The sequence below is a fragment of the Tyto alba genome, unplaced genomic scaffold (genome assembly GCF_018691265.1).
Source record: "Tyto alba isolate M040663 unplaced genomic scaffold, T.alba_DEE_v4.0 Super-Scaffold_9, whole genome shotgun sequence".
Taxonomy (NCBI): Eukaryota; Metazoa; Chordata; class Aves; order Strigiformes; family Tytonidae; genus Tyto; species Tyto alba.
Window position 1 is genome coordinate 9146462 of NW_024881330.1, and position 60047 is coordinate 9206508.

The 60047-nt window shown below is 41.5% G+C and overlaps 1 protein-coding gene across 1 annotated transcript; it reads right to left on the reverse strand.

Moving 5' to 3' along the window:
- Positions 1-8756: 8756 nt before the first annotated feature.
- On the reverse strand, positions 8757-43256 carry CCN4 (cellular communication network factor 4). The gene is made up of 5 exons (XM_033011790.2): positions 43000-43256; positions 15662-15941; positions 11655-11912; positions 9645-9838; positions 8757-9138 (listed from the first exon to the last, which is right to left on the reverse strand). Exons 1-5 carry the CDS (start codon positions 43045-43047, stop codon positions 8839-8841), a joined length of 1080 nt encoding a protein of 359 aa, XP_032867681.2. The 5' UTR covers positions 43048-43256; the 3' UTR covers positions 8757-8838.
- Between the last annotated feature and the right edge of the window lie 16791 nt (positions 43257-60047).

Below are 60047 nucleotides of genomic sequence, written 5' to 3' on the forward strand. Positions count from 1 at the left end.
ATTGGGCCTCTTTACTGAAATTGCAGATGACCCTTTGAGTTTCTAAAAGATGTTCTTTTTGAGCCTCTTATAAGAATCACCCTTATTCTAAAACTTATTAGTGGACTCCCCAAATACAAGAGGGAGAAGAATCCAACAGTACAGGAAGGAAATAAAATTTTATTTTCATCCTTAAAGCGGAAACAGTTCTCCTTTTTCACCTTAAGCTTTTATTTATCTCAGTGGTTTCCTGTTAAAAGATTGAGGCTTCTTATAACTTGAGCACTATCTGCCCTTCCTGGGGATGCATCCTGCCAGGGTTTGGAGACCCCTGTCCCTGTGTTACAAGGGGCTGGGGTCACTGATGCTGTTCAGTGTGGAGGGTGGTTAGGAGATAAGAGCCCAGTCACAAAAATGGCTCTGCTGTGCTTTCTGCACTGGCGCTTTGTGAGGACGTGGTGCTTTTACCTAGTGACTTATTTAACATAATGAGATTTTCAGGGGTAGGTGGTTTTGTGGCTTTGCTAGAGCTATTTTGGGTTTGTCCTTCTTCCTGTATCTCAAAAAATCCTGTGATAGGCAGAGGCAAAAGCAAATATTTGGCATGTCTGAGACAAGGCTCTGCTAGATGTGATAATTCAGCAGTCATGACTGGACTGGTGCCAGCAAAGGGCTTGATTTGGTTAACCACACTCTGTGCCAGTGCTAGTGAAAATGGGAGGAACCTGTGCCAACTCATCTTACAAAAGAAGGGCAAAGTTATGTTCTTTGAGCTTTTCTGGGAATGGCTAATCATTCCTTCCACAAAGACACCATGGTGTGCCTCTTCAAGCCTAGGCAGTTTATTTTTAAGTGGGAGGAATGCATCCAAGCCTTCTTGTAGCACAAAGGGATCTGCGAGCACTTCTGAGCAGCGAGTAGTTGCTAGGACCACTATAAATGTCAGCTTTGCAACAAAAGATATTCATTTGGCAAGGAACAATGTGTACCTGTACAGAAAAGCTGGAAGACAGTACAGGGGAGTGGTGTCTTACCTTTTACAAGCAGTCATGACTCCTCTTTCCCTGCAGTACTGGTCTCCTGGAATCTTAAACTTGTGCTGTAACTGAAGAGATGCAAGCGGCTTGCAGATTTTTTTAGAAATTTTTATAAACCCCCTTCCTAGAGCTTGCAAATGCTGAGTTCTGCATTATTCTGGAAACAGAATTAGCCTGGGTACTCTAGCGTCATTAAACCAGAAAAGATGGGCTGGGATTTTCTGAAACTGTGAACGGCCACCACATAGCCAGGAGCTACAATGGCATAGAGGAAGTTCACATTGGTTAATGGGAGTTTTCCAGAAAATAAATAGTTAGCCCTTCACAGTGTTTTTGTGGTTATAAAGGGTGGAAAAGGACAGAATGGACTCTCAGGGACCAAGAGGCTTTCTGATTTCATTAATGTATCTTAATACCAAATCTTTGCTGTAGTGATGCTCTTCAAAACCACTAGTAGAAAGGATGTTAATGCTGAAATTAGAGTTCTTTCCACCTCTTCCCGGATCTTGACTACTGTACAAAAATATGGCTAAACTTCAAGATGGCTCTCCTGCTCTCTGTCCTTACAGAGAAGGAATGGGAGAGGATGTGCCAATACCATGTCACTGCAGCAGGACTTTTGTGCTGAAGGATGCTGCTTTCCTCTTTAAAAGTCTCTAGAGACTAAACAGCTGGAAACTTTAACCTAGATGTGCTTTGGGGGTTTATGATTAATGTCATGTGTTGCAAGCGATGGACTGAGCTGGAGAGAGAACAGTTTATAGCAAAGCTGCTTATTTTTTTCTCTCCAGTGCTGGAATCCTCTTTCTGTCTGTTTTTGCATCTTGGACGGAGTATCTGTTGCAATTCTCAATGTGCTGGTCTGTTGTTCCTACCAACACAACACATTAAGCAGTGTCTTGCAAGTGCTGCTTGCTACTTGGTCCACCCTCCTTCCACATGCTGTCTGATTTTTTTTTGCACTACTCCACATTCACTGGAACTGAAAGTGTCTCCCAGTCTGTATATATGAACAGCTGTTTTGATGTGTGGATTTAGTGTTTTCACTGAGCCAAATGTAGGCTTTATGTTGCTAGCTGATCACTGCTACGCTTAATATTTAAATAACAGAGAGAAAGGATGTCGGGGTATTTTAAGAGATCAACCCTTCCCGCTCAGCCCTTTGTAACAGACAGAAACAGCCTCTCAGTGTTTCTATCTATTGCTTCATTAAGGGCTCCATTCATTTTATAAACAACACAGCTGCTGACCAGTGTTGGAGAAAAAAGAAAAGGAAAAATAAAAAGGCTTCTGATTGCAACTGCTAAACAGTTCAATGTCTGTTCCCTGCAACTCAGTGTGGGGATCGTTTGCTCATTCAGCACCTCCTGGGGGCTGGACGAGAGTTGTTATTTGGATGTAATTAAAGAGGCAGCCCCCCACCCCATACACCCCGCACATTTTTGGCACTGGTCGTTGTGGGATGTACATCAAGCACTGGATGCAGACATCACTGGGCATCTCCAGAAGAACCCAAGGGTCGGAAAAGGGCAGGCAGCCCTTCCTTCCCAAGCACCACTACCACAGTGAGGTCTGACCTGTAGCAGAGCTGGAAAAAATATCCTTGGGTGACCCACCACTCTCTGCAACTGTCTGTGACTGAAGTGGATTATGTTATTCAGGTCAAGGTCAGTGCACAAATGGGGCTGGAGGAGGGAAGGTCTGTTTGCTGGGTGGTTGCACTTGGGGAGGGCTCGAGCAACTCCAAGCGAAGACTACATGAGTAATGGCACTCAGAAAAGCGTAAGAACTGTCACCAGCCTGGACTTGAAGCCCTTGGCTCTGTGCCCCACAAGGCAGACCTGGCTTTGTTGTGGGGCATGGCCAAGCTGCTTGTAGGACATGGCAAGCCTGCCCTGAGCAAAGGTGCCACCCAGCCCCTCGCACACCCATGAGATGCACGCAGTCAGACCTCCTTGCCTTACCTCAGGCCTACACTTGCATTTCTTCCACTGGGAAATTGTCATTTATTGACTGATTGCAATGTGTTTTCATTTATTTTTAATGATAACCAGTGACCAAATCCAAAAAAACCTTAGTTCTTTACTACCAGCTGGCAATGTTAAACTCTGATCCTGTGGTGATTCCCTCCCTTGCTGCTCATGCAGGCTTGGGTCAGGGGAGATCCTACAGAAGCAGAGCCTAGCTCAGGGTCAGCTCTTCATTTGGAAAATGCAAAGTACTTAGGAGATGATGGATTTTCCAGACTAGTCCAAATGCGGTGGCTGAGAAAGCAGTCAGGATCCCTTTGTGCAAGATCGTGTGCTTGGCAGCTGCCACATGTCCAAGCAGAAGATGCAGAGGCCAGATGGGACTTCTGGTGCCTGTAGAAGCAGCAGGGAAATGTGCTACCTTTGCTGAAAGCTATCACCAGAGGCACAGTTGGCTGGAAAGTGCTTAAAAATACAGAGGACTTCCCAGGGAAGAAAAAAAAAAAAAAAAAAGGCACACTTAGGTGATGGCTGGGGAGAGGGTGCTTTCTCACCTAATGTCCCAGTAGCCATAAGCAAGCCCAGCACAGGCAGTGTTCAGGACTCACGACAGGAAGCCACTCGAAGTTCCTACTGAGGCAGGTAACCTACTTCAGGCTGGAAGGCAAACTTGATTTTGGGGAAAACTACATGTATTTTTTTCTAGAATTAAAAAGAAGAATCCTTACTGGGGTTAGTCCTGAGGATATATGAATGCAGGGATATGGAATAATGTTTTTTTGCTCTAAATGCTTTTCTCCATGTCTTTAATAACCTTGTTTGAACAACTTCTGTCAGTATGGCTGTTGCAAACAGTTTACTCCTGTAACCTCTCAAGAGAGCTGATAAAGAAGACATGCTTATGCAGGTTGAGTAACACACTCCACTTTGCTCAAAAACTCTAGACAGGGATAGTCCAGTAAGAGTGATGGGGAAAAACAAAACAAAACAAAACACAAACATAGGGCCAGAAACAGACCAACAAACAAGGACATGTGAGTTGGGGAACACCTGGCTTTCCCAAGCTGCCAAAATATTCACATTGAAGGAAATATTCTCAGAGTATCCTTTTTTACCATATTACTGGCTCACTATTTTTATTTTTATGTGTCCTCCAGTTCAGGGCTTTGTCACAGGTTGCAAACGCACACTTGGACATTGGCCAGGTGAGGAGATTGGAAAAGGAAATGTCAGTAGCAAACATATTTCACCTTCTTTTGCTTGCCTAAGATTCTAAGTGAGGTGTCAGTCATAGATTTATTAATCATTTACCACTTACAAGGTTATTTAATATCTTTAAACCATAGCAGTGGCATGCCACCTATACAACCTCGCCATGATGCTATACAAACAAGTAATACGCATTACATAGCTGAAGTAACTCAGACTGACACTGCCAAACCAATCTGCTTTTCTCATTAATTTTTCACATGTTTCAGCATATGAAGCTTCCAGAAATAACTCCGTAGAACTGTTTAAATTGGAAAGTCACAGTTTGAAAAGGTATGTGTGTGGATATGTGCCTGTAGTTAATGAGCGCACTCTGTCTCCATCAGTTTAATAAGCTGCTTGTCTTAAAACTCCTTCAAAAAACTGGGAGAAAAAAAATCTTAGGGTTTAATTTACAAGATGACACAGTGTTTCTGAATGTTGTGGTTTTACTGGAATATGATATATACACAGCACAATCTTAGTGAGAACTTCAAAAACAACTGTAGTACACCTTATTTCAAGTTGCATGAACACTGAAATGGTGTTTTAAATTCTAGTCAATGCTCCATGCAAAAACATCTTTATAAGTTACATGTTGCTTCTTGAAGTGAGTGGAAAACCTGCTTGAGCCACCACATTGACTCTGGTAAAGTCCCTACATAAGGCTAATGGTTATGGTCATTGGAGTTACCTGGAGTCTTTCCATTTGTATCAGCATGAGCCGACCCTCAAAAGCCCATCCTCCATCCTTGTCCCAGCCTATAAGGCCAACAGGATGAGTATTGTGAGCAGGATGTGTGTCAAACTGTCCTAGATTAGCCTTTATTGAAAAATTGTCACGTCCACCCTTTCTCAAGCCTTTCCCTGGATTGATGCAACAGACGAGTCCAGCACCAGCTCGGATCCTGGTATCTCTTCAGTGCTATTATTGTTGTTTTCTTGGATGATGGTAGTGCTCTCAGGTCCCTGCAGAGAATTTGTCCCATTGTATGAAGAACTGTACAAATGTACAGTGAACATTAGTTCCTGCTGGAGGAGTTTTCACTCTCATCAGAGGCAACGAACATCAGGGCCTTGTTGTTCTGGCTCTGAAGAACTGAGGAAAAACAAAACAAAGGGCAGGATCCATGAAAGCCTTTGAGGATCTAGATCCTCAGTGTATTTAAACAGTAGCTATACAAGTACATTTGTAAAGATACATGATTTGCCCAAGCACGCAGGGATCCAGGGAACTGAATCTAAAGGCTAGTCTATTGCCTTAGTCATAGGACTAATCCTGTAAACAGCCATCAAAACAAAGGATCTCTAATGCACCACAAACTGCAAGCCAAGTAAATTTGTTACAATGGTTGCTCATCCCCTTTCAGTGTCACCAGATACACAAACAGTTGCACAAGCAGTAGAGCTAATGAGGCTTGGTTTCCTATAGATTTTTGTTCAGTGTCCCCACAAAACTCCTACTCCTTTACAGCAGTGTAAAAAACACTATACCCCATCCATGATGCTTTCAGCTCTCCCTCCTCCATGGCTGCTTATTTCTGACTGGCATGTCTGCTCAAAATCCCTTAATGCTGCTATTGTAGTTGGGCCATGCTGCAGACGTGTTGGATGTGTTGGGTGCCTGGCAGACGTCTATGGGCTTGGTAGGGGCAATGTGGTGGGCCTCTTCCCTGTCCTGCTATTTTATTTCAATTTTTATTTCAGCAATCACAATGATTCCAAGATCTTTACTCTTCTGTCTACCTCATTTGACATTTCCCACAAAGGGACTGACTGACAGACAAACAAATGGACAGTACGGTTGCATATGCCTTGTTCCCTTAGGAAACCAGGCTAGAAACAGAAACATCTTGGGTGCATTGGGCGAGGTCTGTAGTTTCCAGGCATTCACTTCACTAAAAACCAACACGCACTGGAGCTGCTGGTCATGCATTAGCTTACAATAACTTCTTTTATCTAGCAGTGAAAGCTGTGTTTCAGTCACTGCAGCATTTGATTATGGTGGTTACAGCATTAGCTAATTGCAAAGCAAAGCAAACCTATTAAGTGCCACAGTTTTTGTACGGTCCTGTTTTCTTGCTTCCTTATGTGTAAATGTAAGACAGAGAAAGACTGATTATACATACAAATACTCACTATATATGCACTCCATTTTATGCACCATGTGAATATGTATATGTAAATATACACATATATCTTAATGGACATGTTCCTATATGGTTTTATAGATAATATCATATGCAACATTATATAAATGTATGCATATAGTATTTTATAAATGCATGTACAGACATATACGCATGTATATAAGTGTATATTTGCATATAATGTGTTATACACACATACATATACATGATATTTTAATATGATAAACTCATATTAAACTTGAATTCCAAGTCATATTTAAGTAATCTGAGTGGGAAAGAACTCTTAGTATGGCCTCCCTACCAAGCACCTCAATACAAGCCATATTGCCTTTTGGAAAACATTATCAACTTGGCCAAGGCTTCTTTTTCATATATTCCCATGGACCTTTATTTATCAGGTGATGAAGTTTAAAATGTAACATGTTCTGTCTTGCAAGTGCTGAGCTCTCATTTGGGTGGAGGTGACTAGGTCAGATGTGACCTCTCCTGTCACATCACCCAGGCCAAAGGCAATCGCGAGGCTGAATCTTGTAAAGTGCTGGTCTCCTCAGGTTCCTTATCACCAGAGGAACAAATAGGAGAGGCACTTTGCACCTGCATTGGAACATGCAGTCAGGGATCACTCTTCTTTTCTGCCACTGGGGATTTCATGGAAGCTTCAACAAAGAAATAGTAAAAGCTTTGAATTAAGAAGTAACCTATCTCTGTAAAAAAATCTGTGGACCAAATCCTTGTGTACAATTAAAGATGCTGTTGAAGTTAACAGCTTTTGAAGATATGTAGCATTTTTTCCTAGCTGTTTTTACATAGGTATTGCATTATTTTCTGCCTGCTCACAAGAAGTTTTAATTTATCACAACCAGAAATATTTATGTCTCACAGGAACTAATCTAGCTTCCTCTGGGTTATCAAGATGAAGTCAATTTTCCAACTGAAACTAACTCAACATAAGCAGCAGATTTAAGACAGTTGCATCATCCAAAGTTCAGCCGTGTACTGGTCCAACCTCCAGACCACATGTCACTCAGCAATTCTGCTGTGCCACCAGGGATTTTGGAAGCAGATACTACAGTTCTAAAGAAACACATTTCTACTCTCCCAAGTGAAGCAACAGCAAATGTGCCATGGTTCATGGGTGCTGTACTGACAATTTATTAGAGAAAAAAAATGGCTCCATCATCCATCAGTAAAGATAAATTTTTTGCCTGGAAAGATAATGACAGGGTTTTTTTCTTCTCTTAGCTGTCATTTGTATGTGAAACCACTTCTGTAGAGAATGTGTACATTGAAGTTTGCTCTAAGCAGCAGCCCAGTTGCAATTAATGCATCTGTCCTCTTCTTTTGCATCCACTCATCCACAGAGCTGATGGGAAGCTTAGCACCTGTTTTTTAATTTTCCTTTCCTCTAACCCAGCCATGTAAAACAAACGTATGTATCACTGACAAGTTGGTAGTGGGAAGCAGGACCTGTGTGCAGGTAACACCACAGGGAGGAGTAGGTGGTTGTCTCCAGGCACAGACCACACTAATTCTATGTGAATAAAAGTGCACATAAAGTACTGTCATCCTTCATCTCTTACCTGACTCTCTATATTTCATCCTTCAAGTCTACAGAGCTAGTCTAGGAGCAATATATAATACATGGCTAAGAGGATCTATCCTGAAAATATGAGCTCTGGTGCGGTCATTTTGGATTCAGAGCTTTCAGGCTGTTCAAGATCAGAGAAGGTAGAGAAACCGAAAATGTCCCTGGCACAAGATACTTCAAGAAACCAAGGTGAGTCCAAGGCGAGAAGGACAGAGAGGTTCTTTGACCCAGACTAGTGCAGTGAGAGATGTACTCATCACACAGATATTTCAGGAGAAACATTATTCTCCCCAGGCTTTTCCCATGAACTTCACCATGGGGTAGGATCTGACTGAGAATGACAGAGGGGGATTTCTGGGACTGATATCAGTGTGACAGAGACTAGGGTATAGTCCTGAGGGTCAGCAGCATCAAAAACTGAAGTTTAATGTAGAGAAATAAACATATATGACAATGCTCATTTTCCAGCTGAGACCACATTACTCAAGAAAAGACAGTGATGATGACTGAAACTCATACCTAAGCTACTGACAGCCATATTTTTGCTGTCACACTAGTGTACTATTCTTTCCTTTAGGCAATTAAACTGCTGGCCTAATAAATGGCAGTGCCAACAGGACTGTCATTTAAGTCCTGGAATCTGTGCATAGAGGAATGTCTGGCTCCTGTTAATGGATGAAGATCTATTAGAGTTGAAAATCCTGCTTGTTCAAGACTTCTCCAAAAAAAGTGTGGCAAAAGAAGGAGATTTAACATCCTAACTTAGGAAAAAACAAATTATACATTGACAGTGGATAAAAATTCTCCTTTTATTTTAAAACCTCTGTAAAATCAGAGCAATGGGTCAATTCCAGCATTCAGCCAATTTAATTAGCGATTTCAGAGTAATCATGGTAATGAGCCAAGTCAGCAAATATGTCATTGGGGTTCTTGCAGTTCAGGTTGCAAAAACAAGCATTGATCCACATGATTTTCCAGGAAAACTCAGTTCCATCTGGGCATTGAAACCTCACTTCAATAGTCTTGGACTTGTAGGGTGTGCAGCACCTGTTGTCTGTGCAGACGCCACAATATTTGGGTCTATATGGACTTTTACTCATGCATCCTGAGATGGTGTAGTTCATTGGTTCATTTGCCCTGTAGACAGCCAAGCACTTCTTTCCAGGCTAAATCAAAGAACAGAAAAAAAGATAGGTTAATATTCATTGTTGACACATGTAGGACATACAAACCACCTTCCTGATATTTATAGTGATTTGAAGCTGTTAGGAAGCACTTTACAGACCTGATCTAGAAGGTGTAACAGATTTACATGTTTAAACGTATGAACCCAAAAGCAGCAAGTAGGATACTTGCAAAATACAGTTCATAGCCATGTCCAGCAACGCATCATCACTAGCTGAGTCACAGATCTGTCCAAATCAGCAGTGAGCACAGCAGAATGGTCTTGCCTTTCCTTGTAAGTGCAAGGACCTTTAGGCTGAAACTAAAGTTCTCAGGGGAAGGTTTTCATACCAGCCTGTGTAAGCACAGGGAAGACACATTTTTGACCTCTCTGCAGCACAGTAAGACCATGTAGAAGTGCAGCCCTCTGAGGTCTGAATGCCGCCAAACAAAGGCTGACCCTGTGCCCAGGAAAAACTCAGAAGACATGAGAAGAAACAGTCCCCACCTTAATGTGCTTGGTTATATCCACCTCACAGGGCCGCATGTTGCACAGGCGGCTTTCCTTCAGGAGCCGGCACTGGTCATTGTCATTGGAAATCCTGGTGGAGATGCCCAGCCCACAGGTCTTTGAACAGGGACTCCAGGGTGAGGTGTGAACGATGCAGTTCTTCTGCCAGGCTTCATCCTCTCCCTCATACGCTGCAGAGACCAGATTAACCCCACATTATTCAGCTAGGGCAGCTTTCCATATTAAACACCCTCTCCCCAGCTCATTACACATTCAGGCCACTAACCCAAATAATTAAATCACAGCAAAATGGCTCAGCATTCCTACAAAGCTCCTCATCCCACCCCACCCCCTTTACTGCTGACCTACTTGTGTCAGACCCTCCAGTGTTGTGAGCGCTCAGGGCCAGGGCTCATTTCTTTATTTCCCTTTGCAGCCTCACACAAGGGGGTCCTTGTCTGAGACCCCCAGGTGCTGCCACAATACAAACAATAACAGAAGCCTGCACCAGCCGGTGCAGAAAAGGGATGAGATCTGATCTCACCATGAAAGTTTATTTCTGAGCCCATTCAATTGATTCCCTGTAGCAGAAAGTGGTTGACAGTCTTTGCTGGATGGCCAAGGGGCTTGGGAAGCAGCCACAGCCTTTCACTGGGAGGAAGAGCAGCTTGAATAGCTCTCTGGGAGCTCGGCAGCCACTTGAAGAAAGGGTGAGCTCTGTTTTGAAAGCAGCCAACAACCCCAGTTGAGGTTCCTTCACAGCCTCAGCCAAAGTCCCCATTGGTCTGCAACTTACAGTACAGCCCACAAGCAAAACTCTGATAGAAATTCTGCTGCACTAATCATGCTCACTAGTATATTTATTATTCTATTAATTATTATATTAAATTTAAAAAATGCTAGTCTCACTTCTAGAAGACTTATAAGTGAAAAAGTCAGGCAAGGAAACCTGTGTTATGCCCAGTTTAGGACACAGGCCATGAAGATATAAGGCCATTTTCAGCACTAGATGTTTTGAATTTGGACCTGCCTCAGAGTTCAAAGCTACCAGGGACAGAAGTAAGGGCTAAACTGGTGTTTTTAACCAACAAAATGGAGACCAAAGTTCTGTTTTGTGCAACAAAAATGCAAACCAAGGACTGGGAAAAAAAAACCCTTACCATCAAGGAATGAAAATCCTGGTTTACAACAATCATCCTATGTCTCCTTGATCTCTGCTTTTGTGAGATAAAGTATGGAGCTAATGTGGCTAATGTCACTACATTGCATCACAGGGCGTTATGAGGATAAATTTAAGACATATGACAAGGTGAGTCCATCTTAAGCATTTGCGACCACATTTAAGGCAAATGGTCCTAGTTCTGTGCAGTGAGCTATATGATCCTCACTATGAATGTGAGTGTGAGAAAAGAAGATTCTTTATGTGATACATAAAATAAGTAGTTCAATAATGTCATCAGTCCAGAATTTCTAAAAAGTTACACTAACACAAAGACGATGCAGTCCAACTGGAAGTGAAAATTCTACCATAATAATTGTTTTCAAGGTGTTATGTAATTTTGGGACTACTGAGATACAGAGGCTTTAAAATCACGCTACTAAAGCAATATAACACAGACAGAAAGTCTCAGTCCCAAATTAAATTGAGCTCGTTCTGTTTTCCAGAGGGCCCAGACTGAAAAAAAAAAAAAAAAAAAAAAAAAAAAAAAAAAAGTGAAGTAGAAAAGACTTGTGACATCTTCAAAGTGCCAGTAGATGTGTTGCTTCAAAGAGAGCTTTGTCACACAAGCATGTTTGATGAATCTCATATTGCTGCTAAGGGGCTGAATTACACCACTGGTATTTGCATGTCCTGTCCTTCACTACATGCTGGATAGGACTCTCTGTGCCTCATTCACACAAAGACTAGATGCCTTTCGGTTCTGGCAGCACAAGCTGATACTTTAGTTGTAGACTGACTTCAGTTGCCCCATGACAAAAGAGAGGTCCACCTCTCTCCCACCATACCTGCCGAGGAGATGTGGCGTGGAGATGTCTTCCTGATTTTCTTGGAGTCATCACAAATCCACTGTTCACAGCACTTCCCTGCCATCTTAATCAGCTTTGGGTTTGGGCACCAAACAAGGGGAGGACGTGAGTTTGTGCACATGGGAATACAGCCCACAGCCCCATTAATGCATGTGCAGTTGTATTTGCAGTTGGGCTGAAACGTGTCCCCATTGTTATACCTGACTCCATTGAGAACACATCCTACACCAACAATCTCTGAAAGGAAATAAAAAAGAGAGAAAGAAACACAGAATATTGTTAAAATAATGACGTCAACAAACAGCATTGATGTGTTTCTTTACCAAGCTTCTTCCTAGGCTAACGGAGCCAATGGGGCGACACAGCAGTGCTACGGGGCATTGTGTTCAGCATGATGCTTAGCCAAATGTGGTCACACCACCTAGAAAACTGTTTTCATTCTGAATCACAGCAATAAAAGATGATATTTTAATGCTTCATGGGAAAAATAAGTTAGAAAATAAAACCAGTTTTATCCACAAATGCTCACTTAAAAAATAATTTCATGGCATGCTGGTAAAAGTTATTTGCAGTAGGAGAAATCAAAGTAATTAAAACAGATATTGAGTGAAATGTGAGGTTTTCAGAGACATATGAGATGACTACATGGAGTTGCAAATATGATAGAGGTCTTCACAACACCTGTACCCATCTGAAGCAGAAGGGGGAGGACAGCCAAAATAACAAAGAAGCACCTAAAATGGCACTGGATTCCTATATTCAGGCAACTAGATCCCACCCAGTTTATCACAGAATGGGTTTCTTGGAAAAATGGAGTAAGACATTACAAAGCCTTGAAAATTAGTATTTGATGTATATTTTTAAATAAAATCACGAAAAAAAATCAAGGTTTTTCATTGTCCATGAGCAGGAATCGTGTTGATTCAAAAAGTAGCAGCTTTTTTGTTTCAAAGATATAGAGAGTTATTTGGAACCAGTGGCAGAAATCTTCTAACAGAAAATTCAAACTTCAGTTTCTTGTTTGGTCACATGGAGGCAGTGGTCACACACCGATCAGGTTGCTTAAGTTTTAAGATTGGTCAGAAATGGAGCTGCAGTGTGGCTGCTTCAGAGCCAACACAAATTTAAAAACTGGATTAAAATTATGCAAAGACTTCCTATTTTTAGAATGGGCTGAATGAAAACATCAAATGCAAATCCCTTCTGCACAAAAATGAGAGTTGTTGAAATTTGAAGTACAGATCCAGATCTCCAGTTCATGCTCAGCTCTGATTTTGATAATACTTCAGCCTTTGTATTGAAGCAACATCACTCAGTGCCAGAGCCAGAGCTGAGAACTCAATTAAACTTCTACATGTGCATACGGATTATGACAGGTCAAAAAATGCTGTATTTATTGATGTCTTGCTACCAACATATCCCTCCAAGACTGTGTTAACTCAGCCTCCTGCAGGTCTCATACATTACTATTTTCATCATGAGAACATCCCCAAACATAGACAAAGGCGCTGTTGAATGCCTTCATGCAGAACCTTGCTGAGTCTGCATCTAAATTAGGCAATTTGGGAGCACATCCCTGCTCCTGGCTCTACATGCACAACTCTGGCCTCCCTGCCTGGTCATGTGCTCAGCACCCTGCTGTCTCTGCTTTGGTGCAGAGGAAAGCCAACAACAAAAGGAGAGCTGTAGTGACTCCCAGCAGGCTCCTATCTGATGTTCATGGGTCCTGGGATACACCTCATTATGCCAGTACAGATACAGCCTGAATTTCCCAGTTTCACCCCATTCTCTTTCCCAACACCAGTTCCTAGCTCTTTCAGGATCTTTGTTTGCCATAAATTATATTGGTTCTGTAGTCCTGCATGCTTATTTTCTGTCATCCAGCTGCAAAGCAAATTCGTCACAGCAGTTAGTCCCCAGCACCCAGCACAGGAGTCCCACTCTTGCCTTCACTCACCCTGTGCTCAGGCCAGTAGCTGGTGTGCTCAGAGCGGAGTGATGCAGCCTACGTATGACCCAGTGCATGAAAAAGAACACGTCAGCAGATCCTGTCATGTGCCTCTACCTGGGTGCTGAAAGCAAGGGCAAGACCACAGCTTTCTATGGCAGCCAGAGACAAGCTGCTTCACTTCCTAATCATGGAGAAACCTACTTCTCATGTCCTTCAGCTGCACATGCCACAATACACCTCATCATATAATCATAAATGTCGCATAATAGGGGATATATTATCATGGCAGTAGAGATGTGGAAGTGTAGACTGGGAATCCTTCCAGACCTCACTGGGGAAGGTGAGGATCACTCTTCCTATATCACAGTTCTGTTGCCACAGGCATACTGAATGCCTGTGATGTACGAAAGTACTACCAAAATAAAAAAAAAAAAAAAAAAAAAAAAAAAAAAATCCAAGTAAGAAAGCAAGCATTTAAATAAGCAAATATGAAGTAACATGAAGGTCTTTAAAGAGGCCTAGGGAGGCTGAGGTAGCTTTGAGACAACATCCAGCTTGTTTTCCTCTCCCAACACAGGACCAGCTGTAACAATGTCATTCTTGACAGATGTTTGTCTCACCTGTTCTTACAGACCTTCCATGAGTGCTCCACACACACTCCAGACAATATATTTGAATGATCCCATATCCTCTTTTCTTAACCTTGGATCTTTTCTAATCTTGAAAATCAATGTTTAAGATTGCAGCTCTTTGCACATACTTACTCTTGTTGTTATTTTGCTCATATCCTACAAAAATCTGGTTAGACTGCACTTTTTTGCATGCTTGTTTTTTGTGGCTGGTCTAACAAAAAGCCAAATTCATTTCTTACTACACTTCCCATCATTCTGCTGAGGAACATCAATGCCTAGTATCATTTCTATGAGGAACTGTCAGATACCCTGAACCTCTTTACTCCTCAGACTTGCCCCTTGTGCAACTTCTGCTGATTTTCTAAGTTTATTGAAGCCCACTGTTTTCAATCTTCCCTCTTTCCTGTGGATCAGTTATTTTACCTATTCATCTCACAATCAGCTCTCCTCCAGGTTTCCTTCCATCTTTACATTTTCTACTAGTGTATCATTCATGGGTATGTTCCAGGCTAGAAGACCCTCTCTCTAAATGGCTTTTTTCCTGTTCATGAATCTAAAATAACCAATATGTTCTAATAACTAGCTAAACAGTCAGCATCCCTTCTGATCAGCTACCTGTGTGTACCCATGATTCTTTCCCATTTAATCATTCCCAGATTAATGATTTTCAATCATTTATGAGCGGATCAGATCCCCACCATGTTCTGGATCTCAGAACAAGTGAATATATCCTTGACACACAAAACACTGCCACATTTTTTTTTGCTCTTCTTGAATAAAAACATTCCAGTCATCAATTATCCCACCAAGAGTTTGTTATAACAGACAGAAAGAAATCCTTCTGTTTCATGGCAGCCAACATGACTCAAACAAAACTGTTGTAAGATTAAGGCTCAGACCTCAATATGTCACTGAGAAACTTTGTTAGGAGATGACTCATCCCTGACCCACTTGACAGGATAACACATGATATCCTTCCTAAGGATCCACTAGTGGGAAAAAGCCAAAAGCATCTCCTTAATGTCATGATTTTCATGTAGACACCCATATTGCTTGTCTTTAAAGACAGCTGCATACCTATCCTTCCTTCATCCCCATCCCACTATAACATCTCCTTCTGTTACAAAGAATACAGAATGATCTACTTGCAAATCTGAACACCTTCAAATGCTGTTTTCTTCTTGCTCTTGACTAGACAACTCAATGAGCAAGAATTCAGATGTCATTTCTCATCCATCCAACTGTCCTGAAAATGAAGACAGCTATAAGGAATTGAAAGATGATGAATGGAAGAGCTGATGTGCATACAGTCAGGTATCTAATGAGATAAACCTAAACCATTGCTCAGACTGAGTAGAGCTGCCAATGTATATCTAAGTCAAAAATATATGTACATCACTTACGTGCACATACTCCTATTTCGTACCTAGGTCTGTCTCCACTGTAGTCACAGTACAAGCCCCTGTGGAAATCACAGGTGTCGGCCTCAGTGCAACTTTCTCCACGCTGCTTGGCACATGTCTTGCAGCAGTCGCAGCCGTCTGTGACCAGGCTGACGCCTACTGAGCACCGAGGTGGGGACTTCGGACACTCGCACGGCCACTTACAGTACTCAGTCCGCGTGTAGGCCTCTGTCATGGCAGGGACGGTGGGGGTCGTGGTGGTGGAGGTCTGGGCCATGGCCTACAAACAAAGAAACACAGCTTGGAAATCATTCCAGAAAAAAGGGGGCTGTAAACAAGTTATCAACATGTTGATATCAATCTGCTGGCTATCAACAGCAGATAGAACATGACCCTGCTTGGGCACATGTTGTCTAGAAGCCCTTTCTAGTGATAAGATGTGAGGTCTGCAAAGAATAAGTGTGTAACTCTAGAAAGTTCAGACAAGGAAAGTCAAGGTCTAGAGATTACTAAAGCAATCCTGCCCACCCCTGGCTACCTTGTACTGTACTATATAACCCGCAGTGTTTTGTCCTCTTTACAGTTTCAGATGTCTCAAACAAAAGGTTTTCCAACACCCCTCCATGAAGAAAATGCCCCAACCAAAGGCTTTGTGGGGAAAAGCATCCCCAAGAATTGTGATTCCACAGCTGATGAGCTACCCATCAGGATACCTCTGAAAAGCCCTTTTGCTGTCTTCTACAGTTTCTTTACTAGCAGACTCAAATTTTATTAAATTACGTTTCTAAACCTGCTACTGGTGTATCTGAAAGTGTATTTAAGTGTCTTAGTAATTAGTTACCCTGTATTTAGAACACTAAATTGTTAACACATTGCTAATCACTGCCAAATAGGCAATATGTTTGCTCTGGGCATAATTCCCAATTCCATTAAGGCCTCCTTTACAAACAGTTGGCCTTAAAGTTGGCTTAAAATCACATTTAAACTCATGTTTAAACTAAAACACACCAATATAATTTACTCCCACTTTAAGGCTCCTTGATGTTGCCAAAGTCATTAAAAGAGAAACATTCAGATCAATGAAAAGCCCTGGCCTTTTAATGGTAGTATTTTTCATTCCACTCACAATAATTTGAGTAGGCGCAATAATTTGTCACTTAAGAAAAGAGGCCTCTTTAAGTGCAATAAACCTATTTACTTTGTTGCTGAACATTAAAAAAGTGCTTAATAACCAAATGAAGATACACAGACAAAAGTCACACAGCTATTTAAAGAGCTCATTGCCATGGCCCAACCCTGTAAGCAAATCCCTTCACAGTCCCTTGTTCCTATTGTCAACAGTTTTCTACCCTGTGTAGATATGGAAGTGTCTGTGAATCAACACACGTAGCAAAGAGGAATCCTGCTAGTCCTACGGTTCTAGTTAATATGTGAAGGACTAAGGCTGAACTCTTGTAAAGGACTGGAGAGCTGGGAGCCATTCCATGGCTTGTGATAGACAAGAATTTAGAGTAAATTATTTAACAGCCTTTCCTCTAAATCTAAAAATTGAGCTGGCCAAGGAGGGGTTTTAAGTGTCTTTATAGTACCTAGATGCTGTAGTTCAGTTCAGCTGTAGTTCAACTACGTACCAGCTGAGATGTCCAGTGGTATGGCTGAGTAAGCCATAGGAAGGACACTTATTGTGGGCTACATGAGCATCTTCAAATAATCAGTGTGGACGGGCATCAAGATACTATGACTCCAGTATTTTATAAATAAGGAAGGCATGGAGGGATGGAAGGGGCATTATGTCCTAGGCTCCATTACCACTCAGCCTTTGGAAACTGTTGTCCACTGGACACTAGAACAAGTACATGACCTGTACAGCTTCCAGGCCCTCCTCCTCTCTCCTCCTCCTAAGACCTTCAGAGTCTCTCAGGGAGAAACAATTCTGTAGATTTATAAAATTCTTGGCTTTTCCTTTTCCATGGTCAGTTGTCATCACTGGAATATCTAAGTACCTTCAGATAAGTCATTCAGCCCTACTACTTCAATGTCCCAGAACATTTTGGAATATAGACACTTTCTTATTAATAGGTATGATTGTCAAGACATCATGAATGATACTTTATAAATACCACAGTAAACCCAACTCTTTCCACAGGTGTTATTGACAGGTAATTACATTGTAATGGCCTTCATCAATGGCTATCTTTAACTAGAAGCAAACAAACAAACAAACAAACAAAACCCCTCATGTAATTCGAGGTTTCAGGAATTATGTCTTTATAGTCAATATAATGTATAAGAGTACAATATTTTTTTAACAAAACTAAAATGAGAGTGAAGAGAAACTTAATACCAAAAAGCACAGTGATGTGGCTTTGTCAAGTTTATTTTAAAACATCAGAAAGATAAAAGAATGTCCCTCACAGGAAATTAGTTTTTCCAAGTACTGGTAATGAACTTGTTTTGTATAATTACTCTTCAATCTAGGGGGTCTGCAGATTTGTTATCTTGGATGCTAAGGAGAAAATATTCCATCACAAATTATTCACGAGCTCTAATTTTGCTGCTTTTGGAGGTACGACCCCATTCTCATTAAAACAAGATGAAGCCTTTCTCACCCTGCCATGGCTGATAACTCTATTAAAATCTATCCTGATTTATGTTTGTCAAGCTCCAAAATTACTTTCTTTTTGCATCTGCAGAGAACAGTATTTCACTATCAACAATTTCCAGCTAATTTCTGTGTTCACATTCAAGGGGAGAGAAGGAGAAAATAAAAAATTACTCACTGCTTACCATGGTCACAAACACACTATGTTTAATAGCCATGAGTTTTACCATCCAAGTCTTAAAAATACAAAATTATAGCAGCATTTTAACATCATGTTCTACTTACTGGCAAAGTATATTTTCAAATTGTCAGAAAATACTGTAATTGTAAGTTTGTTTTAGTCTTGAAAATTTGAAGGACCAAGCTATAGTGTTAAAATTAGTGTACACAGACCAAACTGCAAGCCAGACAGATATATAGCAGAACTCTTACAAAATGCATGAGGAAACCTCCAGCTTCACTTTTAAGCAGCAAAGCCCTAGATGCATTGCAATATATTCCTTTGCTTCCAGTTTTTACAGGTGTTTAAAGATATATTCATGTGTATTGATTTCACTGTATCAGTGCTGCAGGATCTTACTCTTAAAGCCTTTTTTCTTTCAAGTATTTTTCTTATCATGATAAGCCACATGAAGGTAGCATGAAGCTATCCATGTTCTTCCCCTCCAGTTTACTGATGGTGATAAAAGATGGTGACCTCTAAATTAAATTACTCTAGCTATTGACAGAGCTGGGGAAATGCTTATGAGAAGTTGGCATAGAGGTCTGCTCAAACCATAGTACCTTATCACTTCCTGCTGTTTTCTCCTTGATGGTAATGTGCTCTAAAAGAAGGACTCTTGAGCTCACTCTTAGCTGCACAAGCTGTGTTTTGCAAGGCACATGCCACTGGATGGACTCCTTTTAATTTGCCACAGTAGAACACATTAAAGGAATATTTTTAACCTACATTCCTGATATTGCCTTTCTGAGCAAATGACAGATGTCATTGATGGAGGGATACGATGTGATCTGGATTATCCCCTGCCCTCCATCTCTGACACAATCACAAGAGAAAATGGTCAGTCAGGAAACCTTCATTAAAATGTCGTCCTTACTCTATGTGATCTTATCACCTGATTTGCAGACTGACCCAAACTTCCTTACCAGTGGGAGTTCATGCATCAAGGCCTGACAATAACAGCCTGTCACCGTTTAGAAATAATTCCAGATTTTGCAGTTTGGCTGTCCTAAACAGGGATACTGAAGTGAAAAACACAACTTTAAGCAGATGCCTAGGGACGAATATCCCAGGAAAGGGTTGTGCATTTGTACTCTGTCAGACACCACATCTGCTTTCTCCTGGTTCCACCTACTGGCTGAACTATTTAGACACCATGAGCAGAAATGCCCGTAGAGTCAACTCCACTATGTGACACCCCAAATGTTCCCATTAACCAATATTATTTTAAAAGGCACCCCATGCGACTTGCATCCACAATCGCAGAGTTTCAACCATCCAAATAGTAACCTGAAGTAGCACAATTCCCAGGGGAACACAGTGTCTGGACCTTAATAAAGAAGTAAAACTGAAAAGACAAAATTAAATATAAATAATCTATTAAATAGAGCCACATACCCTCCCATCCCTCAGCTGCATCTCTGGGCAAGCACAGAGATTGCTTAGTTTCATCCTAGAGCAGACAGAGGTTAACAACTCATAATGCATGTCAGAGAGATAGGCACATTAGCAATGAAAAACAGGGCCTGGCTTACATCAGTGGGCTTAAACCAGGCCCTCAGGGTAGAAATTTGTCTCTTGATCTTGCTCAGTTGGAACTTCTGAGCTGAATATTACTGAATATTTGCATTATTATTACACCCAAAACAGATGGGTTGACAAAGAGACAGTTCTTACAGAAAGATCAGCAGTAATCACAGTACCACCAGGACTTCCTCACTGTTACACTTTTGTTGCAAATCCCTAAGTCCCCATGAATGCTCATAAACTATCACAAGGTAATACTAATGACAAGTGAGCTAGCAACAGGACAGAGATATAAATCAGATTCTGTGGGACATGTAATGGTAAGAGGAAAATATGATTATTCATGGCTCAGCTTCCCCAGAGCACGCATGAGCTCCTAGATACCTCATTAAAATTGATCCCAGACATGAAATCTACAGAACATATTGTAAAATAACAGACTCTGAACCCGGAAAATATAAGACAGTTTTATAGATGTCAGGTGCCAGCTGGATTTATTCTTGCTGTATGCTGTAGGCTGAGCAGAAAGGAACATTCTGCATGAAGCATAACATTCAATAGCCTAAGAAAATAAAATATCCACAGTGAATCAATCATTAGTATTTCTGTGGATCTATGAGCGATGAACAATCAACTTCCCATAACTTTATTTTGGGAAACGTATCTTTGGGAAGAATGTAGGCAGATGTTTGGAATAGTCTTTTCTAACTTAGTTCAGACAATTACAAAGTAAAGATTACATACATTCAGCTCTTTGCCAAAATATTGCTTATACTGGCAAACTCAGTGTGGCCTCACATTTTCTTCACGTTTTTCCATGGAGTGTTCAGAGGGAAAGAACTTCCCTGTTAGAAAGCAACCTGATGTTTCATAAGTGTTGTCTCAGTAAGAGTAGAACTCACTTAGAATAGGGCTACCTAGAAATGTTTGGACATCAATAAGAAACTGACACCACAGACTCCACTAATCAGGATATTAAACAGCATAGTTCCTGTGTTCTAAGAACATTTTAATGTCTTGAGCTGCACGTGTTCAGTCTGTGCAGCTAATGAGCTCATCCAGTGAAACTAACTTGAACTAGAGTTTGAAAAGTAACAGGGAACATCTGGAGGAGCAAGGAGAAAAGTCTCCAGAAGGGACAATCAGACAGACTTCAAATTTAGGAAAGTAGAAAGTGCCTTTGGACCATCCAAGGTCACAGGGTTACAAACCATCCTAAAACTGTACAGAACAAGATATTGACATTGCTCGAACCAGGACAGACATATAAGCCACGAGCTGGGTAACAAAAGCAGTATCAGAGTTTCAGCTCCAGAAAAGAGCAGACTGCTCGGCAGAGGTTTTACTTTGATATTAACCATGTTCTGAATTTGTTTATCTCCCATTTTTCAGTCATGGCTTTGAAATCAAAAGGAAGATGCCTTCTGCCATCTTACTCCCTTGAGGACACCCTGTCCCAAGCTGGGTGAAAACATGAAGTAAGTAAAATTAAGAAGCTCCATATATATATATATATATTTTTTTTTTCCCCATGGCAAGAATAACACAGATTTTGTGGCTTTTTTCAAAATTGTCTTGGTTTTAGTGATTTTCTAATAAAAAGAGAAATCTACATTTTCAAGAATCAACAATTTTCTGTTTCTGTTCCAATGCAGAGAATTTTGACTTAAAACACTTTTATTGTTAAAATTTCATTGTTATTTAAATTCTCAAATCTGAAACAATTTGCTTGACCTAATATCTATAGTTCCCTAGAGCTGCTGATGAACTGACAAAGTTATGCATCCCCGTTTCCCTTAAATAGCAATTTTCCTCCCATGTCAAGTTTCCACTGCTATTTTCCCCTAGATTTTCCTTTCCAAGTTGATCACTTTGTTTTCCAACTGTCAAAGTGTCTTCCTCCTTGAAATCCACAATAAATGCTAATTACTTGCTCTCATATTGACAGTGTTTAATAGTTTGCTTAGATAGAATAAGGAAAAGAATCTGGTCTTGGTGAGATCTCAATAGATTAATTCAATTCCTGGACTACAGTTTTGAACCCTCACTATAAATGGGATATTAAGGAATTGGCAGTCCAGAGGACAGCTATCAAGATGATCAGAGACCTAAAGGTCATGACCCAGGACAAGATTCTGAGGGAGCTGGGCTTATGTAGTCTGGCAAAGTGGTTAACGGGTGATCTAGTATCAGTCCACTCTTCTCAGTAGTAGCAGAGGGTATACTAATGGGGAGCACCACAAGATGTAGTTGAGAAAGTTTAGTATGAACACCAGGAAGGCAACTTCTTCACTAGTAGAGCAGTGCAGCACCGGCACAGGTCACCCAGGGAGGTTCTGAATTCTCCATCCTCAGCTGTTGGATTAAAGACCTCCAGAGGGCACTAACAACCAGCATTTCTGGCAGCGTGTGAAGGCATACCATGCCAAAACCACACATGGAATATGCCCATAAACTCAAATGACCACAAGATGTCTTCAACAGTTCAGTCCTGCATTGTGCCACCTAAAGTCTCATTCTGGCACAGGGAAATAAGAAAATAAGTTTTTTGTTAAATGGTGCATTTGATACAGACAAATTAGTTCTATTTTGCAGGTCCAAAAATGCTATTTGGCAGCTAATTACCATTTCACCTGATAACAGGAAACCTACCAGAAGTAAGGATTTGTAGCTGGAAGATTTCAGGATAATAGAAGGAAACAGAAGCTGCTGCTACTGCTACTTTAATGGCCCCTTTGGAACACATGGCATGCATGGCTTCATCCAAAAAAAAAATAACTGCCATTTAATATAGTGTTGTATCATTATATCAAAGGCACCTCAAGACTCTAAATGAAAGATGAGCAGTAAGACTGCATTGCTACATCCCTGTGGTTAAGTAAATAAAAGTTGGAGCCTACAACTTGTCTGAATAAACAGCACCATTTCCAGGTAAAGAGTCCCATTTCAAAAGGATTTTTTTGTGCCAAGCATGGCATATTTTGGTAACTGTAGCTTATAGTATTTTATGAGATCTTTTAGACAGAAAATGCAGATGGAAGACATATAGGTCAGCAACATCCTTAGGGTCAACAGAAGATGTCAGGCTTTTGAACACTCTAGGAAGACATGAGGTTAATTTAGAGTCTGATCACAGAATATTGAGACCCAGCTTGAAATGATGTATGTTATCTTATCCTTTGCTAGGCAAAATCATGGCAAAAGTCTCGTAGAATCTGAAGTGAATTAGCTCTGTGTATGCAGGGACATCACTAAAGCAACATTTGTATGTTTGAAGCAAAGGCATCCACATCAATATCTACCACAGCCTAGTCATCTGATCTGGGTGTAGTCTGGCCATACGTCTGGGAGGAAAGCAGCTTTTTCTCACAGAATCATGGAATCCAAATGTTCAACCAGAGTTTGAGTAGTGCCTGAGGCTGTTTCTATAAAATCAAATCAGGAAACCACCGAAATCCAGAGTGGGAGAGGGATATCATCAGACTTGATCTTACACTAAGCAATGGAAAAGAATAATGATAATACTGCAATTCTAAGTACCAGCAATGCTAAACCCCATCCATGTGATTGCTGTGTTGTGCTTGCAAGGGCAAGTCTTGCTCTTTGGTCTCGACCTCTCTGCATGGCTCCACTTAGCTCTACTGTGCTTCTGGCTCCATCCTCTCGCTTCCCACTACAGAGACAGCCTGAGGTCAAGGGGACCACTTCTCTGCTTCAGCAGTGAGGATGTAAAGCAATCAAATGTGACCCCTTTTTTCTTTCTCCTGGACTGCAACGCTTATTCCTCTTCCCAGCCAAGTGCCAAAGCAGAGCTGCAGTTTATAGAGTTCATAGATTATGAGAAGGCATTAGAGGTGATATTTTGGTCCAAAAGAGGAGAAAGTATTACCGGGAAGGTGGGAAGAGGAAGAACCTGCAGGATTCACCACTGGATAAAATATGCCTTGACCAAGATCAAGTCCCAGTCAAACTAGAGAGCATGGGAACAGGACATTAAGTGAAAGATGAGAGATGCAGAACCTCCCTCACATTCTCCAGAAACTCCACTGACCCTTGTTCAACATGTGTAATAATACTGCTATGCTTGGAAGCCTTGTGATACTTTAGTATGTGTATTGTGAAAAATTCAGCTGATATCACCCTCCATGAGATCCCATGAGAATAAACAGATTCACTTCTAGAGATCATGGACCAATGATTATTGCACTGAACTTCCCATACCCAGAAACATCTGTGTAAGAGTCTACTAAACATAGATGCTCATTGCATGTAGGTAGGAAGGAGGACACAATGTACCAGATGGTGGAAAACAAATTCCTGTGACTGGTACAGAAGACATGGAGTTACTGATAGTTATGGCAAATACAGAGAGTTTAGTTTTATATTATAAGACTGCAGCAGTTTAAAGGAACCTTAACCTCTGTATATGAAAATCATACTGTTTTCTAAAAAATCTGGGGATTATTAGGTAAGTGGGTTTGATTACACTAATTTAGACAGATATAGGGAAGACTGAAGAGATGGCAAGAGCTGCACCCCTCCTCTTCAGTGACTGTGCACAGTGTGCAAAGTCTGGCAGGAAAAAACTCAAGGGTGTAAAGGAAGTATTTATGGTGTTAAAAACTTACTGAGTTAGGAACAGTAGTATTTAAATTAAGGAAGGAAAACAGGAGTTGAATACGATGGGATGCATCCAGACAGCAAGAAGTTCGACTGATGTTCTGAACAAGCGCCAGACATCTGGAAATCTCTTAAAATAGGACTGTGGGTGTGCTGACTTATATGGGAAACAAGTGAGTGTTGCTATCACACTGAGGGTGCAGAGGCAAAAGAGACTCACAGAGTCAGGAGACAAACCACAAAACCCCCCTGAAAGTTAAAGTCATATGAAATGTTTAAGACAGGGTGAAGGGTCAACCACAAACATGAAATAAACATAGTGCCCATGTTGTCACAAAGAGGAAAAGGGAACTGAACACCTACTACCTCCTCCCACATCAAGCTCTGTGGGCATCTCATCACATCAGCAGCGGGACAGAAACAGTGCCATGGCCTATGCTACTTTAAACAGTTAAGTTGTCTGTCTTCACTATTATATGTCTCTTCTGCCTCTTTCAAAATCATAGACAATATTCCCATTACATTTCTTGAGGTGCTGTAAACTGATTTACACAAATATACATGTATCCAAATAATATTCTTCAGGTTCAGTGATCTGAAGGAAAGTATAAAATGATACACAGCACAGAGCATATGTTGCTTTAAATCACCTCTTCAAGGAACTGAAGTATTGAATTCCCTGGGGACACATTCTGTTCCTAATCTGTTTTCTTCCTAAAGCTGATATCAAGCTTTTAACCATATCACAGGATACCAGTGTCAAACAATTGACTCCTAAAATCCTCCCCAACAAATTTAATTAGACATTTAGTCATTGTGTCTTAGATTGTGCTGAAAAGGATTTCAAAAAGGAAATCTGAAGTCCTTTTCAACAGTGATATCTGATATCTGAAAAGAGGAACAAGCAGTAGAATGCTAAGCACACCCTTCTGAACATTTTCTCCTCTGACTCAAAAAGCAAACATCCACCAAACAAGAACACACACACACAAAAATACAAAAGACTTTTAAATAAAACCAGTATATTCAATAGAAATGTAGCTGCAAGCTCTGGATGTGTTCATATGTACAGAGCATGGCTGGAGGGGAGTCTGCGCCCATGCACACCAGGTAGACAGGAAGCCAGAAACATGGTGACCCATGAACTAGACAAATGATGAATTGATGTAAGCTCATACTGGAAGTTAAAGTGAGATCAGCACAAACGATCTTGCCAAATTTATGGTGAGATCATTTAGCAGGAGTGTGGTGATTAGCTTGAGGCCTCCTTTTCCCAAGCTTTGCTGAGCTTATCTGCCCCAAATCCCTGGAAAAAACCCAGTCTAACTAAAGGAATTTACTAGATCAACATATTGATCAGAGACATTACTTGCCAAAACATGTATACAAAGACCCTTCACACAGATGATATTGGAGATCATGAGGGATAAAGCTATAAGGATGGAAGAAACAAGTAAAAAAATCTGGAACCTGTTAACTTTTCTAGATGATATTCAAGACCCTGAAGTAAATTGAAATATTGTTTTTGTAAGCAGAAAGGAGGAGACTGTAAATTGAGTACGCTAAATGTACTCATCATCGAATGTGCCAGATCCAGGACACTCTTGTGCTGAGTTTTTATGATCTGTTACAAGAGAGAAGCCTGGCCAAATAGTTTATAGTCTACCAAAAGGAGAAGGGTAGAATGAAGCATCTTCATTATCTGACATCTGGGAAACTGAGATCTAGTGATATTCCAGATGCTCAGCTAAGTCCCAGTGGTAGTCAGATGTACAATGCCATAATGTACCTGAGCCTAAGAGACATTCAAAAGGACATCAGAAGTCTACAAACTGGATGCCATCTATATGAAACTGATCCCTTAAAGCTGGCACCAACTTGACATAAGTGAGTTCTTCATAAGAGACTCTGACCTATCTGGGATCATGTTAGAAATCAATGTCATCACTGCTTTCAGTCAAATGAAAAAGCAACGAAGAAATTCCAAAGAGAACATCTGATAAGACAACAGGGAAAACCATGAGGTGTGTTTGTATTATTATTATTGATTTTTTGAATGCTGTCATTAAATTAACCTGAGCTACAGGCTCAACCAACAGACAAAGAAACCAAGCAACACATTATTCTTAAATAAAAAAACAAACAAACAAACAAACAAACAAACTGTTTTCAAGACAAGTACATCAGGAGGGCAATGTTTTGGATTACACAGCCATTTGAGGGAAAATTCATCCCATTAAAGGCAGAAAAATAATTTTTTTCTTCTTAGTGAATGTAGAAGCTACTCAGTTCTTACACAACAAAGAGAATATCTGGTCAGCTTCCCCTCAGAAAAGGCAAGAAAGGTAAAATTCCTCTCATAATATATATTCACTGTTGTTTATCTAGGGACATAGCTGGAAAGAGGAGGAGAGTGAGAGGAAATCAGTTTTGATTGGGACCTGGAGGTGAAAATGCAGTAAGACACAGTTGTAAATAAGACTACTAAAATAAGCAAATGTAAGCAGCTTGCTTTTAATAATAGTTGTTAAAGAAGTTTCTTTCTAATATAGACCACAGAGCTACATGGTTATTACACATGGATGCATCTTGTTTGCTTCTCATAGTCACTGCAAAGGATAAATGGCAGCCAGAACAGCGTGACTAAAATATAAATGCCTTAAAAGAATATTGATGCTAATGGAAGGCAGATGAATTGCACAGTCAAATTAATTTAGAGCTAGTCAACAAATAAAAACTACTGACAATCAAATGCATATGCACAATGGCTCCAAAAATGCCCCTGAGCAAATCACCACCTCACTGTCCAGTGTTGTAAAAGACTGAAGATTTGGTTATAAGCAGCTGCCACATTTGCAAGACACTCAGTACATCAGTGGGATGTTTTGCGCTGGTCAGATTATGTGTAAAGGGCTCCACCCTCCTCAGCTTCTCTGTGCTACTAGCTGTACTTGCAACTGCTGGATGCAAACCATGCACCCCTCTATGCAGAGGGGGAGATCATTGCACTGACTCTGCAAGACACTTGATAACTACTCTAGATAAAATGCCTAGCTTTAAGGCTACTAACGGTAGAGAAGGTAAACTCTAGATTGAAGGACCAGGGCACGACTTTACTACTTGAACCAAGCTTTTAGCCTCTCTGTGTCTGCAGAACAGGGGCGGTAATGCTTCTTTTGCTACAAGAAACAAGCTCTGAAAACTGTGAGCTGCCTGGACCATGGAGCAACATGAAGCTGCCATCAAGGGAGATGATAGCCAGAACATAAGGGCAAGGGAGATCCCAAGAGAGTTCCTCTATGATTATATCAGTATAGATAGGGAGAGGTAGGAAAGCCAGAGCTGCTAAAAGGGCTATAGGCCCATGACTAGGCTGGTGATGTGCCTGGGAAGGACAAATTTCTATCCACTCACCCATAGAAAAATTAGTATTCAGCTTGTAGCATTTGAATTTTACTGAATATGACTTTCAGAGCTGTCTGGAGGACTTCAAATGCAGGGGGACACCACAGTTGTACACCTTCAACCCATCTACTCTAGAAAAAAAGACAGGGTTTCTCCATTTTGTTCACATAAGAGGAATGATTATCTGACCGCCAGTTTATTCCTCAACCTGAATATACTTACAGCTCCACATCAGTAGCAGAGAGGTTTTATTCAGGATGCCAGAGCCAGATGCAGCTAGGTCCCCATCAATGGGTGTGATACCATCAATGCCATCAATTAAATAACCATACAACACCAGAATGAAAACAGATACAGATTCAGTGAAGATTTTGTTCTGGTATGAAGGACTGAAATACCCTTGTCATGTAACTTATCCCAAGCTGAAGTGCAGTAGACACATTCTTATCTCATGCAATAAAAATTCTTTTTACAGAATTTTGGTAAATCAGTCTTCTGCTGATTCCCTTGCCAGGAATTTTATTGATTGAATTTTAGTTATTGTGAATTAAACTTAGAAGGTATAATTACTTTTTCGTCCATGAACACCACACCAGAAAGGGGGGGTTGTGAAAGAGAGAAGTATTTTCATCAAAACCAAGAGGAAATCCTGTTCTTTTTGAATAAAGTGTTAAACCACAACAGGATGTGAAATGTGTGGGGATGTGAAAAAAAAAAAAAAAAAAAAAGAGGAAAAAATGGCCACTCTGGACAGAGACAAGAGGGGAAATTTGCTTTAAGGAGAGAAACCGGTGATGCTGAAGCAACACAACTGCAAGATTTGAACGGTTAAACAGTCTGTTTACTGAGCCAGCGAGTAGGAAGCACACAGCTGTATCAACAGGAAAGTGGGATCTGGAGTCAGAAGTGCATTTTTTAACTTGTTCTTTTCTTCCTCAAACCTAGCAAGGAGATTAACAGTTGAGATTTAATACAGAAAAGAAAGACCTCAACTGTGAGAGTTCTGCAGCAACAAAGTACAGAGAGAGGAGAGAGCAGGCTCCTGTGTGCTGACAGCTGGACGGCACTTTATCAGCAACGGCATCCACTTTCCAGGCCACCACGAAGAAATAAAGCCTATTCAAGAGTCAAGGAAGTCTCACACAATGGGAATTTACTAGCTTGAGGATGACTGCCAGGCCCTAAGGTTGAGCAGAGCCAGAAGCAGTCAAGGAACTGCGGACCAGACCTCCCATGACTTTCATCTCCCAGCATTCACCCCCACATTTTCCCTAGTCTCCAGGACACTTTTCTCCCCCCTCCTCTATTCTCCTAGGCTGAATAACCCTATGAAGTTATAATTATGATTTTCTATTTCTCCATTTTTTCACCCAGGTTCACAGAGACGGGAGTGTCCAAGTCTCATTGGTTTCAATTTGGATTCAGACATAAAGTGGAGAAAAATAAAAAGATATTAGAATGTTTGTGTGGATCTGGTCTCAGGTTCCTGACCCTGTATAGAGCTCCCATTAGCCTTCCAAGAAAACAGTTGAATTCAGCATTTTAATTGTAACACACAAAGGCTTTTCTTTCTTACCACCCTCCCAGTTTCTGTTACAGAAGCTGTCTGTTAACGTACTGTGTAAGCCTGGGACAATGTTCGTTGTCTGAAACCCCTCTAGCTCATCTGAACAATAGAAAAAGGCAGGGAATGCATTTGGTTTTATCACAAGGTGAGAAAAAAATGTGAGTTTTGTTACTCACATGGCTCTTGTGATAACAATCCTACGCAGCCTCTTTTATTGGGAAAAACAAACAAGCACACAAGCAAGCAAACCTTTTACAAAGAGACTGATGCCATATGAGAAAGAACAACATTTTTTTTCCAAATACATTCATTTTGTAAGCTAACAACTAATAATTTTAAGCCTGCTACAAACTACACTGTGGTTGAGTGGAGTTTAGGGCTGACCCTTAGGGACCAGGGTCTCACACCCCTTATTCACAGACCTCACAACCATTAACTCCCCAAACCAGAAGGGAACAGACACTGCCTGCTTTTTTAGTGCCTTTTCAGAAGAGGATGACGAGGTTTCTCATTCACTCTGCTATGTTTTCATCTTAATTTTCATCTTTAAGAGTGATTTAGATCCATATCTTGGGTTTTTTTCCAGGTGATTACTCAATTCAGGGTAAATGTTGATCTATAATTTCATGCAGTAGATCTTAACAGCATTAGATGATCCATGTAAGTAGTAGTTTGGCAAAAAATGAGTGAAAACTGTAGAGACTGCACATCTTTTGAGCTTTAATAACATTAAAAGGAAATAAGATGACCACAAAAAAATTATGAGATTAAAAGGTACAAAAAAGCACTGGGGCTTTCCACAGGCAGAGGCTAAAAAACAGGACAGCTCTTAAGAGGCAGCAAATACATTTGTAATATTAAGATAAATCAGAATTATTACTATTCAAATAGCTCATATATATTTATTTGACATTAATGAGAAGGGAATAAAATAATGTTTTTGTTCCAAAACAGTGTTTCTTCAGCACTGAACTGGGGTTCATGAGGAAGTTCCCATACATAGTTGCTCTGAGATCTTCTCTGCAGCTAGCTGCAAATTTAAGAGAAGTTTATTTTAAATAGTTTGACTACTTGATAGCATTCTTTAAAGAAAACCTTGGATTCAGATTCAAAATATTCACCTTGATGTTCTCTCACAGTCATCAAGTTTCCTTACTTTGTCATAGACAATTTCTCTACCTCTTGTCTAGGTTGGTCTGCATTTCCATGGAGAATCACATTTAAAATGCTACAGTCCTGGCATTGGAAGGATTCTTCTTTTGGCTGGTAGGTCATGGCTAAGAACATGATTCTTTCCCTTTCTGAAAATCAGCAGGGCTTGGTCCAGAATATTTGGCGTGCAAGACTTTGATAAGGTTGGTTAAGCCCTCATGTAAGTTCACACAGTCATTTTATTGCAACACACTTTTGCAGCAGGTATTTGTCCATCTCCTACTCTGGAGCCCCACATCAAGAGGAGGCCACCTGAGGCTGTGGGTGCACAGATGTCTAGGTAACCAGTGTAGGTTTAACTGCCTTGGCCAGCCCCACGCTGCAGCCCCAGGAAGCGGTGCATCCTTGATGCTGGCAGGATAACAATGTGGGATTCTCTCACCACATTTTGGTTGCACATAGCTGTAGCTGAGAAGAGCAGTAGGGATGAGGAGACAGCAGGATCACAGGGAGAGAGAGCCAGGGGGAGCTTGGAGGAAAGATCACCCATGTAAGTCTCCCATGTGAGGCTTGAGAGATCGGCTGATCCAAACCACTTTTCTAAGGGGCATTTGCTTATTTAGCAAAAACTACTACAGGGCAGCAGTCAGCAGAGTGATGGCTACAGACAGCATTTTGTCCTATGTGTTATGAAAAAGGAGGAGGGGGTGGTGATGAGTCCCTGAACAGGGGGAACAGATTGTTCCTGAAGAGCTGGCTCAGAAACCGCAAAAAGAGCAAACTCAGGCGATGGGAAGGAGGGGGCTCAGAGGAGGTCAGAGCCAGTTCTTAAGCCAGCCTGGTCTTTGCACTGCAAACATTATTCCAGACATGCTTGAAGCTCAGATCCTGTTTTAATACACAACAGAAAGACCCAAAAAGCATCTGTACCTTCCCTCCCACCCTCAACAAAAGCTGACGCATTGCAAATGGGGAAGGAAGAAAAAAGAGAGAGGCCGGTAAATTTGCCCTTGGCTTTTACAAGACTTTGGAGACAAAACCATTGCTTTCAAATTAAATACAGTGGAAACTACGAGCAAGGAAACAAGAACACTTCCTGGCATAAATTCATGAAGAAAAAAGAAAAGGAGTGAAGTTATTAGTGTAGGAAAATTACGTATTGTGCTGGAGAATTAATCCTCCTGGCCCTGAAGTCAGTGAAAACAGAACTGAAATTCAGGGCTTTGGTAAAAAGATGCCAGAGAAGGAACCTAAAATAACTGGTTCAAGCAGTAAATGTGAAGGCTGATACACTCAGAGGTATCAGCTCTCCGGATGGAAATGTACACATGGCACTTGCAGGAGCAAGCAAAGAATGTCACATTCTGCTTCTAGGGGGGATTGCTCATGGTGGAAAGCAACACCTTTCACAAGGGTGAAATTATTGAATAATCCTGTTTTAATCTGGGGCCCAAGAAATGAAGTGACTGTCCCAAAGTCAGACAGGATGTCTGTGGCAGAGCCAAAAATAGCAGTTAGATTTCTTGCTCCTACACTTTAACCATACCATGATCCCTCCTCCTACACACAGTTAATAAACTAAGTTGTTTAGTTCTTACTGGATGCAAAAAAAAGCAATCATTCCACTGATCCGACTCTCAGATGCCGTCAGCTCAGCAGTCTGTTGCTTAGTGTTTTAACTTTCAACCATCACACACACATGATGCCTGCAAAAGGGCAAGACTCTTTTACCTCTCCGACACTTTCAAAACCGACAAAACCGTGCTCATCAGAAGTTTATAACTTGATGCATCTGTGCACAGTGATGAAATGGGTCCTTAACACATGATTCACTCTGGCTTACATGTAGCTATAATACCTGCTGGGGCTCTGGTCTAAATCAACCAAGTGACAAAATTCCCATTTCTGATCCAGAGGCATGATGACATTAAAATAAAATAAAATAAATTAAATTAAAATAAAATAAAATAATAAAATTAAATTTTAAAACATACAAAATAACAAACGCCCTTGCTCAGGCCAGGGTATTGCTGCAGCTCCACCACAACCCACTGACCTAGGTAGTTCTGTGCCCTGGTACTGAAGCACTTTGGCAGGTCACAGGGAGAGAGTTGCTTAGACTTTATGTCCATCAGCACCCACATGCCTCCTAAAAAACACACCATACAAATATCACCACTTCCCCAAAACAACCCCAAACTGGAAAGTGGCAACATCTCAGGCCTTAAACAGTTAACGCTGCTGCTTTCATACATAGAGGAGGACACCAGCTATGTGTTTTGTCTTCAGGAGGGTAAAGATGAATTTCTACTTACATGGGTACTGACATTTCTGCTTGTCTGAATAACTGGTGTGGGCCCCCTGTAGCTCACAGCAAGCCTGGCAGGAGCGGGAGCTGTGTGCAGAGCCTACACGCAGGCTCAGGTTTGCTCTCCGAAATCCCTGACACGCGAGGGCAGTGTTGGTGCACAAATGACGAGGCTGTGGTGCTCCCCAGCAGCCCTGCACAGCACCCTGCCTCTTCCGAGCATCCTGCTGGGCCAAGGCTGGTCCACAGGCACGATTTGTGCCAGAAAAAACACATTTGGGAAGTTTATAGCAAGGGAGGTGTTAAGCCAAAATATTTTTATCTGCACAGCTTCAGCTGTAGAGGTAGTTTTTCTAAGAAAGCTTCCCGTGTGTTTTACAGGGTGAACAATAAAACCAGGATCAACACTTTTACAGTCATATAGTCACAAGGGAATAAGTCAAATGCAATTCTTTAATTATTCCTCTATAAAATGGTACAATCATCAGGGATGCAGAGGTTTTAAAGGGATCTCAACTATGCTGTTGTAACATCCATTTATTCCTCTAATTACATACTCTAGGCTCCCAGATGATACTCTGGAAAACATTTTAATATTGCGGGGGGGGTGGAAGGGAACAGTCAAAAATATGACAAAAACATCTCCTCAAGTGCAAGCAGATTGTCTACACGATACATATGGAATAACTGACACGAAGCATAAAAATAGAGGGAGGATGTGGATATATGCATACATGTATTACAAAATCATAGAATCATTGAATGCTTAGGGTTGGAAGGGACTTAAAGATCACCTAGTTCCAAACCCCCTGCTGTGGTCAGGGACACCTTCCACCAGACCAGGTTGGTCAAAGTCCCATCCAACCTGGCCTTGAACCCTTTCAGGGAGGGGGCAGCCACAGCTTCTCTGGGCACCCTGTGCCAGTGTCTCACCGCCCTCACAGGAAAGAATTTCTTCCTTGTAACGAATCTAAATCTACCCTCTTTCGGTATAAAACCATTACCCCTCACCCTGTCACTACACTCCCTGACAAACAGTTCCTCCCCATATTTACTGTGGCCCACGTTAAGTGCTGGAAAGCTGCTGGAAGGTCTCCCTGGAGTTTTCTCTTCTGTAGTCTGAACAACCCCAACTCTCAGCCTGTCATCATAAGGAAGATGTTCCAGCCCCTTGATCATCTTTGTGGCCTCCTCTGGACCCCATATTTTATATATATATGCATATGTAAATCACAGAGTTAAGAATATCGTCTAAAAGAAGCAGAAGCATCTTATCTGAGCCTGAAACCAGGCACATAATGCATCACTCTGCCACAAGCCCAGGAGCTCACCCACACCTGGGGAGCTTTGGCTGGTGAGGAATTCACCAGCCAGCATAAGCACAATCACACCACCTCTTTGGGGAACCCCAGTGCACTGAGGAAGTTTAGTACAGATTTTGATGTAATATATGGAAAAATAAGTCAAGTGACGCCCAGAAATTCACTGCCTCATAGACATCAGCTTGCAGCTTCTCTGACCCATATTTATTTTTTAAAAGTAATTTTAAAAATGTACACTTGGCACTCTAATAAAACAGTGAAAATGAATAGTGAAAAATCTCCATAAATGAACTGCAGTGTTGAATAGCAAGGATGTCATTATATATTTAACTACAATAATTGCAATACCTAAGGTCAAATGTGGAAGAAAAACTCCCAGAAAGAAGCCAACTAAATTTGCCCCCATTCTCTTGCATCAACGTATATCAGCCCACACACAGATGCTGTGGGTATGACCTAGTCCTCCAAAATCAAGACCCAGCTGTAAATACTGCCGACAGTGCTTATAAATAAATCACTTGCTGAATGGCCAAACTAGTTAATGGCACCTGGATATTTTCCTAATTAATTTTCCACCCTTTTTTCCTCATAAATATGTAACAAAAAAGTTTTATAGTATAATCCACTTGCAGATTCTCAGCACTGGCTGCAGTTTTTGTGGTTTCGTCCTTCCTTGCTAAACAGCTAAAATGACCCAGCTGTTACTCTAAACCCAGGGAATTAGTAGCCTGAGGGCAGCCAAGTACATATGCCAACCGTTCAGAGGAGCACTTAATTTCCCTCATATGGATTTCTATGTCTCTGTCTTCTTATCAGCCCAGATACAGAAAGTTCCCTTTGTCACAGCAGATATAAGCTGGTGAACATAAATGTGAGCTATAGCCTGCTTGGTCTTAATACGCATCCAGGAATATTTTGGTGGACTTTAAAACCCAGAAAGGAGGACCCACAATACCAGAAATAACAGATGCAGAGTAACCTCTTGCACCACCAATATGAGAATGTCAAGGACACCATTTATTAGTCATGGCAGTGACAATGACACAAGTGTTTAGAGCACAGTCAGGAGATGCTGTAAGGTAGTGATGGCACTTTTGTGGGAAGTTACCAGTCTCTCTGCAGATCCTTGGTTCATTAGTTGTCTGCCCACTCTGAGAAGACTGGCCCCTTCATGGAGTAAAACAAATTCACCATAGTCACTGCTTCAGGTGATTAGTGTTGTGCCCAAATTGCACCAAACTGAGATTCAGGGAAGCCATGCTCCCTTCCTTTCTGTATAATCATCCTGTTACAGGCCAGGCCAGGCATATGTATATAGAGATGAGGAAACTTCAGCAAGAGAAAGAAACAATCCCCCCACTCATTTTGCTGTCTCTCATTACTTTAAAATCTTCAGTCAGAAAACACTGAAAATTAAAGTAGGATGGTAGTCTGGAAAGCTGGTAGAGCATGTAAAGAAATTAAAACTTTTAAACCACTCAGAAATTAAAGTTTGACTTGCATTCATAAATTCTAGAAAGTCAAAAGTGATAGCATGCACATGGATCTAAAGAATTGCTCCTTTCTGAAAAAAAAAAAAAAAAAAAAAAAAAATCCCTGAGTCATCCAGAGCAGTTTTTGTCAAGTTGTTAAGTCTGTGAGCTACACAGTTCTTGGTGGCACACAGCAAGTTTTGTGTCAGGTATGGTACAGAATTACAAAGTTGCTTACTACTACTGACTTTACTGTGTTCTTTCCATTATATACAGATACTACATATATTAGTTCCATGTTTCTAAATCTAATGTAGCTACTAAGTCAGTCAAGCTAGACAGTTACATACTAGAGATGTAATAATAAAACCAATGCTTCATGTCCACCTGAAAGCCTTTCGCTGAAGATTATTTCAGTATGTTAGGAAGGAAAATGACAGGTGATGAGTAGAATGAGTTTGTTTCAACTCTAAGAAGAATTTATAAAAGCAGCCAAAGCATTACAGATATTGTGAATTCTGTTCATCCGAGTGTCAATGAAATGCTGGACCAAGTGACCTTGTTATGCTGCCCCATCACCAAGCACAAGGCTTTTTTTCTTATAACTCCATCTGAATCTGCACAGCAAGCTCTTAGGAGAAGGCCCTTTTTCAGGGCTGTAATTGCTCAATGGTAACAAAGACCTAACTGCACACGTCCAGCAACTTCAGGATACAGGTGACTCACAACCCTCCGCAGATGATGCATGAACCCACAATTATTTCTGCAAATACTTCTCAGGTTTCCCTTTGGGCTCATTGCATGCCATCCTGGAGTTCATGAAACTTGGACTCCCAACTTGCTCATCTCTCATTTGCTTTATAGGTTAAGTAGAATGACAGACCCAGACTAATAAAACATAAGAACAACGTGGGAGCTATTGAGAAAGAGAAGAGGAACACAGAGATGACCACACAGTCCTGGAATGCATTACCAACCCAAGTATTAGAAATTCATTATTCAAGTTGTGCTGCAAAGCTCAGCTTAAGTGTTATCTCCTTTCACAGCTGTTTCAGCCTAAAGGCTCTCCTTTCCTTCCTCATCCATGAGAAGAATTACTTGTAGAGTGGAGCCAGCTGTTGGCACCCAAAGAGGTGAAAATGCCTTTTCTCCCTTCTACTTTCCCACACCTAGCCCAAATGGAAACATTACAAATCAAAGCCCAGCAGCAGTCTGTGAGAAGGCACAAGGGCTTAACAAGACTCCAGAAGCTTTACCCAGGGTGAAGAACAAACAGTGGCCAAGAGGGAAACACATGAGGTATCAGTACGGATGCAGTAAATAACAGAGGCACCAGTGGAGGTACCTCTCAGAGCTAGGAGACCACCAGGGTGCAGGAGATCCAGTGATCCTTACGCACAGCTAGGAAACCCAGAGCAGCACTGGAGAACATCTGCACAGAGCTTCTAAAGCAGCAGAGTCAGAGTCCCTTGACCTAGGAACACATCTGCAAAAATAAAGCCCTGTGATCCCCCTTGGAAGAGGGAGTGATGGGGAAATTGGGTGCTGTAAGCCCAGTCCAAGAAACTGGGTCCGAATTCTTGGTGGACATCAGAACACAGGAAGAAAACAAATGGGTAGGCTTTGTTTGGGCCCATCACTGTCAAGCTAACAATGGTCAGTCAAAGTTTCTATTTAGCAGAAACAGTTGTCAAGCTGACAATGGCCAGTCAAAGTTTCTATTTAATAGAAACAGATAATTCTACTTTTAACATAAGTACCATAATAATGAGAATAGTTGAGCTGTATTATAAGAAAGCAAAGAGGGAATCAGGGTGAACATCTTAATCCAGGCTGCCTATACTGCATCTCCTGGTGCAACTCTGGGTGACAAATCTGAAAGAGTGAAGAAACCTTACCATGCTTTGTGGTCCACAATATGAGACACTGTCAGGCTTGATACTCAAATGTATCTTCAGCTGAAGCTGTGGGCGTTCAGCTTTTGCCAGGCCACAGCTGCCAATGTTCACATACATGATACTATTTCTTTTTTGTTTAAAACAGCTTCATTTCCACTTGTGCATGAGAGCCAGGGCTCTCCAGACAGGAATGCTCAAGACCCCGCTGGGACACTGAGGCCATCCAAAAAGAGCAGTTCTCAGTAAGCTGAGCACTGGCAAAACTCTAAAGCAACTCTTAACATCCTAATGTGGGAGCCTTGAGCTTCTGAAGAAAGAAGTCAAATGTCTCATGTGAATGTGGAGGACTTCTGAAAATTTTGACTGGTGCCTTTCCAATGCACCTGGAGAAGGCAGAAGAATCTAAACATGCATGAGACTTTCAAAGGACAAACAGCCAGCATCATCATGCAAATCTCATGCCTTTGCTAAAACCCACACCTATTATTTTTAACTAATGCCTTACCCTGGAGAAGTCCCACTAGCAAAGTACTCACACTGCATGCATGACTGCTGCAGTTCTGAAATGGGGAAAGGACCTGCCCAAGGAGACGCAAACAGGCAGTGGCACAACTGCAGTGGGGTGAGGAAGACAATTCCTGCCCCCAGATCTGTCTTGGTTAATGTTGACATACAGGCAACTCCACACTGATAGCTGGTGGCTATCAAAGCAAATTCAGAAATTATGAAGAAAATTCATAAAAACCTACTGCTCTCAGCAAAAACTCTGTGTGGGTGTGTTTGTGTATTTAGGAGGCATCTTCATCAAAAACAGACTTGGGTTTGGAGTCCTGATCCATGTGAAACACATTCAGTGCTACCTTCAGGATGTTGCCTTAGCAATGATTTCATTCTGCAGGTGAATCTGTGACAGGGGACTGCCAAATAAAAGATCTACTTTGGGAAATCCCCACATATTATATAGCTATACCCATGGGGATTATGTCTACCAGCATTGAACCACAAGATGCTCATTTGCATAGCTGAATCTTCAGTTGGTATAACCAGAGTAATTTTAATTAACACAATTTATGGAAGCATAGGATAGGAGCCCTTCTAAAGAGAAGTATATCGAGCTTGTCTCTGGTAACCAGAAACTGTCAAGCAACAGGGAATGGTGGGAATGTTATCGGGAAAAGACAAGACACATCAACTTTGAAACTATGCTGCCTAAAATTACCTACGCATCACTATCCATGTTGCAAGCCATATCCTTCTGTTAAGAAGCACTCAATAGATAAACCTCAGATCACCTCCCCTGAAGAGCCATGGGATTTTGCAAGAATAAAGGTGTCTGGAACCCTTAGTATTAGATTACATATGACTAATAAATCAATCTGTGACTTTTTTTTTTTTTTTTTTTTTTTTTTTTTTTGGTTCATGTTTGGTCAGAGTGTGGTTTTGCCTGGAAGAGCCTGAAGAAATGTAATAATTTTTTCCTGACACCAAATCCAAACATTTTACAAATTAAATCCTTGGCTTCACAACTGTGCCAATAAATCCTCTAGAAAAGAGAAGGAAAAACACATTATGGTTCTCAAACAGCTTTCCACACAGACTGAGGCAGCCCTGAACTTGGGTCATTATCAGTGACTAACTCATGAAATCAATGCTTACAAAGGTCGTGTTGCCTATATAAATCCATTTTTGAACATCTCTCTACTCCTGCCCACCCACTAAAGCCAAAAAACTGACATTTGTGTGCCGTGACTGCCATGACATCAAATAAAAGTGTCAATATCTGTCTACCAGTTGATGTGATGAAGAACAATATCATTCTTGTTATTTGACCTGCTGCTTACCCTCACCATTAAAGGAAAAGTCTGCAGGTTTCCATTCGCCCCTTTCTTTAATTATTATTTTAGATATTTAGATCCATTCCTCCACTTCAAAAGTTTTAGTAAACCTCCAATACTGTTCTTCTTATGTAATCTCCTTTACTAATTTTCTACAAAGTGCAGAATTGTTTTTCTAATCATCAACCTGGTTTGGAACATTTTGTCCCATCTGAACAAGGGGTCTCATATCTGCTGAGTCATCAGGACTGGAGGCTGAAGATCCTGGGTCTGATTACTCAATTTGTAACACTGAAGGAGTACAACACATCTAGCCTAAAACTCCTTGCTGCAGAAATGACTCAGGCACCGAGGAATCTCAGCCTAGTTGACAGGATTTAGGCTCCCATGGTCTTTGCCCTTATATCTATGAAAAAAATATTTTAAGAAATGTTTGAAAACTTATGCCTGAAATTCCAGCTATGCTTAGCTGTTTTTCTCTTCCCAAGCCCATCGCCTGTGCAGTTATGCACTATTAAAAAACCTTGTTGATAAAACTGTTGAAGAACTCAGTAACTGCCTGTAGCTTAATACAGTAGTGGGGGGACAGGGGACACTCGCGCAGAACCTGACAGCTGCCTTCTGACATGCCCTTGGAGACCTGCCTGACCTTCCCACATTAACTCCTCTGCCATTCTCCCTGAAATAAGCATATATATTCCATTATATTCCAGATAGTTAACCCTTCTCTTTCTTAGTGGAACATCTTCTTCTGTCCATATTTTTTCATATATGTGAAGAGTGACAAGTCCCCAGGGAGACCACAGGGATTTGCCTGTGCACAGTGACTTGTTTGATGCTACCACTCCATGGATGCCTCTGCAGTGTTGGAAAGATCTTTATTACTGTTGTGATGATGCCATCAAAGATGCAACACAATAGACAATGAGGCGGGGTGGTGTCAGAGCTTTATGAGCACTCATCTATTATGACCCCTGTGATTTTACTGAGATATCCCTCATGAGAAGAGTGACCATGCCAGCTAAATAGCCACAATATCCCACATCAATTCTAATTTTCCTTGCTCTTTCAGACATCTTCCCCTTAAGCAGACCAAACTCATCTTGCTCTTCTCCTAAAAGTCCTTTAAGTATTACATAGGCTAATGCTGCCTCACAGTTCTCACCAGCCCCTCTCATCCCTCCATGCTATAGATTCTTTTCATCCCCCTTTCCCTCACTCTCTTATGTACACCAGACAGAAATCTGCCCTTCATCAGCCTACCAACCCCCTGTCCCACCCTAGTTCAGGTGTGGAGAAGACACACAGAAAGCCAGTTCGTTACTGGAGAGAAATCATCCCTACTCAATGGTTTCTAAGCAAAACCTTCTCAGGTCCAACTCTGCAGGTGTGCTCAGGAGGTAGCAGTGTCCCTGGAATGCTCCAGTGTGACACAGCTTCACCTGCTCCATTCAGTGGAGAGCTTGAACTGAAACAGTCAAGACACAAGACTCTTTTTATGCTATTTTTGATTCTCTTTTGAACACTTTTTATATACTCCTTAGACCAGACATGCTGCCAGCAATATTTGGATTGCACTCACTTACTCACCCCTACAGCAGGCACATGTGTCTGCATGCACTCACACATACTTTCATGCTACAGAAGCTTTTTTTTACAACTTTGATATCAAGGGAACGCAGGACAACCACTGTAAAATTTACAAGGCTCACACAGATCTCCTGTAGTAACACTCTTTGGGGGGGGGGGGGGGATGTTGGGGTGGGACCTTCCTTCTTTGTGACTTTTTACTTGCTCGACAAAAATCAACTGAGGTAAAACTCAACTGACCTCAGAGAGCTCGAGGGGGTGCATTTCGTTTGTTTGTTGTTAGTTTTGTGTTTTGTTTTGTGTTGCCTTTTTTTTTTTTTTTTTTTTTTCTAGAAGAGGCACCGTTATCAGCCCATCTCCACGTTCACGCAGGACTTATCGCTTCGCCATCTGCTTTCACACAGGTGCGCCTGGTGTACCACACCACGCGTGCTACTTTCTCGCTTGAAAGCTCCGCTTTATCTCGCAACACAGGAGCCAACCCCCGATGCCAGCAGCCCTACAAAGCAAAATCCCCCCTGTGCAAAGCAGCTGATGTTACCCCCCCCCCCCCCCCCCCCCTCTTTCGATCAGTAGCGACGCTCAGACACAGCTTCACGTGTCCAGTTCGGGGAGTGCCCCGGCCTCAAGACGAGTAACCCAGGAGGGTCCCTAGGATCCACCTCTCTTTCGGGGTGCCCAGGGCTCCCCAAGCCCTGGGTCTGGCGTTGCCCCCGGGGATGGGGATGAGGGCGAGGGACACCGCCGCTCCCCGCACCCGCCGCCTCCCTGCCGCGACCGGCACCCTCCTAAACACAACAGCCCCCCCCCCCCCGGGCAGCCCTCTCCCCCCCGGGGACTCTACACAAGCCGCAAGCACGCACCGGGAAAAGCAAAGCAAAACGCAAACAACCTTCTGAAATGAGGGGCTTTCCCATACAGGTTATTCCAAAGAGGAGGGGAAGGACGGCAGCTACTGCCGGCGTGGATCGGGCAGCGACAGAGATCGGGCAGGGGGACACCAAACCCTCCTCCTCTGCGGCCCTGAGGCAGCGGCACACCTGCGGGCAGCGCTCGGCTCCCCCCCCGGCCCCGGCCCCGGCTCCCCCCCCGGCCCCGGCTCCCCCCCCGGCTCCCCCCCCGGCTCCCCCCCCGCTCCCAGCACCGGGACGGCTTCGGTCCCGGCCCCCTTTGGGCACCGCCGCCCGTCGGGAACCTGCTCCCCTCCAACCCGCTCCCCTAACAGCTTCACCTTGGCTGCTTCGGGCAGGAGCGGGTGATCTTACCCTCCTTCTTTTGCTTCACAATACAAATAGTAGCAATAAAAGGAAAAGGGGAGGAAAGGGGAAAAAAAAAAAAAAAAAAAAAAAAAAAAAAAAAAAAAAAAAGGAAAAGACCTAAACCCCACACTACAGTTTCTGTTCAGATACACCTGGATGCTGAGCAGAGATTGACTCAACTCAGAGACATTTCTGCACTTTTTCCTTTCCCCTTTTTCCCCCTCTTTTTCTCCTTTCCTTTCCCTTTCCTTTCCCTTTCCTTTCCTTTCCTTTCCTTTCCTTTCCTTTCCTTTCCTTTCCTTTCCTTTCCTTTCCTTTCCTTTCCTTTCCTTTCCTTTCCTTTCCTTTCCTTTCCTTTCCTTTCCTTTCCTTTCCCTTTCCCTTTCCCTTTCCCTTCACAGCTCACCTTCCTTTCTCACTCCCACATCTCCCCCCTCCCCGGAGCTCACCAGTGCCCACCTTCTCCCACGCACCGCACTCGGATCTCCCAGCCCACTCACCGTTCATTAAACCCAAGTGTGTTTGCAGAAGATGAGTTTCTCCTGCAGTTTCCAAACTCACCTGCAAAATGCTGCTTGTTGCTAGAATCCAGGGCAAAAGCCACCTCATCCCTGGAAACCGGGATTAAATACATTGATTGAACACAGATTTAAAGCCGTTTTGAACAAAAACACCACTTTGGGGAATGCAGAGCAATCCCGAACTGGCAACTTAGCTTAGGCACTCTGCCTTTTTCTCTTGGCTCTTTGGGGATTTTATTAAAGACAGATCTGACGTCAGGGTGAAGGACAAGCCCTGCATTTTTCCTCTGGAGAAACTTTTCCTGCCTTCACTTCTTCATTTTTGTGTGTGGTGTTGTCCCACCTCCTGCATTTCAGTGTATTGCCGTTAGCCAAAGGGCTCTTAAAGGGAAAGCAGCAGCGCCGTGGTCCATCGTGCTCGGATTTTAGCACAGCGCCGAGACGCTCAGAGCTCACCCTTCATGTTGCTCATGGCACTGAGACTCTTCCAACTTAGCTAGTACGGCATGAAACATTTCATCTGGCTTTTCTGATTATGATTAATGACCTGACATGTATACAAATATGCACAGATGTTTGATTTATTTAATCTTGAAAAAAAAGAGTGGCTTCATTTGAAGTGCAGAAGGACGCTTGTCCTGCAAGCGCTCCGCGAGGGAGGCAGTCTGCCCACTCCCTCGGGACCCCACTCTTTAGAGAGCAACCCACATGGAGAACAAAAGGAAGGGCACACTGTCCCCTGCCATGCTGCGCATCCCTCCTGTGATTTTGGTGGAGTGTATCAGAGTCTGCATCAGCTCCTGGGTCCAGTTATATTTCTATCCTGTGCCAGCAGTGGGCATAAAAAATATTGCCCAGGTACATGGGCAATGGCATGCCTTGAATGGCATGTCCAGGTATATGGGAGTGCAAACTCCACCTTGATCAGAGCTAAAATCTCTGATCACCTGTATGCCTATTCATGTATACCCTGACTTTAGCTGGGCCACCTCTGATGTGTTTTTCTCCTTTTACCTAGGCACAGGCACAGTATTTTCCCTCACCCTTCTAAATTTGAATTTGAAAGAATTTAAAGTCTCTTTCATCCTTAAACAGAAATAGAATAGTATAAGGAAAATGAGCGCTTGCAAAGGGAAGAAAAATCCTGTTAAACAGCTTTATAGACATTAGCCTGAGAAAGAGTCAAGATATGGGCTGAAAGAGGTGTCAAGGTAAATTTAAAAGTAGGCAGACCCTCCTGTTTGGTGTGGCAGGCTGGGCAGTGATGGGTGGGTGAGCACTTCAATGGCCAAACTAGAACTGAGATGGTGCACTGACCTCAGCTCAGCCTTGGCTACCTCCTGTAACGCAGGTGTGCTATGTGGGGTTGGGGTGAGAGCCCCAGCAGCCATCCCAGCCCTCCGGGGGAGCTGGTGCTGTGGGGGTGTTTGCTCCCCAGATCCAGCACGGCTGAATGCTCAAGTCTGCGCTGACAGTGGATGGGGAGAGGAGAGCAAAGAAGCTGCACTCCAGTAACACGTATTCTCTCCATGACTTTCATCCCTTCATGCTGTGATGTGATGTGGGCAATTTGATGGTTTTATATCAGCTGGAACAGAGAGCTCTAAAAGGACCAGATTTTTTGTGTGATGATCTAGACACCTGATTGGCCTGGGAAACAATTCTGTCAGAGCTTGTCTGCAAACCAGAGGAAGTGTCACCTTCTGTCTTCTTTCTCCAGCATGTTGTCCCCTACCACAGCCCCTTCCCGAGACATACCGCCCTGAAGAACAGGTTGAGGATTGTATTTTCTGTCAGGTTCCTCCAGGGCTGTTTCTGTTCTTCTTCTTCTCTTGTTTAACTCAGTGATGGCAGCAACCCACACTTTGACTTCTACTTCTGGGGGCTCTCAGATCCCTCTAAGAATGACAATGTTAAAAGAGATCATTGCAATACTTGTATCACCCTGGCTAAATCCTGGAGAGTCTTGTACTGATCCCAATAAATGGAGGATTTAAAGACACTTCTCTGTCTAGTTCAAAGACTTAAATTCAATTTAAGAACTTCAAATGATGGAAAATTCCACTTCATGTTTTGGTCAGTTCAGTTACATTCACTGTTAATAGTTTGTGTCATATTTTCAGTCTGAGTTTTCTAGTTTCATCTTTCTGCCAATGTCTGCTTGGCTGATGAGAACTCAGTACCTTCTTCCAATGTATAAACATGCAGGGGTTCAGTAAATCACCACTGACTCTTCTCTTCAATAAAACAAGGAAGCCACATTGCTTTTAAGTCTCAGTGTTTAATTGCTTTTTTGGACCTTGAGGCAATTTTATAGTTTTAATGACTTTTGCCTCTTCATGTTTCACCTTCCATGGACATTAGGTCTGCAAATACAACTATCCATCACTCTGCAGTCACACCATCCACAGTGAACTGGAAACAGGTAGCACGCCCCAGTGCAAACTAGCTCTGATTCTGTTAGCCTAACACTTTAATATCACTCCTTCCTCAATACGTCCCTTGGGCTTCTTGGCCACATAAACAGGTTCCCCAATTTGACTCCATTTTTCAGTCTTTTTAGACTAAATAAACTGGGAAATGGATTGATTTATTTTATGTTGTTTGATGTGCCTGACACTTTTACTGAGGGTTGTAGCTGGCCAAAGAACACAGGGACTGCTAAGAACAGAAAGAGAGTTAAGGGAGGATGGATGCTGCTCTTTTTTTGCAAATGTGTGTCAGGAATAGCTCCTTGCCTGTAGCAGATTTACCCCATAATAAGTGAGATCAGAGTCTGCCTACAAGTCCAAGGGGAAAAAAAAAAGCACCTTGGAATTTCCTGAGTCATAAAAGGTAAAGGCTGAGTCATGAATCTGGCTTTTAAACAAGCCAAACAAGTAACTGTGTTAGTTTTCTACCAGGGTGCCCTTTTTTCTACCTTTCTTCATGCCAGCATGATGGAGGAGACACCCATTTCCCAGGTGGATAGTGGGGCCCCACGGGGCCTGCAATCAAGCAGGAGGCTAGGAACCTCATCTGTTTCAGGAGGCACATACTGGAAAGGGAAGGGAGGTGGGGCAGTCAAACTGCACCATCTATTATTGTTGTTATTACTACTTCGGTGATGCAAAGGAGAGTTACATCAGCTTGGAGCTTTGAAATATCAAAGAAGCTTTAGAAACAGGAGTATGAAAACATCTGGTTTAGTTGACTCTTGATAACATCAAGCATCTGAGCACTCAGTAGAGACCCCGTTTGACACAGGTGAATATCTAATTTCTACAGAGTTACTGGCCTTTGCAGATGAGACTTTACACCACAGAGTGCAAGAAGCTGCAACACAGCAGGAGGACTCATTCTTTTGCTGTCTAAGCAGTCTTTCCAAAGAAGAAGATGGATGGGAATAACAATATGGATAGAGAGCCAAAGCTCCTTTGCTCCTGTTCGACCTCGTATCCCTGGTACCATGATGCAGAAGGTACCAGCGAGGAGTTAATGTGGTAGATCAACCCCTTGATGCCCTCAGTCTCTTAAAAAAATTACAGGTGAAGGGAGGTACCTCGAAATGTTATTCAACTCAGGTTTCCATTACTGAGTATGCATGCATAATGCTGTGTGGCTTGCACTCCTCTTGCCAACATACTTGTAAAACTGATAATACCCCCAACAGCTAAAAAGAAAAACAGCTAGTTCAGGTAAACCAGCCCGACTGTCAACACTTCAGGACTGAATGATTATTTCTTCAAAGAGATGGTATAAATTAGATCCACTGATACAGGTGAAGCCACAGCTAAGTCTGAAAAATGGAACCTTCGATATTTAATTCATTCATGCAGCCAAAACCATTTATATTTGAGTGAAAACACTGCCTTTGGAGAGACATGACTATGGTTTTATCCCCCATAAATAGACTCAGATTTATCAGGAGAGGTCTTCAGCTGGTGTCAATCTGTGTGACTGTTGATTTCAGCAGTATTAATCTGGCCGACAGCAGCTGAGCAATTCCACTGTGAACAAAAGCATGAGGGTTTGAGTGACAGTAGCAAAAATGTAAGCCATTTAAATACTAGTTTCTGCAAATTCTCATTTAAAAAAAATGTAGAAATTTATATCAATTTACAAATATGTGTTATATTAGGTTTTCAATTATTGATGTCAGTAACTTCAGATACTGTATTTTTTTCATTGACCTCAAAAGCAATGTCATGACTATAGTGTTCATCTATTCTTAAATTCTCATAATTTCCTGTTGGACATTTATGTGGCCATTATGTAGGCAACAAAGATATTCTGATGGTTTTGAAACAGTACCAGGCATTCATGACAGCAACAACAGTACTCTGGGGTATCCAGTGTTTTTCCTAAGTAATTGTCTTTCTCAGTATCTGCTCTCAAAAAACATCATTTTTTTCATTAAAGTTTTCAAACAGAACTTAGAATAAAAAAGTAAAAAACCTCGAACAACAAACCACCACACAAATAAGATGCCAAGCTCTGAGAATAATTAATAACCAAAATGAACAGACCACAGACAATCTGAAACCTTCCAGAAATAAGAACAAGCTCTGGTAAATCCTTGCTGTAGAAAATTAGTCTTCTGGAAATAAACTTTTACATCATATTTGTTAACCAATAAAAGAAGATGGATTAATAATATATATTGAGTCTGAGCCTCAGCTGGTATAAAAGTGAAGTCCTTAGAGTTTCATTGATTTGTGGCATTCGTGGGTGTAATGCATTATTCATGAATATTAGTTAAACTATTTGAACAAATGTAGGAAGTTTAGGGGAGGAATTAACTTTTGGGTTTGCCTCCTGCAGATGTTTTTCTTGATATGCATGAAAAGAGAGGAAAACATATTGACTAAAAAACTATGAAAAGATGAATAATTCCAACCAATATTGTGTACATTCCTGAAGAGACACAGTCTGCTTCCTTCATAGGTTGGCCTGCTTCATATCATGGTCTCCTTGACAAGTAACGTTAGCACATGCTCCAAAAAATTATTTCACCCACTATGGATAATGTGCACATCTTGGTATTTCTATTCTCTAGATCAGTGACCACAGAGTTATTCAACTATTCTTTCATCTGGGCCTTTTTCCCTTTTACTAGTGCAGCAATATTCTCTAGTCTCTCGGATGGAGTTGGCTACACAGAGGGAAATCTCTGTTCTACTGGAAATTCACTGTGGCCAGTGTCATTGCTCCCAGTTGGGTCTAGGTAAGACTGGAATTATATTTGACATTTTCAGTCACACAATGTGGCTTACCAGTATTGTAAATATGTCAGTGAATTTCCAAGGATGGGTTAGATTATGCATATCTTTGGTTGGAAAAAAAAAAAAAAAACAGCCAATGAAATTGCATTAAGTGTAAAAGAATGAAGGTTATCAAACATAACCGTCTCCTATCTCAGATGGCCTTGTTTTTATGTTGGAAAACCGGTCTACCCTTCTAGCCCATGTGTTGTTTTTAAAATATTTTGTTAATAAATGCACAAAAAAAAATTTTTTTCATATTAAAGAAAATAAGAAAGAAACTTCATGAGATGTTTAGAAATATTATTAATATATCCCCAACATATTAAGCTTATTTGAAACATGAAATACTCGAGGACCAGTTTTGCCTCTGTGGCCTGGGTATCCAAATTCTTCATTCTAACTCTGGTAACATTTTATTCAAAGTTTCCTTTGGTATTTGGTTAGTAAACGTTTCTCTTTCAACAGAGCTGCTTTCAGTATCTGTTTCCTGGGGAAATGGAGCTTATGCAATCACTTCATATGTGTTCGTGTCAGCCTGTCTGCACCCCTTTGCAGTAATTTTTGAGCCTTTTGGCCAAAATCATACCAAATTTGACACAAAGAGAGTTATCTCACAGATGATCACATTCCTGAGCATTTTGTGGAAGGAGGCACCAAGGAAGAAGAGAGAGGCCATAGAAGTATCACACCTTTGGGAAAAATGGAGTGTTTACTCATGCACTATTAGATGTCAGAGAAGCCAGACAGCTGAGACCTCTTAGACAGCCAACTGCAGGAAAACAACTTCAGCTGGAGCTTGCAGTCAGCCATGAGACACAAATCTGTGGGGAAAGCAGCTTTACTGATGCAGTGCTGACAAAAATACTGCTACTTTATTCATACCTAGTCCACATGCTATCAAGTTCTCAACTTTTTATTCTTATATTTCTTGAAAACGAGCACTTTAAGCCTACTCTCCTCCAAGCCCATGCTAATAGTTTTCTTTTGTTTAGTCTCAATTATAAAAGCAAAAAAGATACAAACAAATGTACCCATTTTCACGCTACCACCTTAAGAACTAAAATTTTAAGTCTGTCACAAATTCTTCCCTGGACTCTTTCAAAATGCTAAAGTCACCTTCCAGTAGATATAGAGTGGTTCTGCCTCAAGAAGGTGAATAAATGGAGGGTCTGATATGCACTGGTTTAGAGACCTCAGCAGAAGGAGGTCTTGGCTATGGAGAGAATTCAGGATATACGTGATTTTATTACCATTGATAATTGCATCTGAAACATTAAAAAAAGATTATAATAAAGATAATAAACTCCTTTTTCATTCCCCGGAGGATGTTCACCACAATGCCTGCCAATGCTTGTTAACAGCTTTACAAAATTGGGAGCTTTATGAATTTGTTTTGTGATTTCATTTGGAGCACCGTAGTTTGACAAACCAAAAGGCACAGTCCTGAGGCAAAGAAAGAGAATGGGTCACAGGAGGTGATTTATCACACCCAGCGTGCCAGAGCAGGTCACTGCCCCGAGTTCTGCGGTTTGTGATCAGTGTCCACCTTGCTCCATCCCTACCTAGTGTGATAAAATTTTCCACCCTCTCCAGGACTGAGGGCACCACACAGAGTAATCACTGTATCATTCTGGGCTTATTTTTCTTTCCTCTTCCTCCTCTCAGCGTTTTGGAGCAGATAGGATGATATAATTTGTATTCAACCTGAGGGAAAAGGAGTACAACAGGCTGGAACAAGGTTCTGATACTGTGTGTTAAGGGGAAAGGTTGATGCAGTTGAAGTCTACCTTGATCCAGTAAATGCTTTTCTTCTTCATCAAGTAATAAAATGGTTCAGTGGTTCTGGCAGTATTTCTTTCCTTTTAATATGACTTTGGTCCATCTCCCTTTAGTCACGCCTGAAACTGTTGAGTCCCTGAGGAACTACTGCACTGTACATGTTCATCCAGGATAGGCTTCCCAAAAGGAATTAGGACAAGGAGAACATGTTTTGGGACACTGTGTGAGACAGGCACAGCACAGGAGTGGGGAAGAAAAGAAAGATCCCTGCATGAGATTCACAGCACCTGAGGCTCCATTAGTTATTCCTGGTTTTAAGCATAGGAAAATATACAGAGCATAAATCCTGTATCCCTCACAATTAGCAAAAACTGTGGCCAGGATTTTTTTTTTTTTAATCTAAAAATACAACTTGTACATCCATCAGCTTTGAAAAGCATCCAGTTTCACTGAGATGGTTGCACCTATGATTCATAAGTTGGAACTCAATTTGACATTAGTAGCACTAGAAGTTGCCAAAAATGAAAACTGTTCGCCATGTTCCACAAAGTCATTTGCTGCCCTAATGCCATGAGACTGAATCCTTACTTGACAAGGGAGAAGTTTGTTGACTTAAAGTCCTGAAGGGACCAACTCAATGTCAGTATCACAGGTTGAGGACTTTGAGGGCCAATTCCAGCAAATCAAAAGTCCTTTCTCACTGTTCCCACTCCAGTGGCTTTTTTGATTTAGCTGTTCCTTTCTAGAGGGTTCCAAGGGGTTAGTCTTTATGTTTGCATAGCTCAGGACTGTTGTTTAGGGCCTATCATAATGTGGTTTCAATCCCTGAATAGTGAATTCAGTCTGCAATACAGTGAGAATTATTTTAGCTGTAGTGAAGCTGCCCACCTGGATCCCATAGCTTCCTTCAGCTCTGTGCAGGATGGTTTTCATTACTCCCACTCACTCTGACTCCCTGACCTCCATTTGGTCCATCACAACATGACCCACACATCTCAGTTTGTCCTTTGGGGTATCCCTCAGAAACACCTCTCAGAACAAATCCAAGTGCTCAGTTTTAAAGGAGGAAAATGGAATTTAAAGTAGAAGTGGTCACTTCTGAACATTGAGTTCTAGCTATATTTGGCAAGCTCTTTCTGCTGCCATTTCCAGTCTTATCTGTTGGCTTTTTCAGTCTCACATGAATTTCTCTTGCATGGTATCTCTGTTTTCTGGTGGCAGACCTTGAGGGACTGGCTGGCTGCACTCCCAACACCTCACAGAGAGGGATTTAACATGGAACCAGGAAAATACAGTTTGCGCTCATGACTGAGACACCATAGTGTCCTTGGGTGGTAGGTAGTTTCCTTTATTTTCAGTTACTTTAAGTTGTTGCAGACCATGGAGGAGAGGGTCTTCTCAGGAAAGTCACCCTTCTCTTTGCACAATGGGGACTGTTGTCTTCATCTTGTGTCACCTCCCAGAGGCATCTCAGGAAGAAAAATCTCTGACTCATTTGAGGCCTCAAGGTGGCTGCTGAAACTAAAACAAAGGTGGCCACCTTATGAAAGCTTTCATGTGTTAAAAGCCTCTTGGCTTTATTTATTCACCATGTGCTGGGTCAGAGTCTTTGAAATGTGTCTGGGGAAAGTGTCTGCTCAGGTGATGGAGAAGACCTGCTTCCTTCAGGGTACCAGTGATGGAGTACAGCTCCCAGCAAGGGACCTCCTTGGGTGGAAGCCATCACAACCTTTCTCTTGCCTCAGGACCCCAGGCTCATTGGTTTTTGGAGCAGGGAAGGGCCTGAGCTGAGAGTAAGACCAAGGCACTGAGCCTCTAGTGAGAAGACTCAGAAGCTGAAGAATTAAAATGGGAAAGGGTGAGAGGCAAGGGAATACATTCAAGGCACAGTCAGAGGGCTGAAAGAGTCTTAAGGGGTCCTCTCGTATCTCCTCTTCCCCAAGGCACAAACTGCATTATCTAAACTCTTCCTGACAGATGTTTGTCTAACCTTGTCTTCAGAGAGCAAAACTGTTTCCCTCTACCCACTCTGCCGCAACTTATTCCAGCCCTTCACTGTCCTCAGAGTTAAGCCTAATGTCTACTTTAAACCATCCTTGCTGCAATGTAAATCCACTGTCCTTGGACACACTGGAGGGTTTATTTCGTCTCTTTTTATTGTAGCATTTAACTGGTTTAAAGACAATATGTATATCTCCACTGCAGCCTTTTCTCCTTCCTGCATTTACTCATTCTTTGCTCAGACATCATAATTTCTTGCTCTCCCTGTAATCTTTGAGGTGCCCAAAACCAAGACTAGCACTGGGACAAGACAGACACCTCCTGTTTATGCTTCCTAGAGTTCACTTACTTCCCACTTACTTCTTGACCTACAATCCCTAGATTACTTCTTCAGGAAGCCACCTATTCCCACCACACTGGTCGCTCCCCCTCAGGTGAATGATAGCCAAGTCAAAACAGGCAGTCACCTGAATGGCCACAACTCATCGGGAAAACAAGTCTGGTCACCACTGCAGCAGAAGAGGGAGGACGGCTGCGACATCAGTTAAATCTTCTGGACAAAATGGTTTACAACAGCAACAAAATCTCAACAGCAGCAGTAACCACCCTCAGATATGCCCTGGAAGAACCAGTAAGCTGCAGATCTTTACTTCCCTGTTTCTCTGTTACTTCCACTCTGTTAGTTTTCCTATGGCAAATGCATGTCAATCCTTGGAGAAAAAAGCCAGTGTTGTTGATGCATCTGAGGAGCCTGAGCCATCCCCACGTCCACTGTTGTCCTGAACTCCTTTATGAACTGACTATTTCGGAGGTACTCTGTGGGATCTTTTCTTTTCAAACCTTGACTTGCATCATCAACAGATGTTTCTCCTATGGGCTGCTGTCCAAGACAGCAAGATTTTGAAAGAACCCAGGTTACATCCCAAAGCCCCACTTTAGCTTTTCCTCCAGGGCAAGAGACCAGCATGATAACCTTCACTGAGAATAACTCTCCTACCAAATAACCATCCACACTACAGGATTTAATCTGGGCTAGATCCCCATCTCACTTGAGCAAATTTCATGTGAGATAGTGCTAAAAGTCTTACTACAGTCAAGATGAAATCACACTATAGCAACCTCATTGCCTTCTATGCTGCATACTCTGTCACAAATCTGGTGTTTTTTTAATCATAATTTGTTTTTAATCGACATATGCTTGGTGTTGCTAAGCTCCTTCTGATCTTCAGAGTGTTCAGAAATGGTCTGTTCCACTTGTTGTTTCAACATTTTTCTAGGTGTTGAAAGTATGCTGATTGGCTGATAATTCCTTAGCTCTTCCCTTTCCTTCACATCCATAGACATATATCTGCCCTTTTCTCCCCCTTTTAAGTTTCACATATCCTTGGAGACAGTGGCTAGCCAGTTCTCTGATTTGAACAAAAAAATCTGTCTTTTCAAAGAATTCCCTTAGTCTGCCTTTTGCTTATTGTAGACTGAATTCTTCCTTCCTACTCACTGGTGTTAGCATATTAGTCATTGGCTCATAGCAGTTTTAGTGAAGGCTGATATGTGAAAGGCATTAACCGCTTCAGCCCTCCAGGCATTATTAGCTTTCCTTTCTCACTAAGTGGAGGACCAGCTTCTTCCTTCATCTTCCTCTTTCTGCTGAAATATTAATAGAGAGCTTTTTATTACATTTCATGTCCCTTGCTAGTTGTATTTCATTCTGTGCTTTGGCTTTTATGATTTTGTCCCTACATGCTCCAGCAATTCTTTTATATGCATCTTTAGTAAACTGACCTAGTTTCCACTTCTTTGCATGTCCTCATAGACCATCTGTCTGATGCATGCAATTGCCGACCGTTACCAGCACAGGCTGTTTCAGCTCTAGTCTGGAGACTGGGGGAGAATGGGATCCTCTACCAACTTATTTTCACCAGGATGAGGTTACTAAGAAGAAATATTGCAGGATCATTGCTTCTGTGAGCAAAGAGTAACCTCAGTGTTGTACTGGACTGGAAAAACAGATGCTTAAGAAAGAGTTGTGCCATCAAATGACAAAAGGTATCAGCCCTCTGTATTCAATTATCAATGTCTCTTAGTTGCACACTCTCCTTGAAAATTTGGGCATGGCAATTCTGAAGAGGAAAAGGGTATTAAATGGTATAAAGCACACACTAATGTGAATGAATCCTCTCCAAGCTTTTCTTTAAATTCTTGCACTATAAAAAGTCAAAATGGCAGCACATCCGCACCAAGCCCAAAGCCTGCATTTCTTGTGTCATCTGCCCTGTAAGCATTCCTGGGAGCTGCAAGTACCTATTGTGGGATAGCTGTTTCCACCATATTTTCCTGTGGAGAAGCATGGTAAAGAAAGTGCTGGAGTAAATTATCTGCTGTTTGAGTTATTGTCTTGAATGATAAAACAGATGTTTCACATGCATGAACTTTTCATGATCTTGGGCTGCAGGCTGGCTAGATAATGTGATATCCTGTTACAGCATGGAACAAGGCCTTGCAGTGGCCGTATAAGTCCCAGATCTAGCTCCTGATGATATAGTTTTTTCCACAGTTTATCCCTTAAACCACACATGTGCTAGTTCTTGCACATCCAGCAGCATTTCTGTACCCATTCTTAGCTGGAAGTGAGACTTTTGGCAAATTATTTGGAAAACTCCATAAAATATATATTCCTGTTTCCCCAGCTAAATGCTAAGCCCAGTGCCCTTCAGTGTGATGAGGGTCTCTGAAAGGTTTCTGGGCATGATTGTTTCTGTTGTCTTCTCCCAGGTGAGAACATTTATTCTTACACCTACCATTAGCATGCCCTAGGCTTTGAAAGAGAAAATACATCAAACTCCTTTGCACTACCCCAGAGACACAAAGCAGCTATAAAACCAGCTAAAGCAGTTAATTGCTCTGCTTCCCCAAAGCAACATAAAGGAGTTGGAGTACCCTAGAGAATCTGATGTTTACAGAGTAGTTTCTGTTGCATGAAAGGCAAATCATAGACATAATGCTCAAAAAGATTTTAAGAGATCACATAGTCCAACTTTTCACACTGAGGTGGGCTCAAGGTTAGAGGTAGGTTACAACTGATGATGTTTACCTACATCTTTTTTAAAAATTGAAGGAGTTTACACAATATATTTATGGAGACTGATTTGTACCTGCACAGGCAGAATGTCTGAGGTCTGAGAATAGGTTTGCACACCAAATTCTCAGTCTATTCTTTCTGTTTGCTGACCAATTTTCATACTTACTGTAGAGTGGTTAAGAAGAACCAGCATGGGAAATAGTAGCAGAACACCCTTCTCGCAGTAGCCCCTGGAACTTGAACCTCATGAAAGATTGTAACCCCACATTTGGGAACCAGGCAAAGCCTTTTTCCAGCTGCACTGCTGGGACAGAATGACGCCCCATTGGCAGCTGCCTCCCCAGTGGGCCTGAGCAACTGTAGCAGAGCTGAATATCCCTGACAAGCTGTATGTGTTGATCTAAGAGCAACCCTAGATTGTGTGACTGCCATATTCTCTCTTTGTAAACAGAATGAAATGTGATGGAGTTTTGGTATAAATGACTACGATATTGAGTATCTCTTTGCAGTACTTCCTTGAATTCACCCTGCTAATCATGAGGTTAGGGAAATACAGCTTGAAAGATGCGGTAATGACTTGGAGCCTAGCACAAGCAGTAAAAAATTGCTCTGTTTTAGGAAATATTGTCATTATCCTATAAATATGGCATATCTGCATAGTCTCTGCCTTAGCACATATGGATCATGGAGAGGAAATTATATTACATCATCACATTGTCATGTGCAGTTGGCAGGAAGTGCAGTAAGGAGCCATTCCTTAGCTCCATGTTCAGATGAGAGGAGAAAAAGGAAAGAAACAAGTGACATGTAGAGCTGTATCAATGCACAAAGGTTTTTTTTTTCTAATAACTTTTCATCTGAGACAGTTATATAGTGATAAAAATACAAAACTATCTTCCCCCAACTTGGCCAAAGTTTCTATGTGGTAAAGTCCTTGACATGCTCTTTATGCACATGTTGAAGCAATTTGCTTGGCCGTATCCTAAAAAAGCATAGACATTTAGTTTTCTCTACCATATGAAATAAAAATAATTGCAACATAGGCCAAAGCAATGTATTCAGTTTGGCCCTGTATGCTACTCACATCAAACTCCTCAGCAATGGCATTAAGGGAAGACCTGTAGGACCAAAAAGGGCGGCATTAATCACAACTGCTGTTGTAGAAGGTAAACCTGAGCTGGCTGTCTGGGCTGCCATCATAGCCAGTTGAGTCAGTGGAGTTTATTGTTCAATTTATCCAGCCACTTACGGGTGTGTGCTTCAGGAGATCAGCCATCCCCTCAACCCTGTGGACACTACTGAACAGTTCTCCATTGCCCATAAATGGAGCTTGGGGCTGTTTGGTCACATACAGACACTATATGGAGATGTGCACTATGTGATGTCAAACCCACTTACTGACTTCTATGGGAATCTGCAGAAGTCACCTTTCCATGGAACTGCATGGTGTTTTTTTTTGTTTTGTTTTGTTTTGTTTTGTTTTGTTTTGTTTTGTTTTGTTTTGTTTTCAGTAGGAAGTCTGCTATGTGGTAGAAATGCATCACTGATGGCTGTTCAATGCCAGATGCATACAATGGGGGTCTGAGGCACAGCTATGTTTGACATGCTGGATTGCTACCATTAAAGGAAGAGAAAGCAGTCAAAAAGAACTGAATAAAACGGAGGAATTCCTATATATCCTGCTTCATAATCCTTTATTAAAAAATTAGGTATGCCTACACTTATTAATGAAATGGGCTCTGAAATCTCTGTACAGTAACATAGATATATGTTGTGCATTACAAGCAGGGCAGTTTTTATAGGATTTAAGACCACATTTCTTGTTTCCTGAGAATTGCAAGTCACAGAATATCACCCAGTTGCCTGCAATCAGGTCATGCTAAAGGATTATCTTGAAAATCATCCAGCCATGGCTGGAAACAGCAGGAGACTGAGTTGCCACCACTCCTTTTGTTGATTTATTCCAGTGATGTAATCGGTCTCTCTAGAGAGACAGGTAGACCTTGCCTCTACCTTAAGCTTGTCACATTTTAACTACTAGCTCTCGTTTCCTGTGCAACTTCTCTTACTTTGTATTTTCTCCATGCTTCCATGAGGCACCTCATCCTTCTTACCTAGTAATTTACAGAAGACAAATTTTCTAATAACTTACTTGCGAGATATTTTCTTGCAGCTGTTTAGGTTTTTTTTTTCTGTGGCTTTTCTCTGCTTCCTGTACAAATTTTCAACATCCCTTTAAAAACATAGTTATCAGGCCAAGATGCAGTACTCTAGCACACACCACAGCTAAAAAACCAGGTAGAAATCACATCCCTTCTCTGATTCACTTTTCTTCTCTGTGTATGTGTGATGATCAGTGATGTCATTTCCCCCAGCATCATTTTTAAGGTTAAAATTCACCTGTGTATCCAATATCATCTTTAGGTCTGTTTTGGTGTGTGCTTCTAGGATGCAGGTGCTACTTTTATTCAATTGCATTTACTTTGAATGGACCCAATTTACAAAAATATTTCATCATCTTTTTATTATTGCCTAGTCACAGGATAATTTACTAGTCTGCCAATGTTTATGTCATTGGGAAACTCCAGATTCAACCCCAAAGTGGCTGATAAAAACTCGTAAGGTTTTGGACCAATCTCTGTGAAATCCACTGGAAGATCTATTGCCTGATAAAATGTACTCACTAAAAAAAAAGTGATAGCTGTCAGATTTCTGTTGTTCTTTAATCTGTTAAAAATGTGCTTTGATGTTGTACAGGACATATCTTTTTTTTTATTTAGAATATTATGGGGTACTAAATGCCTATAATATCTAAAGTATGTTCAAGCTGTGCAGTCTTCTTAATCAGTCAGTTTATTGCTGTATGCAAAATATCAGTTTTGTTAGATAAGAGCTATTTTCATAATAACATGTCATTAATGACCGTTAACTGTAGTCCTAGCCTTTAACCTCATTGTTGATTTATGAACATGTCTCTTTTTGATACAAATGGCTGGTTGGCTTTCAGCCTATCTTTGCATTGTCTTGTTTGTCCTCAGCAAATATTGGCAGAGAATTAACATTTTTCCAGTCGTTCGTAATTTCCCCAGTATTGTGAGATTAAAAGGAAACATCAGGGAACCAGAGACAGCATCAGCCTCACTTTAAGATGACTGAGTCAAAGTTATCCAGGCCTGCTGATTTCAAAAAAAAGTTGTTTCTTGTTTTCTGAACCACAAAAGTCTCAGAAAGTAGTTTATCACGCTCATGTGATCTCAGTGTATCATCCTGCTTGCTCCCAAATACAGACTAGAAGCACGCTACCTTTATTGTTACGAGAATTTAATTTGTTCCTGATACACTTAATAAACCTCTGTTTTTCCCTGTCTTTGACCTTTTCAACTCTGGATAGTGTTTGATGTCCTCAGCTTCCCTTATCAATCACCTAATTAGAGAGAAATCACATATTTTCAACCCTCTCATTTTTTATATTCTCTTATTTTTAAATGGTTCTCACTTATTGACTTTACTTGCCAATTGCATTTTTAACTAAAACTGGTGTGGTTTTTTATTTATTTTATGATGATCCAACACATTCTTCATAAATAAAGTGCAATTGTAATTCCTGATGACTCTCACTTTTCTTTCTTTTAGTGCATTTTATTGCATTTTTGGTTTCAAGCCACAAGCTTATAGCTAAACCACACTGCTTCCATTTCTGCTATGGGCACTTTTGAACAAGTGATAAAAAGAGTTTGAAACTTCAGCGTCAGATTTACAGCATATAGACACATGTTAGCTGTGAGCATCAAAAAAATATTAATTAAAAAAAAAAAATAATCCATGCAAGTAATCTATTGGCAATTTTGTTGAAGCACTTACCTGAGGGCATCAGAGCAGTACACAGGGCATCAGTTTGATTATTGGGAGAATTAAGGCATCGGCTGACCTCTGCCACTGCCTGGCTGTGTGACCAGTCAACCTTTTCTCTTTACTTGTCCTTTGAATATGAATAGATAACAGTAAATAAATTGTGTAGTAAATATCTATGCCCAAGAAGAGTTCAGTGGATATTACAGATGCAATCACAAATCTGGTGTTCCTGACTGTCTGAAGACTTGCAGTGAAAAAGTTTTGTTCACATATTTCCTCTTGTTTGTTTGCTTATTTTAATATTCTGTTTCCCAGGGATTGGGTTTTTATACTGAGGGAAGAAAGTAGCTTTCTTTTCATACATTGCTGTTTGTTTGCTTGCTTTTTTAACATGCTGCTCCCATGGATTTCTCCTTTTTTTGTGGTAAGCAAAGAATCCCACAATGTATTGCATCAGTCTCTGCACTATGCACCATCAACACAGCTTGAACCACGTCTTAAGCACCGCAGCAGAGAGCATAGATAGAGCTAATATTAACCACTCGCAGGAAGCACCTATCAGCCACGGCCAGCCAGGTGCTGCAAAGCGCTGTGCTGCTGAGCCTGATGTGGTAGGCACAGGTGAGCTTACAGACAGATCTTGTCTTTCTCTTTTTGCCTCCTGCTTTTATGTCTCTGAGCTACTGCCAGTGTGTTTTTACTGGCAGGGGCCCTGCTCTGTAGATCATGAATGTATGTAGCCACACATTCATGCTCCAGCATTGCAGCAGGCTCACAGAGTTTTCTTGAGAATCACCTGTGAATGGGAAAATGCTCATTTTTATGACTAAATGCAGCTCAAACAAATACATCTGGAATTCCACACAATGAAGGAAAAAGGCAAATCTCTGGCCCCTAGACTTCCTTGCAGTGAAATTTCAAAGGCCATCAGACAAGGCTCTTCTTGCATTTCTCAAAAAGATTATAATAATGCAGGAAGTCTGACAAATGTCTCTATATCTCTCCCTGTATTATGACAAGGTCAAGGTAAATATTTGTATTGCTTAATTCTTTTGCTGCATCACAATTATGGCTGTTGCTGAGCATGTTGTGACCTACCAGCTGTGAAGTCAATGCAGGAGACACAGGGAC

What these genes read in the sequence shown, in the direction of transcription:
- CCN4 (XM_033011790.2), bottom strand. Translation starts at nt 43,047, where the DNA reads ATGAGGTGGCTTTTGCCCTGGATTCTAGCAACAAGCAGCATTTTGCAG. An exon ending in CAACAAGCAGCATTTTGCAG is followed by an intron (nt 15,942 to 42,999) that starts GTGAGTTTGGAA and finishes CTTTGTTTGTAG; the next exon opens with GCCATGGCCCAGACCTCCAC. An exon ending in ACGCCACATCTCCTCGGCAG is followed by an intron (nt 9,839 to 11,654) that starts GTATGGTGGGAG and finishes TGGTCTCTGCAG; the next exon opens with CGTATGAGGGAGAGGATGAA.